At 33.5% G+C, this 72,089-nt stretch overlaps 6 protein-coding genes and 1 non-coding gene across 7 annotated transcripts; 5 read left to right on the forward strand and 2 right to left on the reverse strand.

The window, feature by feature from the left end:
* The first annotated feature begins 343 nt into the window (after nucleotides 1–343).
* On the forward strand, nucleotides 344–3,434 carry LOC112766242 (probable leucine-rich repeat receptor-like protein kinase IMK3). The gene is made up of 3 exons (XM_025812139.3): nucleotides 344–535; nucleotides 633–2,502; nucleotides 2,588–3,434. The coding sequence occupies exons 1-3, from the start codon at nucleotides 500–502 to the stop codon at nucleotides 3,199–3,201; spliced, it is 2,520 nt and encodes an 839-aa protein (XP_025667924.1). The 5' UTR covers nucleotides 344–499; the 3' UTR covers nucleotides 3,202–3,434.
* A 485-nt stretch (nucleotides 3,435–3,919) lies between these two features.
* On the reverse strand, nucleotides 3,920–7,817 carry LOC112764570 (sorting nexin 2A). The gene is made up of 6 exons (XM_025810242.3): nucleotides 6,878–7,817; nucleotides 6,185–6,604; nucleotides 5,620–5,829; nucleotides 5,191–5,451; nucleotides 4,296–4,382; nucleotides 3,920–4,215 (listed from the first exon to the last, which is right to left on the reverse strand). The coding sequence occupies exons 1-6, from the start codon at nucleotides 7,466–7,468 to the stop codon at nucleotides 4,129–4,131; spliced, it is 1,656 nt and encodes a 551-aa protein (XP_025666027.1). The 5' UTR covers nucleotides 7,469–7,817; the 3' UTR covers nucleotides 3,920–4,128.
* A 1,523-nt stretch (nucleotides 7,818–9,340) lies between these two features.
* On the forward strand, nucleotides 9,341–10,162 carry LOC112762741 (uncharacterized). Its single transcript, XM_025808591.1, has one exon. The coding sequence runs from the start codon at nucleotides 9,341–9,343 to the stop codon at nucleotides 10,160–10,162; it is 822 nt and encodes a 273-aa protein (XP_025664376.1).
* An 8,435-nt stretch (nucleotides 10,163–18,597) lies between these two features.
* On the reverse strand, nucleotides 18,598–19,129 carry LOC114925616 (pentatricopeptide repeat-containing protein At1g18485-like). The gene is made up of 2 exons (XM_029294227.1): nucleotides 19,067–19,129; nucleotides 18,598–19,020 (listed from the first exon to the last, which is right to left on the reverse strand). The coding sequence occupies exons 1-2, from the start codon at nucleotides 19,127–19,129 to the stop codon at nucleotides 18,598–18,600; spliced, it is 486 nt and encodes a 161-aa protein (XP_029150060.1).
* A 6,610-nt stretch (nucleotides 19,130–25,739) lies between these two features.
* Nucleotides 25,740–25,847, forward strand: LOC112768903 (small nucleolar RNA R71). The gene has a single exon (XR_003186280.1). It is a non-coding gene; the product is annotated as a small nucleolar RNA R71 (small nucleolar RNA).
* A 23,331-nt stretch (nucleotides 25,848–49,178) lies between these two features.
* Nucleotides 49,179–52,327, forward strand: LOC112766412 (laccase-12). The gene is made up of 6 exons (XM_025812304.3): nucleotides 49,179–49,362; nucleotides 49,456–49,607; nucleotides 49,726–49,970; nucleotides 50,168–50,296; nucleotides 50,815–51,774; nucleotides 51,863–52,327. The coding sequence occupies exons 1-6, from the start codon at nucleotides 49,246–49,248 to the stop codon at nucleotides 51,991–51,993; spliced, it is 1,734 nt and encodes a 577-aa protein (XP_025668089.1). The 5' UTR covers nucleotides 49,179–49,245; the 3' UTR covers nucleotides 51,994–52,327.
* Nucleotides 52,328–58,216: 5,889 nt separating this feature from the next.
* LOC112764746 (dehydration-responsive element-binding protein 2C) lies at nucleotides 58,217–60,701 on the forward strand. The gene is made up of 2 exons (XM_025810508.3): nucleotides 58,217–58,542; nucleotides 58,907–60,701. Exon 2 carries the CDS (start codon nucleotides 59,005–59,007, stop codon nucleotides 60,226–60,228), a length of 1,224 nt encoding a protein of 407 aa, XP_025666293.1. The 5' UTR covers nucleotides 58,217–58,542; nucleotides 58,907–59,004; the 3' UTR covers nucleotides 60,229–60,701.
* Nucleotides 60,702–72,089: the final 11,388 nt, after the last annotated feature.

Consider the following 72,089-nt stretch of genomic DNA (forward strand, 5'->3'; position numbering starts at 1 on the left):
ATAAACTAAAAAAATAATTAATTTTATGAAATCTTTTTATATAAAAATAATATTATAAATTATTAAATTATTTACTCAAACATATTTAATCAAACCTATTAAATTATCTAATAATTTATAATATTAATTTTATATAAAAATAATTATTTGTTAAAAAATGTATTTATAAATATATAATAATTAATTTAATAACTAATTTTTTTAGATGTACCTAGCATTTAAACACAAGATATTAGTAAAGATTTTAGTAGTTAAGTAATGTAGAGTAATAATAACTGTTTTTCAATCTAACCCAAGCTTCTAGTTATTAACTTATGACAATCACGTGCTACTTCTCAGTCTTGCAAGACTTTCTCTTTCCTGCTACTTACTCTCACTACAAAACCCTTCCTCATTCAACTGTTGTTCTCCTGTTTCATTTCCATGTTTCTTCTTAGGAATAGGATTAGCACCACACACTCCCCATTCTCCTCTCCTACATTCTCAACCACAGTGTCTTATGGACACTACTAGAGAGAACAACAACAACAATCAAGTAATCACTTCAACATCATCTGTTTTGGTTTAGTTTAGTATAGTTCACTTCTTCTTGCTACATTAGCTGTTCAAACTCTTACCATTTTCCTTTGCAGGTTATTTATCAACTTGGGATGAGAAATGTAGCACATTGGCACCATCTAAAGTGGTTGTTATTCCTGATTCTGCTGCTGCCATTGAAGCCAGTTTTGTGTGATGACCATTGGGATGGAGTGGTTGTCACACAATCAAACTTCTTAGCCCTTCAAGCATTCAAGCAAGAACTCATTGACCCAAAAGGCTTCTTGAAAAGCTGGAATGACAGTGGCTATGGAGCTTGTTCAGGTGGTTGGGCTGGAATCAAGTGTGCTCAAGGACAAGTCATTGTGATCCAGCTTCCATGGAAGGGTTTGAAGGGACACATCACTCAGAAAATTTCCCAACTTCAAGGCCTCAGAAAACTAAGTCTTCATGACAACCAAATTGGTGGTTCAATCCCTTCATCATTGGGGCTTCTTCCCAATCTAAGAGGTGTTCAACTCTTCAACAACAAGCTAACTGGTTCTGTTCCTCCTTCATTAGGTTCTTGTCCTTTGCTTCAATCTTTAGACCTCAGCAACAATTTACTCACTGGTCAAATCCCTTATACTCTTGGCAATTTAACCAAGCTTTATTGGCTCAACTTGAGCTTCAATTCCTTCAATGGTTCAATACCATCTAGCTTAACTAGTTTACCTTCTTTGACTTTCCTTTCTCTTCAACATAATAATCTCTCAGGTTCAATTCCTAACTCATGGGGTGGTAAAAATGGTTTCTTTAAGCTCCAGAATTTGATCTTAGATCACAACTTCTTGAGTGGAACCATTCCTTCTTTGGGAAGCCTAGTTGAACTCAGAGAGGTTTCTCTTGGTAATAACAATTTTAGTGGAGAAATACCATTTGAAATTGGAAAACTTTCTAGGCTCAAGACATTAGATTTTTCTAACAATGCATTCAATGGAAGCTTGCCTGCTACTATATCAAATTTATCCTCACTCACTCTGTTGAATGTAGAGAACAACCACTTTACTAGTCAAATCCCAGAAGCTTTAGGAAGATTACACAATCTTTCTGTTCTGGTGTTGAGTAGAAACCAATTTGTTGGCCACATTCCTCATAGTATTGGAAATATTTCAACACTTACGCGACTTGATTTGTCGCTGAATAACATCAGTGGCGAAATTCCAGATTCCTTTGCGAATCTAGCTAGTCTTAATTCCTTCAATGTTTCTTACAACAATCTATCTGGTCCTGTTCCCACATTACTTGCCAACAAATTTAACTCAAGCTCATTTGTGGGAAATATTCAATTATGTGGCTATAGCCCTTCAAATCCATGTCCTTCACAAGCTCCTTCACAAGGAGTCATAGTCCCAACTCCTGAATCATCTAAACAACATCATCATAAGAAACTAGGCATCAAAGACATAATTCTTATAGTGGCAGGGGTGCTCCTTGTAGTCCTGGTAACAATTTGCTGCATCCTGCTAGTCTGCCTTATCAGAAAAAGATCAACATCGGATGCGGAACAAGACCGGGCTGCAACGAGAGCTACCACAACAAGGACAGGGAAGGGAATCTCTCCTCCAGCTGGAGCCGGTGATGTCGAAACTGGTGGTGAGAATGGAGGGAAACTAGTCCATTTCGATGGACCATTGGCTTTTACGGCCGATGACCTCTTGTGTGCAACAGCAGAGATAATGGGAAAAAGCACCTATGGAACTGTCTACAAGGCTACATTGGAGGATGGAAGCCAAGCTGCAGTTAAGAGATTGAGGGAAAAGATCACAAAAAGTCAGAGAGAATTTGAGTCTGAAGTTGCTGTGTTAGGGAGAATTAGACATCCAAATCTTTTGGCCCTAAGAGCTTATTACATGGGACCCAAAGGAGAAAAGCTTCTTGTGTTTGATTACATGCCTAATGGAAGTCTTGCTTCCTTCTTACATGGTAAGTCTAAAGTTCTAGCATTTTCTTTTTGAGATAGAACCAAGTTTGCTACGATCATGAAAATTTATTGTTCATTTTGATGCAGCCAGAGGACCAGAAACAGTGATTGATTGGCCAACAAGGATGAGAATAGCGCAGGGCATGGCACGCGGCTTGTTCCACCTTCACTCTCGTGAGAACATCATACATGGGAACCTCACCTCCAGCAATGTGTTGCTTGATGAGAGCACAAATGCCAAGATAGCTGACTATGGTCTTTCCAGGTTGATGACAGCTGCGGCTAACTCCAATGTGATTGCAACGGCCGGAGCATTGGGGTACCGGGCGCCGGAGCTTTCAAAGCTGAAGAAAGCCAACACGAAAACCGATGTATACAGCCTTGGCGTTATCTTGTTAGAACTCCTAACGGGTAAGCCACCGGGTGAGGCTATGAATGGTGTGGATTTGCCACAATGGGTTGCCTCTATTGTGAAGGAGGAGTGGACTAATGAGGTGTTTGATGTTGAGTTGATGAGGGATGCATCAACAAATGGGGATGAGTTGCTCAACACTTTGAAGCTTGCTTTGCACTGTGTTGATCCTACTCCGTCGGCGCGGCCAGAAGCACAGCAAGTGCTCCAGCAGCTGGAAGAGATTAGGCAAGAGGTAGTATCAGCCAGTTCTGGTGATGATGGAGGCATCCCTTCAACTAGCGAATGATATTAAGTAGTGTGTTAGGGGTGCTATAAAAAGTTTTGTAGTTGCCTTCGTTCTTTGGTCTTTAGTTAGTAGAAGTGGGTAGGACTTAAGTGTGTCGTCAATTCTTTCATTCTTGTGTTAATTTTTGCCTGTTTGATTGTTTGTCTGTAAATACTGCTGTTGATTAAGTAAGTGTTTCTACCTTAACACTTCATTTGATAATGGAAATTAGTTCTTCCGAAAGCCAAAAGAAAGTTGTCTGATCATTTGTGTAACTAAGAAGTGTGCTAAGCGCAATTAGTCCTCTATGAATAAATTAGTTTTTGAATCCCTTAACAAGTTTTTAAGTTGCTCAGTTTATCCCCCCCCCCCCCCCCCCCCACCATTTGCAAAAAGTAGGAAATTGAGAAATGGGGTGATAAGGGATCACATCAAATTTTATTTGAACAAGAATTCTTTTAAGCCTAAGTTGAGGGAGATGTAAGTTTTGAATCAATTATGCATTTAAAATCATATGGGGGAAATCAAATCTAGGAACATAATAATATTTGGTACTTTTGTCATAACACATGCACAGAAATATAAACAAACAAAAACATGATATCTTTCACCCTCTCTACACAGCAGATGATCTCATCTTGCCTTTGCATTCATTTTTTATTCCCGTGCACCACTCAGGTAGCTTATGCCATCTCAAAGTAGTAACAAAAAAAGAAATGTAAATGCTGAACAGGACTCGAATGGAAATATTTGCATGTATTAAATAGAACTTATCCAAATACTTGACAGTAAAACATCCAATCCGAAAGCTAAAGTAAAAGAAGATGCATATACAACTCTGATTAGTTAGAAGTTAAATAGTTGAGACTTAAAAGTTAAAACTAAGTTTGCCGTGTAAAATGTTTGTTCTAAACTAGAAATCAAATAAACAAAAATGTACAGCAAAAACTACAATTCAGCTGCTTCTTTGGAGTATGCAGTAGTCTCTTCTGCAAGCTTCTCCCACACAGCCGCCATCTTCTCCGCATAGCCAGCCTGTAAAATGCATGGTGTCATTGATAATGGTCATTGAAATACAAAAGTCTACCAGACACAGAAGATAAATGATATGTTACTTGATTAACGACAAATCCTCGCAGCATGCTTAAAAAGTCATCATGCCTCTCTTTGTTGATTCTTTCAAGCTCGCTCCTATTATTTTCCTGCACATATTCCACATCGAGAGTTGATAAATGACCAATACCATGGTAGCAGATTAATCAGCTTAATTTTCAAATCGTTCATAGGATCTGTCCTGTGCAGTTGGTTATTGATAATATACGAATTTCTCCCAAACAATATATCGGATAAAGCAGAAATTTCAACCAGGTTTAACCATCAGTGCACTTATCTCATTCTACAGGAACCCAGTAACCCACATATATAAGAAACCTATCTTATCACTTTATTGAATTTATAGATTTTACATGTTAGGATGGCAATAGATCCAGAAATAGAGATTAAATCTGTTACTGAATTTAAAATGCATAAAATAATGTAGTTGGCCATACTCTATATTTTTCATCTGGTATTGTAAAATGTAAACTACTGGAAAGTTGTGGGGAAGAAATTTATAGATCCCAAATTATTATGAAGGCTTTTGACAAAGATGGTATTTACATTTTAGTATGCTTTGATTGCTTAAATGATAAATTTTGATAGTATCTTAAAGTCAATTTTCTAGAAGGGGTATATGAGTGTTTTAAATTCAATGAAAGTATCATACTTGGTTGTCGAGTTATAGTTTGCCAAATTTTCTTCTCCCTAGATTACATAATTGAAACATGAAATAAAAGCATAAAAGGACAGCAATTTATTAGTAGAGACATGAATTGTATAGTAGCCCGTTCTGGAAGTAAATATATATTAATATGGAGAGAAGGCTTTGAACTGAAAGAATAAGGAACAGTAACAGTTATGATGCCCTGGAAAGGGAAAACAGAACTACAAAAATGGTAAGCAAAAAGTTACCTTTATTCGTTCATACTCTCTATCTGCACATGTTTTGGCATTCTCAGTAACTCTAATGGCTTCTTTCAACTCTTCAATTTTTCGCATCCTAGATTTGTCACCTCCAAATATTTTTGATGAAGCAACTTCAAGCTTCTCAATCCTTGAATTTAAAGAAGCTAGTTCTGATGAGAGCGTTTGAACAGTCAACAATGCACTTGCCCGGTCAGCAAATGCATTGTTGACTGCCAGCATTGTCCCAAGGTATTCATGTAGTTTATCCTGTGACATATAGAATTAATACTCACCAACAACTCTACTTCAAAATGACAGCCTGAGAGGTATATATATTAGGAAGCTAACACTTCTGCCATCATGATGAAATTTCTCTTGTAGATTTACCAAGAAGTGGCATATGAAAAATTCTAATTCATTATAAATTGTACTTACCAAATGTTTAATTGTTTGTGTGTTAAGCTCTCTATATAACCTGCTTGCTTTAACAGCTGCAGTTGCCACGTTCCTCATGTCAGATGCCCGTGTTCTCTGTGAATCAAATCTAGCTTCTTCTGTCTCAAATTTGGTAAGTTTTACAAAAGCCAACCCTAGTTCACCCATTGTCTCGCCCATGTCCTGCTGATGCTTCACAAGAGACTCAGCCTGCAAATCAATGTTCATAAAATAAAAACCAAGATCAGAATCCAATTCAGCATTTATAGAAGGAATAACAATGCCATTCTTTGTATAATTCAGCCAAAACCGCAAGTGTAATCATTTCCCACAACAAATATGGCAATGAGACTTCAAAATAGATAAGTTTGTTGGTCCGATAATTCAGTTTAAAATAACTCATGCATTGCTGCATAAGTAATTAAATTTCTGTCTTTCAATTCAATCACCTAAATTAACAACCACCATTTCCCCACAATACCAAGGCATCCAACCAAAACACCTAAATGAAAATAACCCCCCAAAACAAGAGGGGGAAAAAAAACAAAACTAGGCGAACACAAACCTGCTGAGAAACACCGCTAAGTTGTTGCTCAAACTCTACCAATTTTTCCTTCCTTTCCAAGAACTCCTTATCCTCCTCCACAACCAAAGGCTTGCTCCCACCCCAATCATTCGTAACAGACTGTTTCAGCTCCTTAAAAATCCTAAGCAAGTCCCTCCCACCCTTTGCAGGCTGCACCACCTCGCTCAATTCTCCTGCAGTAGCAACTTCACTCCCAAACAGCTGCTTTGGCAATTTCACTGCCCCGTCAAGCATCCGTGACGCCACATCGGTGCTCTTCTGCAGCGGCAGCCTTCCCTTTGCCTCCAAGAACAGCCTCAGCTCCTCACTCCGCCGGATTACCGGGTGTGCAGCCAGTTTCCTTAGGTACTTCTCCAGGGCCGCCCTCCTCTGCTCCACAAACTCCTGCTTCTGCATCACCTGGTATCACAATCACAATAAATCAGAACACAAACAACTCAATTGGTGCACCATAGACACCATGCACTCGCTCATACAGTAACATACCTCTGTCAGTATGTAACCAACTGCTAACAACTCAGTACTTATAAATAACCGTTTTCTGTTATGTACAAGTAAATTAGTGCATTAAAGAAACTATGCAATTGCTCATTCATTAACACAATCGTGCAACTAACTCCTAACAAACTCTTAAAACTATAACCGTTTTTTTTCTGTGGAAATTGTTGATACCTGGCTCTCAACTGTGCTCTTGTCGGGCCGGACAGGTACAAAGTAACCGCGGTAAGACTCGGCGAGGCGATCGGAAAGAGTAACGACGTCACGGAAGCGGCGGCGGACGGCGAACTCGGATGTGGAGCTGCCGAATTCAGGGAGGTCAGTACGGGTGGTGATGAGGTAAGTGTAGAAGGTGGTGGCGGCGCCGGGGACGAGGGAGGCAGAGGTTTCCTGCTCCTTCTGAGGGTCAGAGACGAAGATGTAGAGATAATCGGAAACAGATCCGGATCCGGATCGGGAGGGGAGTTCATCGGTTAAAGTGTTACGGTTGTGGTGGTGACTGTGGTTGGTGCCGTTGGAGGAGGAGGAAGAAGAAGAATCGAATGAAGTGAAGATGGCTTCAGCATAGGAGGGAGGGTCGAGGAAGGAGTTGAAGGTGGTGGGGGATTTGGGGGATTGGGTGGAGGGGAGTAAGGGGTGGTGGTGATCGGGTTTAGGGTTTGGGGGCGGTTGAAGGGGGTTGGAGGGTTCATCGTGGAGGAGGAGGGATTCCATGACGCCGTCGTCGTCGTCGGGGTCTTGTTGGAAATCGTGGTGGTTCATCATTGTTGCGATGGAAGGTGAATAGGGTGATTGGAGGATTTGAATCTCAGTGGGATTTGGTGTGGTGGATCATTGCATGGACAAGCTTCAAGCTTCAAGGTTGAAAGATTGAATGTGAAGAAGACGAAGAAGAAGAAGAGTAGAAGACAGTGAGTGACGACTCGGCCTCCTTCGTGAGTCAACTCGGACCTCAAAACCGGCAGCACTTAATATCAACAAAATATTATTTATAATTCAAAATGGAAAAAGGAAAAAGGAAAAAGGAAAAAGGAAAAAGAAAAAAGATAAATACAAGAGAGATTAACTTACGGCTTATTAATTTGGATATGGAAAATATTGTGGTGTATTGGCTGAAAATGAAAATGAAGATACTGTGTGTATTACACACACATGGACGTGTCAGATGGACACACAATACGCAGGGGGCATGGAAGCTAGGTGGCACGATGTGGTTGAGCCAACTACACAGCATGCAGGAGGCGTGCTGACATGTCGAAAATTGATTGGTCCAAGTATGCATCACGTGGGGGCGTGCTGAGTCAGCACGCAGGGGCGTTCTGACACGTGTCAAAGTGTGATTGGCTGAGGCAGACAGCACGTGGGGGACGTGTTAGGTGCACCCCTTTATATAAGGCAGAGTTCGATGGTGTTTTGCATACTGAATAAGAGTTGAGTGTGTTTTCAGTGTTCTTTGAGGTTGTTGTTAGTGTAATGGAGGGTACCGCAAACTTGGTGGTGTATCGCAACGGTGAGATAATACATAATACTCATGAGGGAGTGAGGTTTGTGTCCCAGAATCCGTTTTTGTTTGTGGTTCCATGCACGATGACGTTAATGGAGCTGCAGAACGGCCTCTGTCAAACCATGGAGAACGGTACGTTAATGAGAGTGAGCAGAATCCTGTACCGGAATCCGGTTGTAGTGTTTGGTGGTCTAGTATAGTTTGATACCATGCCGATCACTGATGAAGCGAGTATGCAGAATATGTTTCAAATTCACCGGCAGACCCAAATGCGACACCCACAGATTGAGTTGTACGTTGAGTTTGAAGCTGTAGAGCCAGTAGCGGTTCAAAATGATATAGATATAGATGATGATAGAGCTGCAGTGTACGAATGAATGAATAGTGACAGCGAAGAGGACTTCGAAGCCACTCATGAAGCCGGCGACGAAGATGAGGATGGTGATGTGGAAATTGAGGCAGCAGCAGAGAATGTAGTGGTTCATCCCTCGAGCAGTCAACCGATGGGGATTCCACCTTTTATGCGTGAGTTGGATCTCGACGCGATGCATGTCCCCGAGTTTCCGGAATATGCAAACATTGGTACGTGTTGACTAAGTAATAAGTTTTTGTTAGTTTATACTTTGGATTGATCAATAAACGATGATTTCGGCTTTTTGTAGGCGTTGCTGATCCTGAGGACGGAGAGTTTCGGATTGGAATGGAATACAGTTCTAGAAAGTCGGTCGTCGCAGCAATTAGAAGTTTCACTATATCTAGAGGAGTTGACTATAATGTGTATGAGTCTGAGTCACAGACGTTCTATGCAAAATGCAAGATGTACGGGCGTGGATGTGACTGGCTTATCCGAGCCAACTTAATATGAAAAAAAGGTTGTTGGGAACACGTGCACGATCGGAACGATTTCACAAGATCATTCCAAGTTGGACTCGGATACAGTTGCTGAGGTTATAAGGCCATTGGTCGAGACGAACCCGTCCATCAAGGTGAAATCTATAATTGCGGAAGTCTAGTCAAGGTTCAACTATACCATCAGTTACCGAAAGGCTTGGTAGGCAAAGCAGAAGTCCATAGCCAAAGTTTTCGGTGGTTGGGAGGATTCTTACCAAGCCTTGTCATGGTGGCTCTCGGTCATGGTGCAGAAGATGCCTAGTTCAGTTGTCCAAATAGAAACACAACCACTGTACAACGGAAATGAGGAGGCACAAGGTGTAAAAATACTTCATCGTGTATTTTGGAGTTTCAATCCATGCATTAGGGCATTCAAGCATTGCAAGCCCCTGGTTCAGGTTGACGGCACACACCTATACGAAAAATACAAAGGTACACTTCTAGTCGTTGTTGCACAAGATGGGAACCAGAACATTGTGCCTATTGCCTTTGCCTTGATGGAAGGGGAGACAGTTGATGCGTGGCACTTCTTTCTCAGGAATCTGCGAACGTATGTTGTTAGAAAAGACGGTGTGGGTATGATCTCAGACCGGCATGAGTCAATACGGGTAGCAGTTAATCGTTCCGGTGGTGACTGGCAAACTCCAAGAGCATGGTGGATGTTTTGTATAAGACACATCGGCAGTAACTTCTTAAGGGCATTCAAAGTCCCTCACTTGCAGAAGCTTGTTGTCAACATAGGGTATTCAAGAACAGTGGAGGAGTACAATATCAACTCTAAGAGGTTGGAAGAGCGAGGCGATGCATATGCCAGGTGGTGCGATGCCATCGGACTCAGACATTGGGTATTGGCATTCGACGAGGGACATCGATGGGGCCATATGACAACGAACCTTGTCGAGTGCATTAACTCAGTGTTGAAGGGTGCCCGTAATCTACCTGTGTTGGCGCTGTTTCGAGCAACATATTATAGGTTAAATGAACTCTTTATGCGGAAGAGTGCCGAGACTCACGAACCAAGCGTGCTGGATTTACGTACTCCGTATTTGCGCAACAGCGGATAGAAGCAAATATGCAACAGGCTGGGAATATGGTTGTGCACCGCTTTGATAGACGAAATGAGGTGTTTGAGGTGCGCGAAATGACTACTGAAAAGGTGTTAGTTGTTGATCTTGCGCGACGGACGTGTGACTGTGGGCACTTTCAGGTTGAACGAATACCATGTCGCCATATTATTGCTTGCTGTGCTAACCAGCGTCTCGATTGGCAGTTGTATGTGCATGATGTGTACAAGATGACGGAGGTTCGTAAGGTATATAGATTTGAGTTCACACCATTATGAGATCCCAAGACATGGCCTGCTTATGAGGGACCCACATTGGTCGCTAATCCCGCCCTGAGGCGAACGTCTAAAGGCAGTCCCAAACTGACCCGATACTTGAATGAAATGGACTCACGTGACATGCGTGGTCTTCGGATATGCCGTCTCTGTGGTGCTCAGGGTCATAGTCGGAATAGGTGTCCGCAGCGTGCTGGACCGAGTGGTGCTGGTTCGTAGTTTAATGTGGTCATGTTTGTACTTTTTAATTTGCATTTTGTCGGTTGATGCTTTTGAAATTAGACGTGTTTGTATTTTTCAATTGAAGTCTATCCATTGATATTTTAATGTCTGCTTAATATTGTCATTAACTGATTTCCTTAAGTTAATATACAAAAAAAAGAACTACAGGTTACATATGTTAACAAACCAAACATTAAACACGAATTACATTAACTTAATTCTGAAAATAAAATCTAGATAACCTAAACCGAAGCTCACTTCTTTCCAGCTAAGTAGTTCAATCCCTTACCCATAATGTCCTGACCGAACCGCGATGGAGTATACCTATCAGGTGGATTTTGCTCCGTCCGTAGGTCATATGGGTGACCTCGAACTGAGTCATCCACCCCCGGAGCTCCCGAACGACTTGCCTCTGTAGGAGCGGCCGACCCACCTGCATCTGTCGAAACGGCCGACCCGCCTGCCTCTGCTGGAGCGGAATAGGGTCAACCCTAACAAACAGAAGATTTGACATCTGACGTATCTCCTGGTGGACTCCTCAGTGTCCAACGACTCTGCATCTCTGATATGTCGAACCCAACCCAACTTTATATAGGACTTCGAAGAATGAATGACTGATGGCTCATGACCGAATATCGCTATGTTATGACTTTGAAGGAAGTCGCCACTACTATCTGTCCATCCACTGACAGGCTCTCCATCAATGGGTAGGCCGAATATATGAGCGACATCATCTAATGTCACTGTAATCTCACCGACCGGCAATACAAAGTTGTGGGTTTCTGGCCTCCACCTCTCAACCAGAGCAGCTAACATGGGGTGAAATCCTCTTATGACTCCAATTCTAGAGACGTGATAGAATCCCGTAGCGCGTAAGTAGTTCTCCACCATCGGATTCCACGACTGTGGCGGATCCAGTTTACACACCAACAAATTCCTGTTAGGCTGCATCAACAAAAATATATGTTACATTAATTAAATAATAATCCTTATAAATATTTTAATAAACATTCACATATTTATTTTAATATCTTATTTATTAAAATATTTAACATAGCTTATCTATTTATTTATTTATTTATTTATTAAAAATTTAAATTCTTTATTTATTTATCAAATAAAATATTTAATCCTTACCAAAAAAAATTTGTGCGATAACAGTATTCAATAACATTTATCACATATTATTTACTAATCTTTAGTTATCAAATTATTTATTTTTTCAATTTTTTAATAACAATATATTTTATACATTTTACATATTTAATTTATTATTATAATATTTATTTATTAATATACGCAACATATTTATGTTTAAAAAGTCAAAATATTTTTTTTCTTGAATATATTCATAATAACAAAAATTAAAAAAATAATTAAAAAATTCCATATTCTTATTTCGTTTATTTTATTTTATACAAACTATTAATATATTGTTAAAATATTTATAAAATACAAAAAATAATATTCTCATTACAAAATATATATACATAAAAAAATATAAATACATAAAAAATAAACTTTAAATACAGAAGAAATTAAAATTTGCCAACTTACATAAATAGGATGATGCAAATAGTTGATAATATGTTCCTCAAATGCCATATAATTACATACTATTTTTTTTAATCCCTTAAACTAAAAAAATGTTTCACCGTAGAAATTTTTACCTCACTACTATTAACTACTACTCACTACACTCTTCTCATCCTAAACCTATACACTAGACAGCCCACACTTCTTTCCTTCCCTCTAATTTTTTTGCCTCACCACCTATTTGATTAACAATGACAAAGAAGAAGAATGCATATATATAGAAGAAGGAGAGAGTTCGCTAGATCCCGGAGGAGGGCTGTCCCTGCATGCCGGCAGTCTGCAACACGCCCCCCGCGTGGTGCAGCAACAGCATTGGAACTCCGCAAATCTCTGCTGTGCTTCACGGGTCTCCAAGCACCACGTCTCCCGTGGTGAGCCAGCACACCCCTGGCGTGTTGAAGGAGTGCCACCACGTCGCAGGAAGCATGCCCCCGGCGGTTGCCACATCGCCACTCGCTCAGGTACCACGCCTTCGACGTATTGACCGTGAGTTCCATACTACGGCAATACTCTTCCTTGACCAATATCCAGCCAATACACCACCCTTGCATCCATAAGAAAAATAATTTCTGTTAACTTACATTATTCTTTTTCTTATTATCTTTGATCAAATCAAAAAATAAAAAAACAATGACCTTTGAGATATCAAAAGGTAATTTTGTGATGAGTAATATAGGCTAAATGCTCCAATTATTCCTACATTAGCAATTTATTTTGTTATTTTTGTAAGTTTAAGCATTTGATTGAAATTCAAAGATAAAACAGGAGTAAGTTAACAAATTATTTAGAATGAAAACAAAAGAGAATTTTGCTAATCCATTATGTTATATGTATGTAATATTTATTGCATTACAAAATACATATTAAAAAAGTATTCAACACTTAACATCAAATTTATCTCGGTTTTAACTTTTAACTGGAACCCAAGCATAGGTGATAGGTGAGAGTGAAATAGTTGGAGTCCTGGAGATGCATGAGAAACCCGTTTATTTTGTGTGTCACGTTCGATGCTTTCTATCAATCAATCATTTTGTGGAAATTTCTAATCATAATCTCGATAAATCAATTTTATTTTTAATTTTTTTCCTGTCAATTTTTCAAACCCAACAACTCTTTACCATCTAATAAAGCAAAAGAGTGAAATTTAATTATCATTAAATTTATAATTTAGTATAAATAAATTTTATTATTTTATTAATTTTTTATTAAAAAACTTTTTTTTTATGGTATTCCTCAGTCCAATAACCCAAGAATTTATCGCTGACCAATGAATTGTCGCATGCACAAGATTCAGAATTTGAATCCAACTTGATTAATTAAAAAAAAAAAAAACTATTCCTATTATTATTGCCTATGAATCAAGTTAATAATTACCCTTTCTCTTCAGAAAGCCCAATAATAATTGTAAAGTTACTTTTTCATGTGGGTTTTCTTTTCGGTTCTTCTTCTTCTAGTCTTCTACAATGCTTTTTCTAACTTTTCGTCTTTTTTCGGACGCATACCTTTTGTCTTTTCTGGGTCCAACATATGGGACATTTTTTACTTTGGATTATGATAGTTGGACCATAACAGGCCCATAACTGAGGAAGAGGCCCAATAATAATAAAGCCTACATGAATGAAGAAGAGCACTGGACCCAGTTCCACCAAAAACAAAGATTTATTGGATTCTAATTTCTATGTCCCACACTCCCCACCCAACGAATTTGATGATCAGAAGGGGAAAAAGTAAATAAAAAATTAGTGATTATTTACAATGAATCACTTGATCTTGTATGAAATAAGAGCAACTTTATGGATTTATTAACTTTAGAAAGTCACAACAATGGATAATTTTTAAAATTAACATTCAATTTGGTTCCTATACTTACATATGAATCTTAGTTTAATCTCTGAAATTTTAATTATTTCTAATTAGTTCCTAAAATTTACAAACGTGACTCATATTAGTTCTTGAGACAAATTTTAGTACCAAGCATTAATGAAGCGCTAATATTGACAATCAGATATCACGCTAGAACTTGTAAAATGACGTAGTTTTGGTTTTGACATTTAAATAGTCTCAAAACGACAATGTATCATTTGTTTTGGAAAAAAAAGTTTCGATAAATATCACTTACGACATTACTTTTGGACTATTTGAATAAAAAAAATCAAAATAGCATCACTTTATAGAGTCTAACATGACACTCGACTATTCACGTCAGTATTCTGTTAATATCTGTGCGCCAAAAATGGATGTCGAAACTAATATGAACTATGTTCTCAAAGTTCGGAAATTAAACAAAAAATAGTTAAATTTTCATGAACTAAATTAAATTTTATGTATAAGTTCAAAGACCAAATTGAGTATTATCTTTAATTTTTACTTTATTGGGAAAGCAACTCTTTGTGAATCCTAAGACCATCTCCAGTAGAAAACTCATTTCAGTCTCTATTTATGGCCCACCTGTCATAAAAAGTGACTCCACATCAGATTTTGCGTCATAACCAATAAATAGGAACTCAATGAATCTCTCTCTTCTCCATTAGAAGGAACTAACTTTAATCCCAATTGTGGTCCTACCTAATTAATTAATTAAGTAATTAAAATTAATATAATTATTATTTTTTTATAACAATATTATTTAAATTTATAAATTTAAAATAATTTAATATTATAAAATATTAAAATAAATAACTTAAATTTGATTAGTATTTTAAATTTTATAAATAAAAATAAATAATCCAACTAAAAATTATTTTATAATATATAAAAATTAAATTTATTTTTTATGTAAAATAAATTTAATTAATTATGATTTAATATAACAATATAAATAATAATTGATGTTGATTTAACATAATTATTTATATTAATTATAATTTAATATAACTAATTATTAAATAATTAATATAAATAATTAATTAAATAGATATATAAGTATTTAATATATATATTTAATATATTTTTTATTTTTTTTATTAACTTATCACATTACATGATTTTATTGGTTATTGCAAGTCCCTACTTAGAGGGATTCTCAACTTTGATTTCCGTGAAAAGCCCTCTTTTCCTTTTCACTCCAATGGTAATTGAGTCCCCATATGTCAGAAGAGGAACTCTATTTCTTAGCATTGGAGTTGCTGTAAAGATAAAAGCAGCGACTAAAATGGCAATTAATTGATGAGCAAGTTAAGTAATTACTGAGTATTTAACATCTCAAATTAGAATATTTTGTCTCATTCTTTTGCTTTAATTATGCTAAAAGGTTCTTACTTAGGAAATGGGATATAGTTCTTATTTATTGTCAGGTGCCCTTTTTTAATAGTAAGAAACTTCCCCCCATTAATTAAAGGCTTCACATTAAATTTGTTATCAAACTCGGATTAAATTGGAGCATTAGTTATTCTTTATTACAAAAATATTTAGAAAATAGTAAAAAAATCTGTTTAAACACTATTAAAAAAAATCACTTTTAATGGTGATAAAAAAGTCGCTAATATATTTACGATATTAATCATCATTTGCTTTGTTGTCAAAAAGTTTTAATGACAATTATATAATTGACATTAAAGATATTTTTAATGGTCTCAAAAAAAAAATATATATATAATTACTATAAAAACATAAGTTAAATAAGATATATAGTAATCTATTATATTATTACCATTAAAAATTTTTTGTTGTAGTAAAAGCAATTAATTACTGCTTGTCCTATTTTATATTTTTTAATTACTACTAAAATAATTAAGTAATATTATATATAAAATTATAAATATTAAATTAAATAAGATACCTTAAGTTATTATCTCTCTAATATTACCGTTTTTATTAAACCTTATTTACTACAGAAATAATTTATTCAAACCTTTGAAAATTCATTGTCTAATTTAAAGGGGGGAAAAAAAGGGAAATTAAATATCTACCACTTTAATTGTTAATGTCTATTATTATCAAAAGGTTGTGTTATTTTGTTACACTAACCTGGCTAGTCTAATAAACATGGAGTAACATGATGATGACTAGCTTAAGCTAGGTTCATTGACTTATTAGCAATAATATGCATCATTCAGCAATAATAATAATTACTTCTATTATTACCGTATTTCTTTAGTTCAAATTAGGATTAGGATGTTGTTAGATTTCAATTAATGTGCTGGTAATCAATCGGCATAGTGGACCTAATTGATTTTTTATGAGAAAAATATTTTGATGCTTCACTGCCATATAAAGCACTTATTATTGATTAGTCACAAAAAAAAAAAAAAAAAAACACTTATTATTGATTGAATGCTATTGGTTAGGCGAGTGGTCACACTGATATTGACAAATAGTCAATTGCTGTTTTTTTTCCCTGAGATCCTAGATTTTTCATGACCTTATTATATTATTCTTGCTATCAAGATCATCTTGCAAGAAGTTAAAAATATGAATATATATATATGACGTTGTGTCCTTTAATAAATTTTGGGGTAAATATATAACTTCTCCTAAAATTAGGTGACACTCCTCTAGTCCTCTATTTGTATATATGTACATTTATTTTTTTTTTAAATTAAAGTGTTGTAATACTTAGTAGAATAAAGAGATAAGTACTTTTTTCGTCCCTAAAGTTTGAGGTCAAAATTAAAATCGTCTCCGATCTTTTTTTGTTATTAAAATCATCTTCAACGTTACAAAACGTTTATAAAATCGTCATTTTCTATTTCAATTTTATTTTTTTTTACCAAATTATTCTTATTAAATAATAAAAATAATTTAAAAATTATAAAATAAAATAAAAAAGAAAAACAAAGGAAGGGGAAGGGAGAATCACGCAAAGGGTGAGGGGCAGGGAAAAAGAAGGGGGAAGGGGAAGGGGGAGGTGCACCCGCCGCCGCCCCTGCGTCCAACCCGCAGCCACCGGCCGTCGCAAGCTTGCATGGAGGCACCACCGCTGCCGTCCAGGTCCCGACCCTCCGCTGTTCACTGTTCGAGTTCTCCCTGCCTCTTCCCGAAGCCGCCACTTGCCCCTGCAAGCCCTCGCCGCTTTGTCCTCCGTCTCGATTCCAAGGGAAGACCGCCACTAGGAGTGGTGGTGGATTAGTCACGCACTTCTCCCTTCCGCGCCGCGAAATCACCGACGGCGGCTCTACTCCTCACATCGTCATCAGTGGCGGTTGTTCGTGGGTTCGGCGCCTCCCAAGGAAGAAACCGAGCCCTGTCCCGTCGCCGCCGCTGGAGTGAGGTCCCGTCGCCATCGAGCCCTGTTGTTGCTTCTACTTTTCTGCTTTTGCTTTCTGCCTTCTGCTTCTATTTTTGCTTTTGTTGTTGCTTCACAATTGTTGATTCACCCTTCACAATTGTTGTTATTAATTTATTATTGGTGATACTGCTTCTGATTATAGTAAATTAGTAATTGCTTCTGATTATAGTAATTGCATGATGATGATTTGGCTATGGTGGCAGTGATGAAGAAAGGGAGAGTGAGGAGGTGCAAAGGGGAAGAGGTGATGGAAGTGTGAGAAGCTGGAAGGGGATTGGGGAAGAGTGAGAAGAGGAATAAGGGGAGGAGGGGTGGGGGTTACGGTGAGGGGGTGAGGGAGTGGGGTGAGGGGTGGGGGGTTACGGGAGTGGGAGGGGGTGGGGGTTTAGTTTTGTTTTAATTTTTAAATTATTTTTATTATTTAATAAGAGTAATTTGGTTAAAAAAAATAAAATTGAAGTAGAAAAGGACGATTTTATAACGTTTTGTAACGTTGAGGATGATTTTAATAACAAAAAAAGGTCGGGGACGATTTTGATTTTGACCTCAAACCTTAGGGACGAAAAAAGTACTTATCCCTAGAATAAATTATCATATGTACTCATAAAAGATACAAATACTACAACAAATTCGGATTGAGGCAACCCTTTAAAAATGTTGTCTATAATAAGGGAAAAAGGCAACACTTTCCGACAAAAAGCAACGCTTTATATTGTAACATTTTTTTAGTGTTGTTTTAGATATCAAAGACAACAATTTTTGTGGGTGGCCAAAAATTTGGTTATCTTAGCCTTATTCAAAGGTAACTCGTAAAAAATGTTGTCTTTGCCTATCTAAGGCAACTTTTGTTAAATGTTGCTTCGAATAAGGGTTACCTTAGGCAAAAAATGTTGTAGTGAAATGCTGACAAATGTACCTATCAAATAAAAAAAGACCATTGTATTCATAAAAGATGAATTTCGTGTGACGGAAATACTCAAACCCTAAAAAATTATTCAAAAATCTTAAATTACCCTTCTCTCCACCACTGCTACCACCATATTCACTCTCTCTCTCTCACACTCTACCTCTCTCTTTCTAAATCTTCTTCCAACTCTCTGATGAGTGTCCTAATTTCAAAAATCCAGTTTCAAAGCCAAATTTTGAAGCAGCATCCCCAAATTCACGTCACCCGTTGCAGCCACCACAAAAACCATTGTGATCGTAGTAGCAACATCAGGAACGGAACTTTCATTACCACCACCATTCAACAAAAGCCCCTTGAACAAACCACAAATCTCACCAAAAAGCCCATTTTTCGAGCACACAAGCATAATCGAGTTCCACGAAACCAAGTATCTTTGAGACATTTTCTCAAACACCTTGAATGCACTCTCCACAAACCCACATTTACTATACATAGCAATAAGCACATTCCCCACAAAAGAATCAGAGCACAGTCCCAGCTTCAAAGCAAGCGCGTGAAGCGCTTCCCCGAGTTTCACCTCTGTGAGCCCAGCGTAGGCCTTAACAGCACACGGTAGCGTGAAATTATCCGGCTGAAGTCTTGCCAACGAAGAGCAAAATAGCGTTGCGATAGAGCACGTAGCTGCTAAGAAGCGTATTGCTGAGGAATATGTCTTTCTTATTGTAGAGGGTGAGGCGCATTGGTGTGCGAAATCGTGATCATTACTTCCTTGGTAACAGCACTAAAAACTCAATACGCACGTTCATGATCTTAATTCTGTTTCACAACTTCGTACAGCTAACCAGCAAGTGCACTGGGTCGTCCAAGTAATAAACCTTACGTGAGTAAGGGTCGATCCCATGGAGATTGTTGGCTTGAAGCAAGCTATGGTCACCTTGTAAATCTCAGTCAGACGGATTCAAATGTATTAAGAGATTAGAGTGTACTAAAAGATAATTAAAATAGGATAGAGATACTTATGTAATTCATTGGTGAGAATTTCAGATAAGCGTATAGAGATGCTTTTCGTTCCTCTGAACCTCTGCTTTCCTGCTGTCTTCATCCAATCATTCCTACTCCTTTCCATGGCAAGCTGTATGTTGGGCATCACCGTTGTCAATGGCTACTTCCCGTCCTCTCAGTGAAAATGGTCCAAGATGCTCTGTCACGGCACGGCTATTCATCTGTCGGTTCTCGATCATACTGGAATAGGATCCATTGATCCTTTTGCGTCTGTCACTACGCCCAGCACTCGCGAGTTTTAAGCTCGTCACAGCCATCCCTTCCCAGATCCTACTCGGAATACCACAGACAAGGTTTAGACTTTTCGGATCTCAGGAATGGCCATCCATGGGTTTTAACTTATACCACAAAGACTCTAATATCTCGGACTCGGTCCCCTGTATTAGATATCCAAGAGATATCCATTCAATCTAAGGTAGAACGGAAGTGGTTGTCAGGCAGGCGTTCATAAGTTGAGAATGATGATGACTGTCACGATCATCACATCCATCATATTGAAGTGCGAATGAATATCTTAGAAGCGGAATAAGTTGAATTGAATAGAAAAACAGTAGTACTTTGCATTAATCTTTGAGGAACAGCAGAGCTCCACACTTTAATCTATGGTGTGTAGAAACTCTACCGTTGAAAATACATAAGTGATGAAGGTTCAGGCATGGCCGAATGACCAGCCCCCATAAAGGTCTAAGATAGCATAAAACTAATCAAAGAGAATGATCCGAAGATGATAAAAAGTCCTATTTATACTAGACTAGTTACTAGGGTTTACAGAAATGAGTAAATGATGCAGAAATCTACTTCTGGGACCCACTTGGTGTGTGCTTGGGTTGAGCATTGAGCTTTACACGTATAGAGGTCTTTCTTGGAGTTGAACGCCAGTTTGTAACCTGTTTCTGGCGTTTAACTCCACTTTGCAACTTGTTTCTGGCGTTTGACTCCAGAATGCAGCATGGAACTGGCGTTCAATGCCAGTTTACGTCGTCTATCCTTAATCAAAGTATGGACTATTATATATTTCTGGAAAGCCCTGGATGTCTACTTTCCAACGCAATTGAGAGCGTGCAATTTGGAGTTCTGTAGCTCCAGAAAATCCACTTTGAGTGCAGGAAGGTCAGAATCCAACAGCATCTGCAGTCCTTCTTCAACCTCTGAATCTGATTTTTGCTCAAGTCCCTCAATTTCAGCCAGAAATTACCTGAAATCACAGAAAACACACAAACTCATAGTAAAGTCTAGAAATGTGAATTTTAATTAAAAACTAATAAAAATATACTAAAAACTAACTAAATCATACTAAAAATTATGTAAAAACAATGCCAAAAAGCGTATAAATTATCCGCTCATCACAACACCAAACTTAAATGGTTGCTTGTCCCCAAGCAAATGAAAATCAAATAGGATAAAAAGAAGATAATATACTATAAATTCTAAAATATCAATGAAACTTAGCTCCAATCAGATGAGCGGGACTTGTAACTTTTTGCCTCTTGAATAGTTTTGGCATCTCGCTTTATCCATTGAGGTTCAGAATGATTGGCATCTATAGGAATTTAGAATTCAGATAGTGTTATTGATTCTCCTAGTTCAGTATGTTGATTCTTGACCACAGCTACTTTATGAGTCTTGGCCATGGCCCTAAGTACTTTGTTTTCCAGTATTACCATCGGATACATAAATGCCACAGACACATAACTGGGTGAACCTTTTCAGATTGTGACTCAGCTTTGGTAAAATTTCCAATTAGAGGTGTCCATGGTTCTTAAGCACACTCTTTCTTTTGCTTTGGACCTCGACTTTAACCGTTCAGTCTCAAGTTTTCACTTGACACCTTCACGCCACAAGCACATGGTTAGGGACAGCTTGGTTTAGCCGCTTAGGCCAGGATTTTATTCCTTTAGGCCCTCCTATCCACTGATACTCAAAGCCTTGGATCCTTTTTATTACCCTTGCCTTTTGGTTTTAAGGGCTATTGGCTTTTTGCTCTTGCCTTTTGGTTTAAAGAGCTTTTGGCTTTTTCTGCTTGCTTTTTCTTTTTCTTTCTTTTTTTTTGCAAGCTTTTGTATTCACTGCTTTTTCTTGCTTCAAGAATCATTTTTATGATTTTTCAGATTATCAAATAATATTTCTCCTTTTTCCTTATTCTTCAAGAGCCAACATATTTAACATTCAGTAAACATCAACTTCAAAAGACATATGTACTGTTCAAGCATTCATTCAGAAAACAAAAAGTATTGTCACCACATCAAAATAATTAAACTAGTTTCAAGGATGAATTCGAAACCATGTACTTCTTGTTCTTTTGTTTTTAGAACAGTTTTCATTTAAGAGAGGTGATGGATTCATATTCATAACTTTAAGGCATAGACACTTAGACACTAATGATCATGTAATAAGACACAAATATAAATAAACATAAAGCTCAAAAATTGAAAAAAAAAAACAGAAAAATAAATAAACAATGAGATTAAGGAATGAGTCCACCTAAGTGAGGGTGGCGTCTTCCTCTTCTTGAAGAACCAATGGTGCTTTTGAGCTCCTCTATGTCTCTTCCTTGTCTTTCTTGCTCCTCCCTCATAGCTCTTTGATCTTCTCTAATTTCATGGAGGATGATGGAGTGCTCTTGGTGCTCCACCCTTAGTTGTCCCATATTAGAACTTAATTCTCCTAGGGAAGTGTTGATTTGTTCCCAATAATTCTGTGGAGGAAAGTGCATCCCCTGAGGCATCTCAGGAATTTCATGGTGAGGAATTTCCTCATGTCCATGATCTCTTGTTAGCTCCATTCTTTTCTTAGTGATGGGCTTATCCTCTTCAATGAGGATATCTCCCTCTATGTCAATTCCAGCTGAATTGCAGAGGTGGCATATGAGGTGAGGAAAGGCTAACCTTGCCCAAGTGGAGGACTTGTCAGCCACCTTGTAGAGTTCTTGAGGTATAATCTCATGAACTTCCACCTCTTCTCCAGTCATGATACTATGGATCATGATGGCCCGGTCTATAGTAACTTCAGACCGGTTACTAGTAGGAATGATTGAGCGTTGAATGAACTCTAGCCATTCCCTAGCCACTGGTTTGAGGTCATGCCTTCTTAGTTGAACCGGCTTGCCTCTTGAGTCAATTTTTCATTGAGCTCCTTCCACACATATGTCCATAAGGACTTGGTCCAACCTTTGATCAAAGTTGACCCTTCTTGTGTAGGGGCGTGCGTTCTCTTCCATCATTGGCAAGTTGAACGCCAGCCTTACATTTTCCGGACTGAAATCTAAGTATTTCCCTCGAACCATAGTAAGCCAGTGCTTTGGATTTGGGTTCACACTTTGATCATGGTTCCTAGTGATCCATGCATTTGCATAGAACTCTTAAACCATTAAGATCCCGACTTGTTGAATGGGGTTGGTGAGAACTTCCCAACCTCTTCTTTGAATCTCAAGTCGGATCTCCGGATACTCATTCTTCTTGAGCTTGAAAGGAACCTCAGGGATCACTTTCTTCTTGGCCACAACTTCATAGAAGTAGTCTTGATGGACCTTAGAGATGAATCTCTCCATCTTCCATGACTCAGAGGTGGAAGCAATTGCCTTTCCTTTCCTCTTTCTAGAGGTTTCTCTGGCCTTAGGTGCAATGAATGGTTATGGAAAAACAAAAAGCTATGCTTTTACCACACCAAACTTAAAATATTTGCTCGTCCCCGAGCAAAAGAAGAAAGAAAGAAGTAGAAGAAGAAGAGAATGGAGGAGATGGAGGGAGAAGTGGTTTCGGCCAAGGGGTGAAGAGAGGGTTGTGTTGTGTGAAAATGAAGAGGGAATGAGGGGTTTATATAGGAGTGGGGAGGGGTTTAGGGTTTGGCTATTTAGGGTTGGGTTTGGGAGGGAAATTATTTTGAATTTAAAGGTAGGTGGGGTTTTTTTGGGAAGAGAGGATGGATGTGAGTGGTGAAGAGGTGACGGGGAAGAGTGATTGAGTTGATTGGTGAGGGGTATTTGGGGAAGAGTGTTATGAAAATGTGTGAAGAGGAGAGAAAAAGGGTAGGTGGGGATTCTGTGGGGTCCGCAGATCCTGAGGGAATCCTGTGGGGTCCACAAATCCAGTGGGGCCAAGGACTTAACATCCCTGCTCCAATTAGGCATGTAAAACGCCCTCTGTAGGCAATCCTGGCGTTTAACGCCAGATTGCAGCATGTTTCTGGCGTTAAACACCACTTCCATGCTTGTTTTGGGCGTTCAACGCCAGTTTGCAGCATGTTTCTGGCGTTGAACGCCAGTATGGTGCATGTTTCTGGCGTTAAACGCCAGTCTGATGCTTGTTTCTGGCGTTTAACGCCAGCTTTCCTCTGGGTGCAATCCTGGCATTTAAACGCCAGACTGCTGCTTGTTTCTGGCGTTTAACGCCAGTTTCATGCTCTGTTTTGGCGTTAAACGCCAGTCAGATGCTCCTTACTGGCGTTTAAACGCTAGTAAGCCCTTCCTCCAGGGTGTTCTGTTTTCAATGCTGTTTTCCATTCTGTTTTCGATTTTTCAGTAGTTTTTGTGACTCCACATGATCATCTACCTAATAAAACATGAAATAAAGAAATAAAATAAAATAAAAATGATTAAATAATATTGGGTTGCCTCTCAACAAGCGCTTCTTTAATGTCAATAGCTTGACAGTGAGCTCTCATGGAGCCTCATAGATAATCAGAGCAAGGTTGGGACCTCCCAACACCAAACTTAGAGTTTGACTGTGGGGGCTTTGGTTGACTCTGCAGTGAGAGAAGCTTTTCATGCTTCCTCTCCATGGTTACAGAAGGAGATCCTTGAGTTTGAAACACAAGGTCATCCGCATTCAGTTGAAGGACCAACTCTCCTCTGTCTACATCAATTACAGCTCTTGCTGTGGCTAGGAAGGGTCTTCCAAGGATGATGGATTCATCCTCATCCTTCCCAGTGTCTAGGATTATGAAATCAGCAGGGATGTAAATGCCTTCAACCTTTACTAGCACGTCCTCTACTTGTCCATAAGCCTATTTTCTTGAGTTGTCTGCCATCTCTAATGAGATTCTGGCAGCTTACACCTCAAAGATTTCCAGTTTTTCCATTACAGAGAGGGGCATGAGGTTTATCCCTGACCCAAGGTCACATAGAGCCTTCTCAAAGGTCATGGTGCCTATAGTACAAGGTATTAAGAACTTTCCAAGATCTTGTTTCTTCTGAGCCAATCTCAGTTGATCCAGATCACTCGGTTCATTGGTGAGCAAGGAAGGTTCATCTTCCCAAGTCTCATTACCAAATAATTTGGCATTCAGTTTCATGATTACACCAAGGTACTTGGCAACTTGCTCTTCAGTAACATCCTCATTCTCTTCAGAAGAAGAATATTCATCAGAGCTCATGAATGGCATAAGGAGGTTTAATGGAATCTCTATGATCTCCAGATGAGCCTCAGAGTCCTTTGGTTCCTCAGAGGAAAACTCCTTATTGGTCACTGGACGTCCCAGGAGGTCTTCCTTACTGGGATTCACGTCCTCTCCCTCCCTTGTAGGTTCGGCCATGATGATCAATTCAATGGCCTTGCACTCTCCTTTTGGATTTTCTTCTGTATTGCTTGGGAGAGTACTAGAAGGGGTTTCAGTGATTCCTTTACTCAGCTGGCCCACTTGTGCTTCCAAATTTCTAATGGAGGACCTTGTTTCATTCATGAAACTTAGAGTGGCCTTAGATAGATCAGAGACTATACTTGCTAAGCTAGATGGATTCTGCTCAGAACTCTCTGTCTTTTGCTGAGTGGATGATGGAAAAGGCTTGCTATTGCTAAACCTGTTTCTTCCATCATTATTAAAGCCTTGTTGAGGCTTTTGATCCTTCCATGAGAGATTTGGGTGATTTCTCCATGAGGGGTTATAGGTATTTCCATAGGGTTCATCCATGTAATTCACCTCTGCTATTACAGGGTTCTCAAGATCATAAGCTTCTTCTTCAGAAGATGCCTCTTGAGTACTGTTGGATGCAGCTTGCATTCCATTCAGACTCTGAGAAATCATATTGACTTGCTGAGTCAATATTTTGTTCTGAGCCAATATGGCATTCAGAGTATCAATTTCAAGAACTCCCTTCTTCTGAGGCGTCCCATTACTTACAGGATTCCTCTCAGAAGTGTACATGAACTGGTTATTAGCAACCATGTCAATGAGTTCTTGAGCTTCTGCAGGCGTTTTCTTTAGGTGAATGGATCCACCTGCAGAATGGTCCAGTGACATCTTTGATAGCTCAGACAGACCATCATAGAATATATCCAGAATGGTCCATTCTGAAAGCATGTCAGAAGGACACTTTTTGGTCAGTTGCTTATATCTCTCCCAAGCTTCATAGAGGGATTCACCTTCTTTCTGTCTGAAAGTTTGAACATCCACTCTAAGCTTACTAAGCTTTTGAGGAGGAAAGAACTTGGCTAAGAAAGCCGTGACCAGCTTATCCCAAGAGTTCAGGCTATCTTTAGGTTGAGAGTTCAACCATACTCTAGCTCTGTCTCTTATAGCAAACAGGAAAAGCATAAGCCTGTAGACCTCGGGATCAACCCCATTGGTCTTAACAGTATCACAGATCTGCAAGAATTCAGTTAAGAATTGAAAAGGATCTTCAGATGGAAGTCCATGAAACTTGCAGTTTTGTTGCATCAGAGAAACTAATTGAGGTTTAAGCTCAAAGTTGTTTGCTCCAATGGCAGGGATTGAGATGCTTCTTCCATGTAAATTGGAATTAGGTGCAGTGAAGTCACCAAGCATCCTCCTTGCATTGTTATTATTTTCGGCCATATCTTCTTCTTTTTCAAAAATTTCTGTCAGATTTTCTCCAGAGAGTTGTGCTTTAGCTTCCCTTAGCTTCCTCTTCAGAGTCCTTTCAGGTTCAGGATCAGCTTCAACAAGAATGTCCTTATCCTTGTTCCTGCTCATATGAAAAAGAAGAGAACAGAAAATAATAGGGATCCTCTTTGTCACAGTAGAGAGGTTCCTTTATGTGAGTAGAAAAAGAGAAGAATATAAGAAAGAGAAGAGGAAAAATTCGAACTTAGAGAGGGAGATGGGGTTCGAATTTTGGGTGAAAGAGAAGTGTTAGTAGATGAATAAATAAATAGAAGGAGATGAGAGAGAGGGAAATTCGAAAATTAAACAAAATAAAATAAAAATATTTTAAGATTAAAGTTAAAATTCGAAAATTAAAATTGAAATTGAATTAAAATTAAAATTAAAAATAATTAGTTAATTAAAAAGAAATTTTGAAAAAGAGAGAAGGGATTTTCGAAAATTAAAGGTAGAGAGTTAGTTGAGCAGTTTTGAAAAAGATATGATTGAAACAAAAAGATATGATTGATTAAAAGAGAATTGAAATTTGTTTTTGAAAAAGATATGATTGAAATTGAAAAAGATATGATTGAAACAAAAAGATAAGATTGATTGAAAAAGATTTGAAAATCAAATTTGAAAAGATAAGAAGTTAGAAAATATTTTGAAATTGATTTTGAAAAAGATGTGATTGAAATTTATTTTGAAAAAGATTTGAAAAAAAATTTAAAAAGATTTGATTTTGAAAATTAAAGTTGATTACTTGGCTAACAAGAAACTAAAAAGATATGATTCTAGAGTTTAAAGATTGAACCTTTCTTATTAGGCAAGTAACAACTTTGAAAAATTTTTGAAAATTAAGAAATAAAATAAGAAAAAGATTTTGAAAATTAATTTGAATATTTTCGAAAAAAATGAAAAAGATTTTGAAAAATTTTAAAAATGAATTCGAAAATATGAAAAGAAAATTGAAAAAGATTTGATTTTGAAAAAGATAAGATTTTTAAATTGAAAATTTGATTTGACTCATTAAAACAACTAGATTTTAAAAAATTTTTGAAAAAAGTCAACTCAAATTTTCGAATTTGATGAGTGAAAAAGGGAAAGATATTTTTTTTTATTTTTGAATTTTTAATGATGAGAGAGAGAAAAACATAAAAATTATGAATCAAAACAACTAATGCATGCAAGAACACTATGAATGTTAAGATGAACACCAAGAACACTTTGAATGTCAAGATGAACACCAAGAACTTATTTTTGAAAAATTTTCAAGAGAAAAAATCATGCAAGACACCAAACTTAAAGATTTTTAATTTTTAGACACTAAGAATTCAAGAATGCATATGAAAAACAAGAAAAGACAAAATAAGAAAATATGAAGATCAAACAAGAAGACTGGCCAAGAACAACTTGAAGATCATGAAGAATGCAATGCATGAAATTTTCGAAAATAATTTTTTTAGAAAATTAAAAAGATGCAATTGACACCAAACTTAAAAATTGACACTAGACTCAAACAAGAAACACAAAAATATTTTTGATTTTATGATTTTATAAATTTTTTTTATTTTTTTCGAAAATTAATTGGGAAAAACGAAAAAGAAGAAATTTTTTTGTATTTTTTCGAAAATAAGAAATAAAAATCTTAAAATTAAAATAAAATTACCTAATCAGAGCAACAAGATGAACCATCAGTCGTCCAAACTCGAACAATCCCCGGCAACGGCGCCAAAAACTTGGTGTGCGAAATCGTGATCATTACTTCCTTGGTAACGGCGCTAAAAACTCAATACGCACGTTCATGATCTTAATTCTGTTTCACAACTTCGTACAGCTAACCAGCAAGTGCACTGGGTCGTCCAAGTAATAAACCTTACGTGAGTAAGGGTCGATCCCACGGAGATTGTCGACTTGAAGCAAGCTATGGTCACCTTGTAAATCTCAGTCAGGCGGATTCAAATGTATTAAGAGATTATAGTGTACTAAAAGATAATTAAAATAGGATAGAGATACTTATGTAATTCATTGGTGAGAATTTCAGATAAGCGTATAGAGATGCTTTTCGTTCCTCTGAACCTCTGCTTTCCTGCTGTCTTCATCCAATCATTCCTACTCCTTTCCATGGCAAGCTGTATGTTGGGCATCACCGTTGTCAATGGCTACTTCCCGTCCTCTCAGTGAAAATAGTCCAAGATGCTCTGTCATGGCACGGCTATTCATCTGTCGGTTCTCGATCATACTGGAATAGGATCCATTGATCCTTTTGCGTCTGTCACTACGCCCAGCACTCGCGAGTTTTAAGCTCGTCACAGCCATCCCTTCCCAGATCCTACTCAGAATACCACAGACAAGGTTTAGACTTTTCGGATCTCAGGAATGGCCATCCATGGGTTCTAACTTATACCACAAAGACTCTAATATCTTGGACTCGGTCCCCTGTATTAGATATCCAAGAGATATCCATTCAATCTAAGGTAGAACGGAAGTGGTTGTCAGACACGCGTTCATAAGTTGAGAATGATGATGACTGTCACGATCATCACATCCATCATATTGAAGTGCGAATGAATATCTTAGAAGCGGAATAAGTTGAATTGAATAGAAAAACAGTAGTACTTTGCATTAATCTTTGAGGAACAGCAGAGCTCTACACCTTAATCTATGGTGTGTAGAAACTCTACTGTTGAAAATACATAAGTGATGAAGGTTCAGGCATGGCCGAATGGCCAGCCCCCATAAAGGTCTAAGATAGCATAAAACTAATCAAAGAGAATGATCCGAAGATGATAAAAAGTCCTATTTATACTAGACTAGTTACTAGGGTTTACAGAAATGAGTAAATGATGCAGAAATCCACTTCCGGGGCCCACTTGGTGTGTGCTTGGGCTGAGCATTGAGCTTTACACGTGTAGAGGTCTTTCTTGGAGTTGAACGCCAGTTTGTAACCTATTTCTGGCGTTTAACTCCACTTTGCAACCTGTTTCTGGCGTTTGACTCCAGAATGCAGCATGGAACTGGCGTTCAACGCCAATTTACGTCATCTATCCTTAATCAAAGTATGGACTATTATATATTGCTGGAAATTCCTAGATGTCTACTTTCCAACGCAATTGAGAGCGCGCCATTTGGAGTTCTGTAGCTCCAGAAAATCCACTTTGAGTGCAGGGAGGTCAGAATCCAACAGCATCTGCAGTCCTTCTTCAACCTCTGAATCTGATTTTTGCTCAAGTCCTTCAATTTCAGCAAAAAATTACCTGAAATCACAGAAAAACACACAAACTCATAGTAAAGTCCAGAAATATGAATTTTAATTAAAAACTAATAAAAATATACTAAAAACTAACTAAGTCATACTAAAAACTATGTAAAAACAATGCCAAAAAGCGTATAAATTATCCGCTCATCACGCATGCGCGGCGTGCATGGTGATTAAGTGGGTGGTGAGAAGCTTGACAAGATCTGAAGAAAGAAGGAACCGAATGAAAGAGTAGGGAAAAAGAAGTAAGGAGAAAGGGAGGGGATCTTCGATGAGGCACTCACTGGAGAGTTGGAAGAAGATTTAGAGAGAGAGAGAGAGAGAGAGAGAGAGAGAGAGAGAGAGAGAGAGAGAGAGAGGATGTTGGTAGTAGTTGTGGAAAGAAGGGTAATTTAGGGTTTTTGAATAGTTTTTTAGGGTTTAGATATTTCTATCACACGAATCTCATTTTTATAGGTACAATGGTCGTTTTCTTATTTGATGAGTACATTTGTCAGTGTTTGTATCTTTTATGGGTACATATAATAATTTATTCATACTTAATTTTTCAATATAGATAACTGTGTTAAGCTACTACTGTAAGAAGTTCTTGACAACAAAAAAAAACCTAAAAAAAACACACAAAATAATTAAAAAGACACTAATCCAAAATTTTAAAGTATTAAATAAGTTTATAAATTTCTCATTCTATAAACTTTTCATTCTCAGATGAGATTGTTGATGCATGAACATTTTTTATTTTTTTTAATAAAGTTTGAAATTTTGAAGGTTGTAGAAGGCTTAGAGAAGGGGGGTTGAATCTATGACTTTCTTTTGTTTTAATGAAATAACCCTTTTAAAACAAACTTTCAATCTGAATCTGTTTTAACTCAGCAACGAAAAATTTATGAGACAATTTATTTTTGTCTCATGAATATCAGAAAACAGAACAGAGCAGGGAAGAGAGAAGCTGACACCATCATGTATCCTAGTTCAGTTGCCTTGTGCAATGCAACCTTTGTGGTGGAATTTCCACTATAATTAAAGTATTACATACACCAATTCCACAGGATTGACACAATCCTTTCTCACTCAAGTTCTAATCTAACTTGACTTGGTTATGCTAATACCTAACTATTCACTCTTAGTGCTCACCCAACTAAGAAAGGAATACCTCACAAGTACAAGATACAAGACACAGAATCAGCCTAAAGAAATCTGAAATCACTCTAGACTTTTCACTCATGTGTATCTCTCTGCCTCTTTCCACTCTTAGACTTTTTCAATGACTCTCTCATTCAGCCTTTTACCTCAAGAAATTACAGAAAGATAAACATTAAAAAGAAATTACAATCTGTAAAACATGAAGGAGATTAATGCTTCAACAGCCTCTTTGCTATGTGATAAACCAAATTTGCTTGCCTCTGATTTAGTTCCTCATTCTGGCGGAATGCTCCTTTGACTAGGAAGCACGCACTGTCTAAGTTGATGAACTTCTTCAGAGAGTTCTTCTCAGAACATGAACCACAAAACACTAGTTATCTCTCTTTGGCTTCTGAATGATGAAAAATCTTCTTTTGTATCTCCTTGCATGTTGTTGAGTTGGTCTCTCCTAGGTCAACCCTCGAACTGTGTACTTCATAAACTCACCACATCACCTTTTCCAGTTAATCCTCAAATTAGGAATTTTGGTTCTGACCTTCTCTTGTTGACCGAAAGCTACAAGACAACAGAAATAAATATTTTCAATGGTAAACCCAGGTCTTGGCTATTGAAACACTACTTGGTCCCTAAGACACAATTTTGACCATAGATTCATAGCAGTGTTAAACTGAGATCATCTTTCCCATGTATCCCAATATGGAGTGACAGAGAGTTGAAGATGAAGAGAAGAAAGTGAGATGCATGTAAAAGGAAATAAATCACCTTTAGCTTCCGACTTCTCTTGATGCAGTTTGATGTGGGTGATTAGACTTCAACCTTTTTGCTAAACCTTCTCTTTCTTGCTTCTTTGGTGAATAGCTTAGGAACTAAGCTCTCTCTCACTTCTCTGATTTCTGACCAAGAGGAAAAAATGTGAACGTTGCTTTTGGTGAAAGCAAATTGGAGGGATTTGCTTGCTATCGAGCTTGGATCGGTTCTTTTCATTCAGCCCATTGATTTCTTTGGTTTGATTTATTTGGGCTTCCTTTGTTTGTACAGCCCATCAGCATTGATTTTATTTTCATCCTATTGGGCTGCTGCAACAATGAGTTTTGGCCTGCAACATTTAATCAGAAATATTCAACACTAATTAGTTAATTTGCCCAATAAAATAATATTTGTCATCATTAATTAATTTAGTTAATTTCTTAACTCAACAATTTTTTTATTATAATTGAAATTTTTGTGCTTTAATCAATGTTTCTTGGAATTACTTTGAATTTTGATATGTTTAGGAAGTTATTGAAAGATTTTAGAAAAGAACAAAGGAGGAGAAGGACAACCAAATAAACTCCTCAGAGAACCAAAGAAGATGGCATACAAAAGAAAGCAACCTCCCAAGTCCCAAGGAATCAAGAATTAAAGACAAGCCCCGAAAAAGTGCAAAGAGAATTTGTAGATGCGATCAATCCTAACCTTTTCATACTCAAACAAACAATCATAACTTGAGTTATAAAGATTCAAATGAGGCAGTTCTAGCGATGTTAGAAAGCCAACATCCAGAGGTTCAAAATAATATGCATATATCTATAATAGATGTTTAATTTAGGTCACGAACAACCCTCACCTTTGAGCTCGTAAAAACAGCGCGTAAAACTGGTGTGCCACGCCATTTTACACGTCTATAACCAATCCTACACCCCTGCGAATTTCTCTCTTTGGACATGTCATGCCACTCCTTGGCATGACACGCTGGACCAACATCCAGGAGCCTCACGCCACCTCCAAACAAGGGCGTGCAAACATCCTACACGCCATTCCACGCGCCAGCCTACTCCAACAAGGACGTGCACATGCCAACTTCCCTCCCAACACGCCAAGACCACGCCAACTTCTCCAAAGCAAGGGGCGTGCACACGCCAATCCCTCCTCTACACTCATGCGATCCTCCAAGGCAAGGTCGTGCAACAAGCCAACAGCCCCACCACACGCCTTTGACCACGCCCTCTACCTCCATGCAATGGCGTGACACGATGGGCCAAAATCTAGCAAGTGCCCATGCCTCCAAACGAGCTCAAGTGGCACGCCATTCTTAGGCCAACTTTCGGGGACAGCTCAATGGTCAATGCATTGGCGTGTCACGCCAAGACCTCAAGTGTCACGTCAATTGTTCAAGTTTCATATCAAACCCAATATTAAGTTGCAAGCTCATGATTCCAATGAAGTAACACACCAAGTTTTGAGTTTCAATTACAAAAAAATCACTAATTAGTTAAGATTTATTAGAAAAGATATGATTATGTTTGATTTGATTTTGTTTTAAATTTTAAATTTTAGCTTTAGCTTAGGATTTAAATAAGTCTAAGGATTTGATCCGAGGAGCATCACCGGATATCTCATCACTCTACAATCCTAGTTTTTAGTTTCTCTGCATCATGAGTAACTAATCTCTTTTGTTAAGGTTAGAAACTCTATTTATCTCTTTTTATAGATTATTAATCTAAGTGTTTTATTTTATTTGAGGTTTATATTTATTTCATGATTGAATTTTCATTTTTCATCCCTAAAGATTAGAATTGTTGAAAAACATTTTAATTCCATTTTGAATTCTAGTATTACTTTAAAAAATTTAATATTGGAATTAACTTAAAAACTCTTTCTCGTGACTTTTTAATATTGACTAGGAATAGTGATTTAAAAAGTGTGTGGCTTTATAACTCTCATAATTTTCAATTGGATTTGAACTATTTTAAATAAGTGACATATAATTCAACCTAGGATCATTCTTGAACTTTATGTAAATATAAATTGGAATTATATTTAATCTCTTTTCTTAATTAATTGACTAAAAAATTAGCAATTAAGAGATTAAAAGGAAATTGAGTTGCCAAGCAATTAGAATTTAATATTTATGGTTTGTCGTAAATTGATCTCTACATGCCTATAAATAAATAAACACAAGAATTATTTTTCTAAAGAGTGGACATCTCCAAAATCTTAACATTCTCGTCATCATTGTTTTCATTCACTGCTTTACTATTTATTTATCTCTGTTCAATGTTTAATTCTCATTTTTCTGTTTTTGATTTGTCTAATTAAAAGTTTTCAATTAATCATTGCGTACTCAGTCCATTATTTTTTGTAGAAACAATATTCATTCACCATGGTATATTGGTATTACTTGATAGATTCAGTACAGTTGTCAAGTTTTAGAAAATAATCCATCAATTGTCCCTCGTATTTACTATTCAACAGATATAATAATAATTTATTCTAAACTTATTTTGTAACATGATAATTTTATGGAAAAGTATAGGTAGATAATGAAAATACTAAACAATGGATATAGCGAATGTTCAATTCATTAGGTGTGCATATGGTTATCCTAATATTAAGATTTAGGTGAGTAATTTAGAGGTGTAGTGTGTTTTTACTTTATTTGGCTAATTTAAAGTCTATTATTTATATTATTCAAAAAAATTATTGTTTATCTAGCAAAGTCCTAATTTTATATTTTAAAATCTTTATTACAATGATTTTAGATGGGTAGATGATTGAACTGCGATTCCTGAAGTTTATTTTGAAACTGCAGATATTCCATGTCCAAAGCAAAAGGTAGCAAGCTAAGCCAAAATCAATGAAAGTTGAAGATGCTTAACCGTTAATTAATCATGCTAATTAGGAAGAGATTTACAAATAAAGATTGTAACACAAGAAAATAACTAAAGACAAAACTTCAGCTTCAAGTAAGTGATGAAAGAGAAAAACCCACAAAACATTATAAATATTGACTGATTTGTCTATATCATTACCAAAAATACACATTTTAGCCTCAGTTATTGTCGCTAAAGTAGTTTTTTTTTTTTTTTTTTAATGACCAATGAACATTAGTCAACTGAAAAATAGTAGATAGAAAGAACATCAATTTTTTTTTCTAAGCCAAGGATTTAACAAATCTGGAGACTTTCAAGGAACATTATATTGTTGTGTGCTAATTAACAATGACTATAATATTTATTAGGTGTGGTTGAATTATATTATTAGTGTAGAACAGTGCTTTATTATGACTCTTGATGCATTTCATTCAAAAAGGACTATAGTTAAATTTTTATCTTTTATCCTTCGTTTATTATTATAACCATGCATTAAAGTTTTTTGCAATCTGCTTTCTAATTCTATAAGATAAATCACCGAAAATGCATTTGATTATTCTATCGTTGATTAAAATGTTTTCAAATTTTGTTGTTGATAAAAATAATTATAAATTATTTAAAAATGTGACATAAATGTACATCTGTAAACTAAAATATTTTATATTAATAAAAAATGATATGACAAATGTGTCTTCTTATGAAAAAGTAAGATTTTAAAATTGACAAGTAAGTTATATTACGTTTTTTCATTAACAAAGCATGTCTTTAATTATAGCTTGTTGTGAAATAAAAGATATATATAATAGAGATGTATAAATAGAAGACTCTAATATTAAAATAATTAGCTCAATAATAATTTATATATATATAATAATATTATATGTTGTAATGTGTATATATATACAAAGATAGAAAGGAGTATTAAAAATAAAGAGAGGGAGAATCGCATTTGCTTATTGTTACAATCTCAATATAATAAAGATGGTTAATAATGCTATTAATATTATATGTAAAGAGTAATAGAAAATAGAATTTAAAATACTTATAAAATAAAAGAAGAGAAAGAATTGTAGTAGAAATATAAAGAGAAGGGTATTTGATTGCAGCATAAAAGAGAAGTATTCGTAAGAAGTGAGAGAGAGATGAATTTGTTTATTGCTTTTCACTGTGTATATTCTCTTGCCTCAGATCATGCTTTTATAGGCAAAGAGAAGTTTACTTTTCAAACTACATTTATTTCTTTCATCCTAAGAACTTGTTCTCTTCAACGTAGAAAATGGGTTGCCCATTAAATGGACATCCATTCTTATCCTTTCCTAGTCACAACACTCCCCCTTGGATGTCCATTTAGGATTATGCCTCGTTAAAACCTTACTAAAGAAAAACCCAATGGGAAAAAAAAACTTTAGTGAAGGAAAAAGAGTACAAAATCCTTTGTGATGAGAACTGCCTCATTAAAAACCTTGTCAAGAAAAACCCAATGGGAAAAAAACTTGACCAAGGGAAAAAGAGTACAGTCTCCCCCTCTTGCTGACATCATTTAATGTCTCGAAATCGGCGCATCCCAATCTTATGTACCAATCTTTCAAAGGAGGGTTTTGGGAGTGACTTTGTGAATAAATCTGCCAGATTGTCACTTGAACGGATCTGTTGGACATCAATTGTCCCTTGATTTTGAAGGTCATGAGTGAAGAAGAATTTGGGAGAAATATGCTTTGTTCTATCACCTTTGATGTATCCACCCTTAAGTTGAGCAATGCATGCTGTATTATCTTCAAACAGGACAGTTGGAGCTATCTTATGATCAATCAGTCCACATGATGACAGAATATATTGAATCAGACTCCTCAGCCAAAAACACTCACGACTAGCTTCATGAATCGCCAGTATTTCAGCATGATTAGAGGAGGTTGCTGCAATCGTCTATTTCGTGGACCTCCATGATATAGCTGTACCACCATATGTGAACAGGTATCCTGTTTGAGATCTCCCTTTATGTGGATCAGACAAGTATCCAGCATCTGCATAGCCAACTAATTGTGACTTGGATCCATAGGGATAAAACAAACCCATATCAACCGTCCCATGAAGATATCGAAAGATTTGTTTGATTCCACTCCAATGTCTTCTGGTTGGAGAGGAACTATATCTTGCTAGTAAATTCACAGCAAATGATATGTCAGGTCGCGTATTATTAGCAAGATACATTAGCGCTCCAATGGCACTAAGATATGGTACTTCAGGACCAAGGATATCTTCATTTTCTTCTTTAGGACGGAATTGATCCTTTTTCACATCTAAAGATCTTACAATCATTGGGGTACTTAATGGATGTGACTTATCCATGTAAAATCTTTTCAAGATCTTTTCTGTGTATGTTGTTTGATGAATAAAGATCCCACTTTTTATATGCTCGATCTGCAGGCCGAGACAAAATTTAGTTCTTCCAAGATCTTTCATCTCAAACTCTTCCTTTAGAGTTTTTATAATTGTTGGAATCTCTTCAGGAGTCCCAATGATATTTAAATCATCAACGTACACAGCAATTATAATGAATCCAGAAGCAGTTTTCTTTATGAAAACACACGGGCATATATCATCATTCTTGAAACCGTTTTTGGCCAGATACTCAGTAAGACGATTATACCACATTCGTCCAGATTGCTTTAGACCATATAAAGATCTTTGCAATTTGACTGAGTATAACCCTTGCGAATATTCATTGGATGGTTTAGATATCTTTAGTCCTTCGGGGACTTTCATATAGATATCTCGATCTAATGAGCCGTATAAATAGGCTGTTACCACATCCATTAAATGCATATGCAGTTTATGATATGCAGATAAACTGACCAAATAACGCAATGTTATCGCATCCACTACTGGGAAATATGTTTCTTCATAATCTATACCGGGCCTTTGTGAAAAACCTTGTGCCACAAGTCGGGCTTTATAGCGCACAACTTCATTTTTCTCATTTCGTTTTCTCACAAATACCCATTTGTATCCAACAGGTTTTACATCTGCAGGTGTACGGACTACAGGTCCAAAGACTTCACGTTTTGCAAGTGAGTCTAATTCAGCCTTCATGGCTGCTTCCCATTTTGGCCAATCATTTCTTTGTCGACATTCTTCGACTGATCTTGGCTCAAGATCCTTACTTTCATGCATGATATCTAATGCCACATTATATGCAAATATTTCATTGACAATTGTCTTATTTCGGTCCCATTTCTCTCCTGTAAAGACATAATTTATCGAGATCTCGTCATTTTCACAATTTTCAGGTACCTGAACGTCTTCTGGCGTTATATCAGAATTTTGGACAACTGCAGGTGTCTTTACTATGTCTTTTTCAACAGGAATCATATTTACCTCTTTTCTCTTTCGAGGATTTTTGTCTTTGGAACCGACAGGCCTGCCACGCTTCTGGCGTGTATTTGCTTCAGTGGCTATTTGTCCTACTGGGACATCAATTCGAATTGGGACATTTTCCGTCCTGCCACGCTTCTGGCGTGAATTCGCTTCAGTAGCTACTTGTCCTACTGGGACATCAATTCGAATTGGGACATTTTTCGCTGGTATATAAGATTTGGTTATCCTCTTTGTATCGAAAAATGCATCAGGCAATTCATTTGCTATTCTTTGCAAATGTATAATCTTTTGAACTTCTAGTTCACATTGCGCTTATCGAGGATCTAAATGCATCAACGATGATGCATTCCAATTAAGTTCCTTTTCAGGAAGCTTATTCTCTCCCCCTAATGTTGGAAATTTTGATTCATCAAAATGACAATCCGCAAACCGGGCTTTAAACACATCACCAGTTTGTATCTCAAGATACCTCACTATAGAGGGAGAATCATATCCAACATATATCCCCAATTTTCTTTGGGGTCCCATTTTGGTGCGATTAGGTGGTGCAATGGAAACATATATCGCACACCCAAATATTCTTAAATGGGAAACATTTGGCTGCTGGCCAAAAGCTAATTGTATAGGAGAGAATTGATGATAACTCGTTGGCCTCAAACGAATAAGTGCTGCGGCATGTAAAATAGCATGCCCCCAAACCGAGGTTGGGAGATTTGTTCTCATAAGCAAGGGTCTAGCAATTAATTGGAGGCGCTTAATAAGTGATTCTGCTAACCCATTTTGTGTGTGAACATAAGCTACTGGATGTTCAACACTTATTCCATTAGCCATACAATAAGCATCAAAAGCTTGGGAAGTAAATTCACCAGCATTATCAAGACGAATTACTTTGATTGGATTTTCTGGAAATTGTGCTTTTAATCGAATAATTTGAGCCAGTAATCTCGCAAACGCCAGGTTGCGAGAAGATAATAAGCACACATGTGACCATCTCGAAGATGCGTCTATCAGGACCATAAAATATCTAAAAGATCCACATGGTGGATGAATAGGTCCACATATATCACCTTGAATCCTTTCTAGGAATTCAGGAGACTCAAATCCAATCTTTACTGGTGATGGCTTTAAAATTAACTTTCCTTGAGAACATGCAGCACAACAAAATTCACTAGTTTTAAGAATCTTCTGGTTCTTTAGTGAATGTCCATGAGAGTTTTCAATAATTCTTCTCATCATGGTTGTTCCCAGATGACCCAATCGGTCGTGCCAAGTTATGAATTCATTTGGGCTAATAAACTTCTGGTTTACAGTGGCATGTGATTCAATTGCACTAATCTTGGTATAATACAACCCAGATGAAAGTGAGGGTAATTTTTCTAATATAACTTTCTTATTTGAATCATGAGTTGTTATACATAAATACTCATGATTTCCCTCATTCATCGTCTCAACATGATATCCATTTCGGCGAATATCTTTGAAACTCAACAAGTTTCTCAGAGACTTGGTAGATAATAGTGCATTATTTATTATAAATTTTGTTCCTCCAGGAAACAAAATTATAGCTCTTCCGGAGCCTTCTATCACATTGCCTGAGCCAATAATAGTGTTAACATATTCCTCTTTTGGCACAAGATGGGTAAAATATATATCACTTTTGAGAATAGTGTGCGAACTTGCACTATCCGCAAGGCATACATCTTCATTACATATCCTTGCCATTCTCTTCAAAAACAAATAATAATAAAATGAGTAGTATGCACAGTTAAATTGAATACTTGATCAGAATTATTTTCTAAGAAACACTGTACATAAAATAATGTCATATACCAAAATTTTATTTTAAAATTTGACACAATTAATAATTTCAAAATCCATAAATATTAATATTTCATTATTTATGTACATCACATTTGAAACTTAAATACATAGAAAATAAAACTTAACAATAAGTTCTTTACATTATTTATTTACATATATAATTCACAATCCCACATATTAAACTATTCCATCATTGATCAAATGACCAATATTTCCTTCAGGGTCCTCAAAGAAATCAGATACATCATAATGAGTGGTGGAGTTCTCAGCATCATTTGAAACAAAATTTGTTTCCTTTCCTTTGTCGTTCTTTTTCAAAGATGCCTGATAAAGATCAACTAGGTGACTTGGGGTACGACAGGTACGTGACCAATGGCCCTTTCCACCACAGCGGAAACACTTCTCCTCAGTTGATTTATTCTGCCCGATATTCCTTTCTTTGTCCCACTTCTGGTGAGATCCTCTCTTTTGAACATAATTATTTTTCCTTCCATAATTTTTCTTATTATTAAAACCTTGCCATTTACCTCTTTTGGGGTAATGATTTGCCGCATTTACTTCAGGAAATGGGGCGGCGCCAGCTGGGCGCGCTTCATGATTTTTCAATAACAACTCATTGTTGCGTTCGGCAACAAAAAGGCAAGAAATTAACTCAAAATATTTCTTAAACCCTTTCTCTCGATACTGCTGCTGCAGGAGCACATTCGAGGCATGGAAGGTTGAGAAAGTTTTCTCCAACATATCATGATCAGTTATTTTTTCCCCACACAATTTCATTCGTGAGGTGATTCGAAACATTGCAGAATTATATTCATTTATAGATTTAAAATCTTGTAAACGCAAATGCGTCCATTCATACCGGGCTTGAGGAAGTATTACCGTTTTCTGATGATTGTACCTTTCTTCAAGGTCTTTCCAAAGATCTGCAGGATCTTTTAATGTAAGATATTCATTTTTCAATCCTTCGTCAAGATGACGACGAAGAAAAATCATGGCTTTAGCTTTATCCTTCTGGGATGCATTATTTTCAGCCTTAATGGTATCTCCAAGATCCATTGAATCAAGATGGATTTCAGCATCTAGTATCCATGATAAATAATTGTTTCCAGATATATCAAGAGCATTGAATTCAAGATGAGAGAGTTTTGACATAATGAAAAATTGTTACCTGAGTCTTCTAAAAATTTGATCAGAGTCTCGTGCTGATAACGTGTTGTGAAATAAAAGATATATATAATAGAGATGTATAAATAGAAGACTCTAATATTAAAATAATTAGCTCAATAATAATTTATATATATATATAATAATATTATATGTTGTAATGTGTATATATATACAAAGATAGAAAGGAGTATTAAAAATAAAGAGAGGGAGAATCGCATTTGCTTATTGTTACAATCTCAATATAATAAAGATGGTTAATAATGCTATTAATATTATATGTAAAGAGTAATAGAAAATAGAATTTAAAATACTTATAAAATAAAAGAAGAGAAAGAATTGTAGTAGAAATATAAAGAGAAGGGTATTTGATTGCAGCATAAAAGAGAAGTATTCGTAAGAAGTGAGAGAGAGATGAATTTGTTTATTGCTTTTCACTGTGTATATTTTCTTGCCTCAGATCATGCTTTTATAGGCAAAGAGAAGTTTACTTTTCAAACTACATTTATTTCTTTCATCCTAAGAACTTGTTCTCTTCAACGTAGAAAATGGGTTGCCCATTAAATGGACATCCATTCTTATCCTTTCCTAGTCACAACATAGCTGACTATTTTTAACACGTTTTTAAATTATTTGAAAGTATTTTTGTTAATAATAAAATTATTTAAAAATATTTTTGTTAGTACTAAAATAATTTGAGTACATTTTTGTTGATTTATCCAACTCTATATAAGCATCTAATAAGAAATATCATAACAAATCAAAAAATACTAACATTTAATTTGATGATATAACACATGGATAAAAAACTTTAATTTACATCAAATTAAAATCCTTTTAAGCGAGGAAGATTTAGAAGGACAATTTCCAGTAAAAATAAAGATGATGAGTCAAAAATTGAAGCTACCAAAATTTAGAGATTAGATCCGTAACTTAATCTAACGTAGCAATGAGGAGGCTATTAGAACCCGAAGAAGGAAAAAAGTGATGCAAAGTTGAAATCATAACCTTATATAAGGTGTAAACGAGAGGAGTTCAACATATAAGAAGGTGTCTCTAATCTTTTTTAATTTTTAGTCTTTGTTATAAAGTCATTTGATGATTTATATTACTACAAGAGAAGCGGGTTTTAGCAGCAGTTTATATAGGGATTAATGGCGGTTTTTAACTGCCGCAAAACGAGTTATTAACGGTTCGAAAACTGTTGTAGTATAGAGCGTGGAGATTTGATTTTGTGGTAATTTTTCTAAACCGCTGGCACAACCGCAGCAAAACCTCTTGAATGGCGTCAATTGATTTAGCGGCAATTTCGCTATTTGGCCAACATTAAATTCGGCCGTACTTTCTCGCGGTTTTGAATTGATGCTGTTTTGTTGACCGTTGTTTTTTTTTTAAATGTATTTTGTGGCAGTTTCAAACCGCCGCTATTTTTCTGTCTAAATGGCCGCAAAAATACTGTATTTTGCACCGACAATCAAAGCTCTTTTAATTTGAATATACTAGGTATTATTATTTGTTTTTTTTGTTATTTTTTAATTTTTTCTGATATTAGAAAACTAAATTATTTTGTAACTGAAAGAATAAATTGATGGGTGAACGAAAATTGGCAAAACTGATAAAAATACTCATATTAATCCAAATATTAATAAAATGTATTTCTTATTAAGAGTTGCATAGTCAACATTAAAAAAGTGTATATTTAACTTAAAGAATAAATTTCAAATTCTTAATTATACTTTCTACTCTGTCCCTTCAATGAATTCATCCATGCAGTCACGTCTGGTGACAACTCCCCACCTTGTAGTCAGGGATGGATCCACTCATGTGGGTGTGGGGGCAAGCGCCCCACTACAATTTAGAATTTTATTGAGTAGTATATGATAATAATATTTATTTGCCCTCACTAAATTATTAAATTTGACCCCACAATAATTTTTTATTTAATTTTCGACACTTGATATCCAATTTGAAAACTTCATATTAGATGTCCATTATAATGATCAATTTTCAAATTTAAATAAGATTGGTGTTCTTTCTTAGAAATCGACTCGAAAGAATATTATCTATCCATTTGTGTTTCTTCTTTTAAAATTAGCTTTAGTTTTTTCATAATAACTACACTAATTGAATGAACTTTTTCAACTATGAATATCATCAAGAGCTAATTTATATGAAAGTTGAGTTTTAAATGATTGTTTAACGACATATACAAAAAAATGACATTTTAATTATATTGTCAAGGAGGTTTCAAAATATGAAATATAAAAAATTAAATTTTAAATTATATGTTATTATTTAAATTACTATTTTAGTATTTTAATTTGTAATTAGATATTTTGAAACCTAATCATATTTTACAATAACAAAATATAATTATAACAACAATTATGCTACGTATACATGAAACAATCACTTGTACAGAATAAATATTAAAATATAAATTTTGAAATACAAAATACATATTAAAAATAAGTTAAATGATATATGTATTTATACACAAATAGATAATTTGATAGCTAATTTTTATATAAACGTAATATTTTTATTATAAAAATTATTATAATGTTATATATATTTTGCTCCCACTATCAAAATTTTTTGGATCCGTCACTGCTTGTAGTGTATTTTTTTTTTATAAACTGTCTGGTGTTCCTAACCAAGTCCATATGGACGTTTGAGTTTGTCTTAATTGTTCGATTTGGAGGTGTTTTGCTTTTATTTTTGTTTGTATAATTGAGTTCTTGAATTCTTCTCTCATTTAAAATTGAGAGCTTTAACCAACGATATAAAAAATAAAATCCTTTTTAGATCATAAATATAAAAATTATCCGCTTTTGTTACATAAAAGTATCTAATTAGATGTGTTAATATAAAAAAAAAAAAAAAAACCTAAACAAAAGCTTTGAAAAAATATCACATAAAATATATAAAATTACATTACATCTTGACAACATTTTTAAAGAAAATTAAGATCAAACTAGGATAACAAATATAAATTGAAACAAAAATTAAAGAAGACCTCTTTATCCTTGTTCCACCCCAGTAAAGTTTGTCTTGTATTTTATGTTTTTATTTGAATTCAAATTCCTATCTAACTTAGCGAACGAATAGCTATCAATGAAATCCCTTTTTTAATTAATCAAGTTTACATGAGACTAACTTATAAAAAAATAGTTTATTAAAAATTGTAACATTTATATTTAGTAAATTAAATTAAAAATAACTTTTAAAAAGTATAAGTAATAATAAATATGTTTGATAAAATAATTCTTAAAATTTAAAAATATTATAATAAATATTAATATACAAATTAAATTTAAATATTAATTAATATATAAAATTATATTAAATTTTTTAATTTTAAAAAATACAAACCATATTTAAAAAGTTTTATTTTAAATATTTTTAAAAATACTTGTCTTTTAAAAATTACAAATACAAATATATAATATCTTTTTTATTTATTAAACATAAAAATTTTACTAAACTAAACCTAATATCTCCAACATGATTCATGTGGCACAAAAATGTCCTCCCCTTATGCCACCATTCCACCAACTAGGCTATAAGCCTATAAAGATTTTTACCCATCGTGCCATATTAATAGGGACACAATTGAGTATATAACAATATATGTCTCACACATGGAACATGCAACAAATTAGGGTATTTTCTACTTTTAAAATTTTATAAAAAAATAAAAATTTGATTATTTTATATTTTTTTATAAAATTCTAAAAAAAAAACTTGAATTAAATGCACTTTTTTTTTTACTAAAGATAGGAGACTCGAATCCACAACCTCTTAATTGAGTATAAAGAGACTATGTCATTTGAACTATAACTCATTGGCAAATTAAATGACCGTTAACGTCTTTGTTGATATATATATATATATATATATATAGCATGTTCATCTTGTGAGAAAGTAAACGCAATGTATCATTTGGATTTTGGAGCGTAATAATCTTTAATTTAAGAACAAAGTCCCCATTAATATTCCGGATATTACTTAATTACCAGCATGTGCATGATACATACATTGATTAATTTTTTTTAATTATATATATTGTTTCATCGTTCTAATTACTTTGGGTTAGCGAACACATTGAATTGACGGTGGAATTAAAATTGCTCAAGTTCGCAACCACTTATAACTAACCATGAAAAATGAAAATCAAAGAAATCCTAAAAATAAAAAGCAAACAAGCTAAGTAAACAAGAAACTAATTAATGAACCAACAAATAAAGTTATTGAGAAATAATTGTTTTTACCAATAAAAAGAGACGAAAACCAATGCAAGCACCAAAATTTGACAAGGAATTGCATTCCGTTCTTGTGTCAATTTCAAACTTTCTTAACTTTATAACATATTTCTACTTCATTTAACGACTTTGATTTTGACGTACTTCTCCTATTTTTATTTCTTAAGAATTCTGAGAAAGTCAGTAACAAACTCTACCAACTTTTATGAAGTACCTTTTATTTATTTATTTATTTATTTTTTTGGTTCACCTATATACAATCCTATACACTATTGGTGTTAATCTTTGTGACACTATCACCTCGATTTGATGTAGCCTTAGATCTTATTAGTATCTAACGGTTTTGTGGCCAATTAAATTGCAGCCATCAAATCCCTCCATATACTAATGGCACTGAATGTGACAACAAGGCATTATCATTTATGAAAAGACTTTCACATAAAGATTTATTTATTTTTTAGGATAAAATACTATTTTAATTCTTAACTTTTGGGTTAAATCTTAATTTAGTTTTTAATATTTTAAACATCATATTTTTATCAAAAAAATATTCAAACAAGTTTAATATGATCCTATAGTTAAATTTGACATTAATAGTTAACGAAAAAAGTGATGTAGACATGAATATCGTTATTAGTTAAGTCATATTTTCTTTTATGCATTAGAAAAACAAAATCAAAACTTTTTTGTAACACTTTTTTTTTAATTTTTTTTGTACAAAACTCTAAATCTTAACAATCAATTATCCATACTTTAAATTAAAGAAAAAACTTTTATATTAGTGATTGTCATTGAATTAATTTTACTTATATACTGAAATTAAATGCTATTAACTCTTTAATATGAGAATCAGTTGTGTCAAATTTAATAGTGGAATAATATTAGACTTATTTAAATTTTTTTTTTAAATTGAAATAAAATATTTAAAAAAATTTTAAATTGAAATAAAATATTTAAAAAATTTTAAAATTAAAATAAAACATTTAAAACACTAAAGACCAAATTAAAATTCGACCTAGGCTCCAAAAAAATACTTTATTCTATATATTTTTTAGTTGGATCTTTCATTGTAAAGATAGTGTGAGATATCTCGGTTGTGATTTAAGATTGTAGATCTTAATTGTTTGAAATTCATATATTAAGGAGGATAATAATGAGAGAAATAAACTTAATTAATTATGTTGTCCAATAATCTTTTATCTATATGTCATGAATGATGTCAAATTGTCAACTGTCAAGGAGCATTGTCTATATAAGATTCTCATATATATTCTTTAAATTGTGAGGGTCCAAAGTAGCTAAATTACAGATACAACTATGTAAGGCATCATTTGTAGTGAAGTCAAAATTTATATATCTCACGTGGGGTGTGAGACCAAAAGAATCGTTTATATGTACTTGCTTTGAGGCGTTATATATGTGTTAAGAGAAATATGTTATTTTTTCCATTAATTTAAATTTAAAAAAAATAATTTTATAATATGATATTAAAATTTTATATTTAAAAATGTTTAAATTTGATTATTAATAAATTTTAAAAATAAAAAAATTAATATAAAACAAATAAAAAAACCAATATAAAAATTAAACAAATTTAAAAAAAAATAATTTAAAAGAGAATATATTAAATATCAGAGATAAAATTATTAATATTATCTTTTTTTTATAAATATTTAAAAGAAGTGATTTCATAATAATATAATTCATGTGTTTGCATGTTAATTAAAATTGAAAATTTTAGATCATAATTAAAATTCCGAGAGCCCCATCAAATGCATTTACTTGATTTCTTTAACTAAGTTTTCTTAAATCATGGATATGAGGGGAGTTATTATGTGGAATAAACTAGTACGTACTTAATCAAATTTGCGTTTTTGAATGATGATTGGATTGGGGTATCAAATGGATAATTTTCCTTGAAAAATCGTCATGTGTTACATTTTCATTTGACATGTGGCGTTACCCTACACTTCAACAAAGTGATCATACATATTATTTGGTATTGATTATACATAAATGTACGTATCTTTGAGCATGACATATATATTAAATCTGTGTGCTATATAGTTCACTATTGATCATCCATGTTTGAAAATATTAGGGCGACAGGCCACCTAATTTAATACTAGATAACTTAGTAAGTTTCAATTTTCATAATAAGTACCTTTAACTAATTAAATTCTTGTTAGACCCAATCAAATCACTTTAACTTCACAATAGCTTCTAATTATATTATTGTACTATGCACCTAATATATAATATAAGGTCGTCAAATTTTCACATTCAATGTTAAGTTTCTTCTAGTCACCAGAATTGAACAAAACTATTGGCCTAATACATATAATAATAATATACTATAGACTATATAGTATTCAAGAACTAGCTTAGTTTATAATTCCATAAAGTTAGAGAAGAAAACATTGTCAGGATATGTTTTAATTATAATTGTAAAGCAACAAAAAAAAATAAATAAATAAAGGCATAGTAGTTGTTAATAACGCGGATTAATTACTTCTTAATCAAACGATTGGCGATAAAATTTAAATTACTATGGGATTATTTTTCCACAACCACCGGAAACATACACAAGGGAAAAAGTCAAATTTGACTAACTCAAAATTAATTTGCACTCTTTTACGCACATTTCCAAACTCTAATTAACTTCATGTCTTTAATTAAACTATACTCTAGCTTAATTAGCCTAATATTACAAGACTAAAAAGAAGAAAATGCATTTGTATGACGGTTGCAATTCAAGGTTTCTTGCACTGAATTACATTTACATACATTTCAACGGATAAGTTAGAAATTAAATACTTTTTTTTTTTACCAAAAATAGAGAAATTTGAATTCGCAACTTTTAAGAAAAAGACTATACTATTTAAATTATAACTCTTTGTTATAAATATAATCTCCTCGTATTCATTTAAGAGGCCCTGCGGGTTTAAGTCTCCTATTTTCAATAAAAAATAAGGCTAAAAATTAAATAACCACATCGTGTCAGTTAATAATTTACACTTTTTTAAGGTTTAAGTAAATTGGACATAATTATCCAATTGGGGTTAAGATAACGACCTTTAAATTCTTTCAAGGTTGATTTAGTAATTTTGTTTGGACAGAAATATAGAACCACTAAAATATAAATTTATTTTAAAAAAAAAAAGACACATGCATATAATTAAAATCAAAATAAATATTTCTATATATCTTTTAAAAAAATTGTTTAATTTTTTTGTCAGTTCAAAATAGAACAATACAGACAGACAGAGATATATGATGATATGCTATATATCCTCTTTTTTTTTGTATTTTATATTTTGAGACAATTAATAATTATAAAAGAACCTTTTGGAAACCAACAATGTTTAATATTTTTTGCCATCATTTGATTAGTACAAATATTAAATTGTCTTTAACAAATCAATTTTACTCATTTATGTATATAAATTTTAATAAATGTGAGTATAAATTATATTGATTCATGTGTACAAAATTTTCTAATAAATATAGGTACAAATTATATATTTTTTGTGTACAAAATATTTATAAATAAAAATATAAATTTATTATTAACAAAAAATAATAATATTTACTATTCATATAGCATTGTTTTAATAATAATTCTAAAAATTTATTTCAGATATACTAATTAAGTGACCTACATTCTCATTGATAATGAGAATCAGACTCAAATCCTTATAAAATATGCATGAAACCATTCTTTAGTCTTTACTGATTGTTCTAACTTTTTGGCAGTAATTTACAATACACTAACTAGCTAATAATTGACAACATGACTCGTACAAAAAGGGAAATAAAAAAAAAGATAACAACATTACAACAATAAAGATTAAGAAAAACACTTTGTGCTTCAGTGCTTGGCTTTTCGTGATGGTCCCCTTAATTAGAATAATATACTTTTACGCGAACAAAAAAGTATTGATGGTACCGCGTGATGAATACCAATTAAAAAGAAAATTAAAAAACAAAAAATAAAAATAAAAAACCTACATGTTTGATAATTATATATGATAAGGATTATGCAAATAAATGAAATTATAATCCAAAAGCTATAAATTGATGAAGACTTGAGAAGCAAGCATGGAGTCATATGAACTTAATCATCTACTAGTGGGTGCAACAACTTTTATAGGGTTGAACTAAGTTTCTCTGACCATTTTAGCCATGACAAAATAAACCTAATCTGCCAACCTAAATGACTCTAATCTCCCCTATAAAAACACCCCTCTCACATTCTTACTTGCATTGCAAATTAAATTCTCTCTTCAATTCATTCTTATTCCACTAATAAGAAAGAAATGGAAGCTCTCAAGAACTTTGGAAAATGCCCCATTATTTTCCTAGCTGTTTTTGCTCTCTTAGCTTCAACATTATTGTCCTTGGCAAATGCCAAAGTTCATGAGCATGAGTTTGTCGTACGTTGTCTCACATTAACCTTTTATTTTTACTTTATTCAAAAATAATTATAAAATGTGACGTTTTTTATTTTTTATTTTGAAATGAGATAGATTCAAGCAACTCCAGTGAAGAGGCTGTGCAAAACTCACAGCGCTATTACAGTGAATGGCCAATTACCTGGACCAACCTTGGAAGTCAACAATGGAGACACTCTCATTGTTAAAGTCATTAACAAAGCTCGTTACAATGTCACCATTCACTGGTACAATATAAGTGTTATTTAATTTTATATATTCTATATAAGGCATGTGCATATATTAAGATACCATGCATGGTGCATGCAAGAAACTAAAGGCTTTATGTTGGTTGAAATTATATAGGCATGGTGTTAGACAAATCAGAACAGGGTGGTCAGATGGACCAGAATTTGTGACACAATGTCCAATTCGTCCCGGAGACAGTTACACTTACAGGTTCACCATCCAAGGACAAGAGGGTACACTTTGGTGGCATGCTCATAGTTCATGGCTAAGGGCCACCGTCTATGGCGCTTTAATCATTCGTCCTAGGGAAGGACAGGGCTACCCTTTCCCAAAACCCAAGCGCGAGACACCTATTATTCTAGGTATTTTACACAACAATAATATTACGTGTACATTAAAATTAATAACCTAAATCATTACTACTATAAAATATATATTAAAAATGAGTTAAAAATAATATTTTTGTTTACACAAATATCTAATGGTGTATTGGCACACTATTAGTAGAAGGACTAAATTGTAAAGATGTGATTATGATTTTGATGATGATGATTAATAGGGGAATGGTGGGATGCAAACCCAATCGATGTTTTGAGACAGGCCCAACAAACAGGGGCAGCACCCAACATATCTGATGCATACACCATCAATGGTCAACCTGGTGATCTTTACAAATGCTCTACCAAAGGTTTGCTTCTTTTCTTATTAGTCACATCTCTTCATAATTAATTAATTAACTTTATGAAAGGAGGAGTATAGTAATAATTAAAGAGCAATGCTAGGGGCCAGCAACTTTTGTGATTGATAGCCATCAAATAGCCATCAATGATGATCTAATGGTGTGAGATTGATGTGAGTTTTCATCCAATGACTCACCTTTCTCTGCTGGCTACATGCTGGCCAAAATTCAACAAAACTGCTGGCCCCTAGACTTTTCCATAATTAAAAGTGAAAATTTCAAAGCAAAGAACCGTTGAACTCTAAAAAAATTATTAATTATGGACTATAATTAATGAGTCGACAGGATATATTGCAAAAGTCCACATGATTTGACGGGGCTAAAGTAAATTAAGTAATATTTTTTGCTCTTTTGTGATCACAATCGTTGCACCATACAAATCTCTTGTTTTCTTTTTAGCATGCTCTAATCTTGTAAGTTGGTGCCTTTAATAATTAATTTTTTAAATTTGTTTGATGTAACAACAGAAACCACAATTGTTCCAATAGATTCCGGCGAGACAAACCTCCTCCGCGTGATTAACGGCGGACTGAACCAACCGCTGTTCTTCTCGGTGGCGAACCACAAGCTTATAGTGGTGGGTGCAGACGCATCGTACCTGAAACCCTTCACGACTTCAGTTATAATGCTGGGTCCAGGTCAAACCACGGACGTTCTAATAACCGGAGACCAACCTCCTTCTCGCTACTACATGGCCGCACGCGCTTATCAATCTGCACAAAATGCACCGTTCGACAACACCACCACAACCGCAATCCTCGCCTACAAATCTGCACCGTGCCCCGCCAAAGGAACACTTGCACCGAAACCCCTCATGCCTCTTCTCCCTGCATACAACGACACCAACACCGTAACCGCTTTCAGCAGAAGCTTCAGAAGCCCAAGAAGAGTGGATGTTCCCGCCGAGATCGATGAGAATCTCTTCTTCACCATCGGTCTTGGCCTCAACAATTGCCCTCCCAACTTCAGCAAGAATCAGTGTCAGGGACCGAACGGAACAAGATTCACTGCCAGCATGAACAACGTATCCTTCGTTCTTCCCAACAGCATCTCGATCCTTCAAGCTCACCATCTCGGTGTTCCTGGCGTGTTCACCACTGATTTTCCGGTGCAGCCTCCGGCGAAGTTTGATTACACCGGGAATGTGAGTCGTTCGTTGTGGCAGCCTGTTGCGGGGACTAAGGTGGCCAAGTTAAGGTACGGTTCGAGGGTGCAGATTGTGTTGCAGGATACTAGCATTGTTACCCCTGAGAATCATCCAATTCATCTTCATGGATATGATTTCTACATTGTTGCTGAAGGGTTTGGGAACTTTGATCCTAAGAAAGATTCTTCTAAGTTTAATCTTGTTGATCCTCCTATGAGGAACACTGTCGCCGTGCCTGTTAATGGTTGGGCAGTTATCAGATTTGTTGCTGATAATCCAGGTAAACTCAGAAAAAAAATTATCTAACGATTTTCAACTATTATTTTTACAGTAAAGATAATTTTACTTAATAATTGTGATGAATGTAGGTGCTTGGATTATGCACTGTCATTTGGATGTTCACATCGGATGGGGTTTGGCGACGGTGCTCTTGGTGGATAACGGCGAAGGCTTATTGGAATCCATAGAGCCACCACCGGAGGACTTGCCTCTATGCTAGGAGATTTAATTTCATTATCAAATTCATCTGTCCAATTATCAGGGTTTTGTTATTTTCTCTTTTATATATATAGTTTTGGAAGTTCATTATTATTGTTGTTTCCCCTGCATTAGGGGACCTTTTTCTTTTTTTTTTTTTTAATTTTTGTTAATTGTTCTTTTAATATAGAGATAAATCGGGTCAATTAGCTAGGAGATGGTGATATGTAGTTTCATCACAATGTCATCTGATCCAGTCACAAACCCGACTGGTTATTAAATTGATTTTAGAAAATGTATTTTTCCTTGGTATCCCTGTTGCGATAAACAATGCTAAGTTTTGATTTTGATTTTTATTTTTTTGTTCCATTTTTTTCACAATCTATCCAACTGTGAAGCCTATGTGATATGAATTTTCCATTTCATCCTATATAATAACTACTCAAAATCTCAAATTATATATATAGGGCTGCCCTACCTGTGAGTAGGGTACGGGTTTAAGGTGTACCCTACCCTACTCTCCGTACCTCATATATAACACATTTTATAAAAATTAAGTATATAGTGAAGGAAGTGAGAGTTAATCCCACAACCTCCTTTATATAATGATTTATAATAAGTGAATAACCACTAAACTAGTTAGTTAATTTAATAATTTAGCGCATTAGTTTTTTTTATTTTTTATGTTATTAATATGTATAAAATTTGAAATGATTGAATTTTATATTTACTTTGAAAAAAATTTGATATTTCTGCGGATAGGGTAGGATTTAGAACTTTAGAGTGCGGGTAGGGTTAGGGTTGAGAGATTCACAACCCGCGAGTAGGATAGGATAAAATTTTAATAAAATTTTCAACACGCAGGTAGGGTTAAGATAAAATCCAAACCCTATCCTACCCTACCTATTGCCAGCCCTATATATATAAGTTACATTGATCACTTTAATTACTATTATAAACAGGAAAGCACATGGTAGAAGTTAAATGACACTATTAGTGCTTAGTGATTTAAATTGGCAAAAAAAAAAAAAAGTGGTTTTTGAAGAACTAATAATTTAATTTTTCAATGTTAGATGACCAAATATAATAAGTAATAACACTTATTTGACTTTTTGAAGAGTTAAAAAGGACAAAGATTAAGCAATTACCACCCTAAGAGTACATCATAAAAGGAAGGGTCAACGTGGGTACAACCACAAAAAAGTGGTTAATGTGAGTACATAGTAAAATGTTCCTTCTATGCAAGAAATCTGATGTCTTAAAAGAAAAGAAAAAAAAATTTGGGCCTCCAACTGTTTACTTTTACAAAAAGAAATAGGTAATACTAAGAAGAAATACACCTTAACAAGGTACCATTTTCTCTTCTAATGACACCACCAATTACATTTGTCCTGTGATATCTGGATTTGACTATGTATACAATATTGACTTATTTTTTAAATAATAAATAATAATAAATTCTTGATTAATTATTAATTAATTTGGGTTTTATTGGCCTGGCTTAGTCTTAGTTCAAATTTAAAACAAAAAGGTAAGTTTAAGTCTTTAATTCATATCATATATTTAGAAACTTTGAACTTTTATTTCTTCTATAATTTTTTAGGATTTAATTAATATATATTTTAATGACATATGATAAAGTTATTATTAAAAAATATTTTAAATTTTTTATTTTAATAAATATATAACAAAAATTTTGTAAACTTAAATTTTACATATTTTTTAAATTTTTTAACAAAAGTCTTAGAAAGTAGAATCAGAAAGTGTTTTTTTTTTTTTTTTCAAAAAGTTTGATTAAAGTACTAATAAAACAGACCCAAAAAATGATGTTAAAAATTACTAGTGTTTGGGATAGGTTTATATTTATGTTTCATGGGCCCAAAAGTTAGGTTATAAATACAAATGAAACACTGCAGGATCAAAATAAGAAAAATATTTCTTCCTACAAAGAAAAAATTAATTGAAGGAAACATTCCTCTTCAAAAAAATAAATTATAAGAAGCAAATACCTTTCTTCCCATAATAAATCAGCTAAATAAAAGTAACTCTACCACATTTATTTTTGGAATGCACTATAGTTCCAACAAAATTTTGCAGTCTTTTAGATAAAGTCACACAAAGGGCAAACTCAGACTTTTGACCACAAAATTATAACAGAATACTACTACATAAACAACTAACTGCAAAAATATAAAAGTTTTATCCAAATAAAGTGATGTCATTCTAACGTGTGATATAATATTCATCCAAATATACAAAATTTTTTGGGTCATATTTATGTTCTTATCAAAGATATCACTCTTACGAATAAAAATTGACTCTTAAATTATTACCTGAAAGAACTGCCATTACTTACATCACCAACTAAATATATTTTATACAAAAATCTGCATAAGAACATTTTTAGGATTTCATCAATCTGGTCGCTTTCCCGAAATCATTCCCACTGTTCCTTCTCATGAAAACACTTCTCGTATTTTGCTTTGGCTTTCTATGTTCTGGTTATTGCTACAATTTTCTTATCATCCTAACATATATCAAATTGAGACTCATTTTAACTTTTAAGTTGGTCCAACTTAACATTTTTTGGTTTTATTTTGTAATTAATTTTCGTATAATTTCAATGTAAAACAATTTCATACATACGTCTAAATACATATGTTAACTAAAGTAAAAATAATTTCTGCTTATATTGGTTATTAAAAAGTTATCTAAAAAAATAAAAATAATTAAATAATTATATACAAATATTTTATATTATCAATATATTAAATTTATTGCATAAATAATTATTTAAACAATAGATTATGATTGAAAAGAATATCAAAGAACTAATATTTTTTATAAAATCATAGAATACGTTTATTAATACTAGTTTAAATATAAGATAAAAATAAAAATATTAATGATCTAAATTTTTTATGATAAAATAATTACATAAAATAATTTATATTGTTAATACATTAAAAATAAATTAAAATAAATATAAAAATAAATAATAAGAATAGAATAACACTTTAAATTTAGATAAGGGATACGAAAAAAAGAAGTATTATACTATTATATGGTACACATTTAATTTAACTTATAATTTGAACATTTGTATATAATATTAAATTTAATTTTGATATATTATTAATATAAAATAATTTTATATTTAATTATATACTATTATATTACTAAAAATAATTATTTTTATATTTAATATATAAATAATTATTTAAATAAATAAATATAATTAAATAATTATATAAATTATTTTATAATATTAATGTATCAACGTTAAACTCTTATGTTATATAATAGTACTCAATATTTTTGGATTTGACAGTTTAATTTATGTTATGATTCATTATTTTTAGATGTTGATAAGATCTTTTCATCTAACAGCATCTTAAAATAGCATAACCTTTAAGGGCGAGGTTAATATTGATCGTAGTAGGGAAATGGTGCCACTAACCATGAGTAATACGTACGATAACGCAACACATGATACTTAGTTGTGTTGGTGACATATCTATTATAGAGAGGAAATATATGTTGATGTTATCCGGTATGCTGCTTAGACTGGCCATTGCTAAGGCTAAAAGTGGCATGTAGGATAACGGGACACATGGATAAGCTGCATGTATTCAGTTGTGTTGCTGATGTGTCTATTGTATAGACGGAAAATATGCTGGTTTTTTTTTGTACATGGAAGTACAAATGGTGATATACTTTAACATTGTAATTTTTGGAATTTTTCAAAAGCGTGGAAGATACACAAATCTCTATACTTTAAATTTTTTAATTTTTTTAATAGAAATCTCTCGATCCGATTTTTGTTTTCTCACAAATTTCTCAGTGCGATTTCACAAATCTCTCAGTTCAATTTCTGTATCCTCATAAATTGGATAGTACGACCGTATTTCTCACAAATCGAACGGTCTAATTTTTGTTTATCTAATTAAACGATTTCACGTTTCAGAATAACATCTTATCAACCCACATTTTAAAAAAATATCGTTGCTACTTCAATATCAAAAACAAAATCTGAAAACATGCTATCCGGTTCTCTGCTCACAACAGCCATTGTTATGATTAAAAGTGGCATGCAGGATAATACAACACATGGTTCAGCTGCATGTACTGAGTTTGTTGCTGACGTGTCTACTATAGAGTGGAAAAATATGCTGCCTTTTTGTCTGCTTACACGTACGTTACATATGTGCCACTCACTCCTTTCAACCAGTTTACTGTTTTTTTTTTCCTTGATGACAACGTATTTATTAGTTTGGATTTTAGACTATATTTTATTCATTAAACATTCCTTGTTTAATATTATAAAATTTCAAAATCTAATTTAAATTAATTTAAACTGGCAGTTTAAATTTTGAGTTTTTAATAATAATGAATTATACAATAATTTAAATTCAGATATTTTTTTAAAAAATAATTAGAATACAAAAATAAAAAGATAGAATAAATAAATAAATAAATAAATATAATTAGAATAATAAAATAGTATAAAATATGATAAGTATTATATATATAAATATTAATTAATCAATTATTACAAAATATCAAATTTTCATTATTATATTATAATAAAAACTAAAAGAAATATTTAATACGTATATTATATTATATACGTATATTATTTAGACATTTATTATATTATATATGTTAAATAAATGTATTTATGGAATAAAACTAATTATTTGTTAAATGTCTAAATAATAAAAAAAAATTAAACTTTTATCGGTGCCAATCTTTTAGTGCGGCCATCTCCTATCAATACTTTGAAACTTTGAGAGTACTAAATATGATGTTAAATATATATTTTTTAATTTAGTTATTATGTAATAAAAAATATAATATTTTTTACTTAATAAAAAAATTTAAAAATAAATTTTAAAAAATCTATCTCATTTATATTATTACGGTTATAATTAATTCACTTTATCATTAAAATTATATTTCTAAATTTAAAACCTATATTTTAAATATACATCTTAAGAATATGATAAAAATATTTGACTAAAAATTATTCAAATTATATTTTTTACTTTTTTAATATATTTAATATATTAAAAATTTAAGATTTTTTTATTAATGTACTCTTAATATATATTTATAGAGTTTAAATTAACAAATCTTTTTAAAAATATATTATTAAACCTTGCAAACAAGTTCCTATTTTTTTATGGTTTATTAAAATTATATTTTTATTTTTTTTAAATATATTTAATATATTAAAAATTTAAATTTTTTTTATTAATGTACTCTTAATATATATTTATAGAATATAAATCAACAAATTTTTTAAAAATATATTATTAAGCCATGCAAACAAGTTCTTACATTTTATGGTTATCTGCCTCAAAATTATAAAATACTTTGTTCGGCACTATCTATCCCTTTAAGAATAGATTAGTTCAAACTTTTAAATTGAGTTGACTTTTGAAGAAGTTCAGGTCGCCGTTATCAATTTTTGTGAAATGATCAGTGTAATCGTGTTTATTTAAAAAGAAAAAAGATCAACATAATATATGGTCTCTAATTTATATTTTTCCGTTAAAATCAAAAGAAAAGTCATTATTTAAATATAAAAGAAAAAGAACAAGTCATTACTTCACATCTTCAAGAAATTAATATTTAATATTTGAGTTTAATTTTTCTACAATTTTACATTATAATTTAATTATTTCTATATTAAAATTTATAAAATAATAAATAGTTCATAATTTTTTTGTTTACATATATATAATATCTCATATAATTTGAATTTTTATAGGTATTATATTAAAAATTCTACCCGAGCAAACTTACTGCCGTGGTAATCATTATTTTCTTAAAATTGGGCTAATAGGCCCAGTGATGAAAACAAGGCCCACATTCAGATATTAATAACTCAAAAGTTTTGTTGCATGGCCAATTATCTAAATTTAATAAAAGAAAAAAAATAGATTAGATTAGATTACATTAGATATTTACGCAATTTAAAATTAAAAAAAAAAAGAAAAAAACCCTAGATATTTATCAAAGAGCACGCAATGGCAAAAGCGAAATATCATTAAAAAAGAAGGGGCACTGGGAAAAAAAAGGGAAGAAAAAAGAGGAAAGTGTGAAATAAACCACTACTTATAACAGAAAACTTGAGAGAGAGGTCAGAGGAAAGTGACGCAGTGCGTTTTAGTGGCTCCGGAAGGTTCGAGCGACACGTGCCACAAGGTTCGGGAGTCCGAAGCAAATTGCGCGACTGAGAAGGTGCCACGTCACTGATACGCGTGTGCAATTAAAAAAGAGAGAAAAGATCAGAAATATCTAGAGAAGGCTATAAATAAAGGTCACAGCTTTCAAGCCCAGAGATTTTTTTTGGATCCTGTATTAGCTAAACTCAAACACACTCTCTCTCTCGCTACACACTCATAATTATTGACAAGAAGATAAACACAAAAACGACGAGGCGTTTTGATAACAAAGAACAGAAGCGAAGTAAAGAAGGAAAAAAATTATAAAGTAAAAGAAGAAAAAGAAGTGAAATCCCTAGTTTCTATTCCCAGGATTCAGCTTCGTCAGATCTAAGCAGGTTAGTTGCATTGGTTTCATCTCTTTCTTTCGCGGTTTTGTAATCCATGTGATTTTTATCCTTTCGTGTGTTCTGGATGATTCTTGAGTTTTTAACACTGTCTTATTTATTTATTGTTATTATTTTTTCTTTTTTGTGTGATTATTTGCTTGATCATCAAGTATTGTCGTTATTGTTTATTACTTGGGGACGAAGGAAATTTGATTCCCGGGGTTTAGGGTTTATCTATTTATGGTTAAATTAAGAGTGCGTTGCAAAATCTAATTTTGCTTTTGTTGCTTTGCGGTTTGTGCTCTTTATTTTCTTTCGTATTGTGTGCTTTTTTAAGTGTTCTTAACTGGGTTCTTGCTTTTTCTAACGGCAGATTGTAGATAATCGGTTACTTAGCGTTGGAACATTGTTGAATCGTTTGAGCTTTGTATAACGATTGGAACTAAGAACTCTGAAGGTGATTGGTTTGAAATGGGGACTTATGATCAAGGTTCTAATAATATCAGTCTAGTACCCTTGGACTCTTCTAGAAAGAGGAAGAGTAGGAGTAGAAGAGACGGGTCTAGATCTGTGGCTGAGACACTGCAAAAGTGGAAGAAATACAATGAGAATCTTCAGTCTGGTAAAGAGGAAGGTAAGCCTACTCGAAAGGCTCCGGCGAAGGGTTCGAAGAAAGGGTGCATGAAAGGGAAAGGAGGGCCCCAAAATTCACAGTGTAACTATAGGGGTGTTAGGCAGAGGACATGGGGAAAATGGGTTGGCGAGATTCGGGAGCCAAACAGAGGGAGTAGGCTTTGGTTGGGTACTTTCTCCACTGCCGAAGAAGCTGCCTTAGCTTATGATGAAGCTGCTAGGGCCATGTATGGTTCGAGTGCAAGGCTAAACTTTCCACACATAACGGATTATAGTTCTATCAAGGGATCGATGAAGGATTCTTCAACGGCTACAACTACTTCCTGTTCTAGTTCTTCGGCTGCAACTCCTGCTGCTTCCGACACGACTACTGTATCAAATCATTCGGAGGTTTGTGCCTTTGAGGATGTAAAGGAGCAAGTGCAAGTTGGCAAGGTGAATGGTACTGTTGTTGCCTGTCATAAGGCTTATGATTCTGTTGCTTCCCCTACTAGCAAGGTGAAGCAAGAGCTACTGGAGGAGCCTGAAGTTCTCACGGATCCTGGGGGAGTTGAAATCCAGAATGTACCTCGTGATGAGGGACAAGTTGCCATGGGTGATGTAAATAAAGATCAGATGGACTTGTCCTGGATTGATAATTTTGACTTTGAAGGTGGTGATTACTTGAAGAACTTCTCCGTGGATGAGCTATTTCAGGTGGACGAGCTTTTGGGGGATATAGACAAAAATCCAATTGAGGACTCTTCATTGATGCAAGCCTTGGATTTTGGTCAAATGGATAAAGGTCTGGATTTTAGTCAAATGAATTTCCCTGATGACAGCAGTCATCAGGCTGACATCCCTTCCAGCTATTTGTATCAATTGGAGAATCCGGATGCCAAGTTGTTAGGAAGTTTGCCCCATATGGAACAAATTCCATCAGATGCTGATTATGGATTGGATTTCCTAAAAGCCGAAGAACCGGAGAACTGCAACAATGGCGGGGAGCAAGAACATCGTTTTATCGATTTGAAATGCCTGAACAATGATCCAAAAGGGAATAATGCAAACGTTGAAGGATGATTAGAGAAAAAGGATGCGTTCAGAGTTTTGTTAAGGATGTTGGATTTCCTCACGGTCTGCGCAACGCGCCTTCCTCGACTAGCTTCATCAGCATCGCTGGGTTTGCTAGTTACGTAGCTTTACATAAAAGAGAACTAGGATATATGTCTTCTCTCTATGGTCACTTGTTTGCTTTTGTTTTTGTAGGCTAATTCTCTGGTATTTTAAGAATGGAGAATTTAGCTGATGGCATTTGTTAATTTTTTTTTTTAGTCCTTTTTGTTTGGGTTTTTGGAATCGATCTTCATGGATGAAGCTGAGGAATAGGGATGCATCTAGTTGGTCATCTGCTGACCAAGAATGCTCCATTTTGTGCTTTGATCTTTTACAGAAAAGTGTAGGGAACTAGTAAATATCCTAGTGTATAACTTACTGGTTACTTCGTGTATATAAGATATCGAACAAGTAATAGGATCTATAAAGTTTTTGCCTTATGCAGCTGTTATTATGTTTTCAATGTATATATTTTTCTGTGTTCTGATAGAAATTGGTGATTTTAATACTCTTCAAATAAATGAGATCGTTGATAGTCCAGGTTAAATGGTATATGATACATGCTCAATGTATATATATATGATACATGCTCAAAGTATATAATTTTTTTCTCTACAAACGCAGAAGTGATTTTGTTCATAAAACTACGTTTACAAGAAGCAATAATTTCTAACTTCTCCGTTGCACTAATGTACTTTTAGTCACTACTTTCAACATTTTTTTTTACCAATTTTATTCTTTATACGTGTTATTGTATTATTTATAAAATTCTTATTATTTTTTTCTATATGAACTTTTTTTATTATTTATTATTTATATTTTTTATTTGACATTATATATTTTTATAGTTATAATTTTTGTGTATTATATTTATTATTATCTTTTTATAATAGAATTTATTGATCCCATTAAGTAAAATAAATTAAATAAAAAAATTAACTATAAATAATAATAATAGTTAAAAATTATAATGTACTAAGAGTATTAAAAATATACTATATAAAAAATATATAAAAAAATTAAATATAGATAAAAAAATAATATTATAATTTGATGTCATGTTTTTTAAGTAATTATTTATCTAAAAGTAATTTTAACTAATAAATCTAAATAATATTTATTTTATCAAAATTAATTTTGGTAAAGAGATGCCAAATATAAATCATATTGACACAAATTTACTTCTATCCAAAATCAATTTTATAAAATCACTTTTATTCAAACTTTAGTTTGACAAATCATAATCTAAACACACTACATTGGTACTCCAAAACTTGGTTTCCAAAAAGTTAAAAAAAAAAAGAAAAAGAAAAAAAAAAAAGAATCCAAGGCATTGTACCTCTGATGGTTTAACCATTAATAATTATACACAATTCGTAGCATACAATGTAGTCAATAACAGTGTTTATGACATAGAATATGCAAATTAGATATTATAATCTAGTTTTCAAATTAACTCATGAAAATAGAATTGGAAAGGGGTTAAAGTGTGAAGTAGCAAGGCTTGTATATTTTGTTTTGGGGTGTTACTTGCACATAATTTATTTAGCTAATGCTCATGATTTATACATTTACTGTTTTTTTGTTCTAGTTGAGAGTTTGAAACTAACATCAAGAAAAAGAAATTGTGTTTTTCCTTGAGATGAATTAATAGTTATACCCAACGTAAAGAAAATCGAGATTTTACGTAAAATTGAAAAAGCAAATTAAGTACGCAAAACGTAAAATCTTATCAAGATTTAAATCGTAAAATCGTTACCCCTAATAAAAATTTTATAAAATCGATTGACTCATTTAAAATCGTAATACCGGAAGATTTTAAGAATTAAATCGAAATTCTAGCTACTATGGTTATACCAACCTTTAGTCCTCTCAAGTATACTAATGCCACATTCTATCTCACAATATCTTTTTATTTAACATTTGTGGATCCTAATTATTAGGATACCTTATGCCTAAGCTCTGATATTTAACGGATTTAAAATTAAAATTATGTAAAATACCTATTTCGCCCTAATTTAATTGATGTTCGATTTACATGTAATATTTTTCACTATGGTCCCAAAAAGGTTATACAAATGGAAAGTGATTGATATTTTTTGTTGTAAGTATTTTGCCTTTGAACCACGTCAATTAATTCTTTTTTTTTTTCAATAAAAATATTATTCTCTAGCATTTTCCAAAGTCATGATTGTTATTTTAAAACCAATGTGAAACCAATAATAAAATCAGAACTAATAAAATTAGAAACAAAGAACATTCTCAACAACTTCAGGTTGGAAGGTTTAAAACTTACACAAAAAATGGTTTCATTATTTGTTTCCGAAATCTTAATATAAGTTAGGTTATTATCTATTTTCGAATTAGATTATCTTCTTTTATCTTTTTTTTTTTTGTTGGGACTGGCATTTTTTTCAGGTTTTTTGTTTGGATCAACTTATGCGTTCAGTCGCACTAAACACATGCGGCATCATCCATATATTTCATATAATCCCTTTCTACTCATATTTAGGATTTAAATCTAACACACTTTTCAACAAAATATATAGATGTTACTAAATTAGATTTTGAAAAAGTTAAATTCTAAAGTAGTCTTTCACGTGATGGTTTATAATAAAAAAGTCTTTGAAATTTTAATATCATAAACATTCTCAAGATTAAAATCATTATACTAGGTTAATTTTTTATTTTTTTTCTCGAGTTGATATTTAAAGTATCACAATATTGTATAAATTATTCAACACGCTCTTCACGTGTTGGCCAAGCTGTTGCCAGTGTGTTTCTCACGTGTTGGTCAAGATGTTGCCACGTGTTCAACACGTCTCTGTCCGCGTGTTAACTTTTTACCTATAAAATTCACCCTTCTGTAATCATATTAAATAATCTCATTTCCAACAAAAATACTAATATTTTTTCTATATAAAAAAAATCAACCTTATTCTTCACGCTGTGAATAATGTGACACATCTTGGCTCAAATAAATGTCAGACAGACCAAGGATTAATTAGTTACAGATCTGAATTTCATTTAAAAGTTTTCTGTTGGCCAATAAATTGCTGTAGGTACAAAATAAAATTCAAACCTCACACTTGAACAGACGAGTGACGACCAACTCAAATTGATTGCCATATCATTAATAATTTAACCCATATCTCATAGAACTCAACTCTTTTTTCCTCTCCTTTGTCCTTGACCTTTTTTTTTTTTTTACGATATTTCTTAGCCTAATTGCTCAAAAATTAATCCGCCGCATATCAAAACTCTATTTAAAAATTTGTCATGAATCAAGAACACTTGTTTTTTACTAGCCTTTTTGAGCTTCTAATTGGGCCTCTAACCACGTTATGACTGAAAATATACAAAACCGTTACACTATTTTGTGTGTGTTGTGTTCCATTGCTGTATCAACTATTCAACTATCAACATATATCCTAAGTTTTGTTGTTACTGTGGATATGTTTTGCACAAGTACCTAGTTATATATTTTTATTAGTGAAACTATGTGATTCAATTACCTATTATTTATAAGGTTTTGTAAATATAAATATTTTACTGAATATATATTGATAAGCTTGAGTTTATTTAGCTAATATAAATAAATAAATTTTGACAATGAGATGCTTTGTTCTAGTGTAATATTTGAGGTAATATAATGCATTTTGTGTTAAATTAAGAATGATGGCAAGATTACACTGGACTTGTTAAAATTTCAGTGAGTACACTAGACATTAAAATTTTAGGAGCAAAAATGATCTATCCGTATAAATTTAGGAGTACAAATGACTCGCACGTATATTTTTACAAATTAATTTAATTTTACATAAATTTATTATATATCAGATGATACATAATATTTGTCTAAAAATTAATTTGATTTATTTTTTTTAATTTTATGATAAAAATAATTTATATGTATATTTTCAAAAACTAATTTAATTTTACATATATTTATAATAATATGTTATATGACACAACATTTCAATTGATTGTTATTTTTTGACATGCGGTATTAAACTGACATATTAACATATACATAGTTATATCTAATTGACAATTTTATAAAGGTTTAATTATTCTATTAGTCTTTATAGTTTTACAAAATTTTTAATTAGGTTTCTATACTTTTTTTCTTTTAATTGGGTCATTGCACCAAATTTTTTTTAATTAGATCTTTACACTTTTTTTTCTTTTATTTGGATTTTTGCACCAATTTTTTTTAGTTTGATCCCTATAAAATTAAGCCAATTACTGCTAGGAGAGACCAAATTGAAAAAAAAAATTGGTGCAAGGACCCAATTAAAAGAAAAAAAAAATATAGGGACCTAATTGAAAATTTCGCAAAACTATAGGAATCAACAGAATAATTAAACCTTTTATAAATCATTATAATGGTGAAATAACATATGATGAAGAAATATCTATCGTATTTAATTCTGCTGAATCGGTATTTACATATATGTTACCTAAAGTCGAAAGTTTAATAGCATTGAAGAATTTGATATTGCATACTATTAGACAACACACAAAAAGAATTAAAAAAAAATATTACAGATACCCGTCCGAAGTAAATAACACTTTATTTTACAAAAGGTATATCATAAATTACAATTGTTATTATTATTTTGGTATTTATTTATTTGATAATGGTTTTGATAAGATTTTATGTTTTCGTAAATTAGGTATCGGTTACGTGATGACAAAGATATACGTCTTATTAGGGTCTGACAACACATTGGACAAATGTCCATTTGTTGGAATTATTTATTTTTCTAGTCGACTTGGGTGAAGGAACTTCTGCGGATACTGTTGATGAAACCCCTTTAAGTGGAGCGGTTAGGAAAAATATTAGAAGGACGATGGTTGACTTAAATATGCTACTTGAAAGTAGTCAAGAGGGGTCAAATGTCAAAGATTCTAATGATGGTATGATGCAAGTTGATGTTGAAAGTCATGAGGGTCTTGCTATTAGAGACCCGATGATGGATCCCTATCAAGTTAACCCCGATGACAGTGAAGATGCTGAGGCTAAACCAACTGAAATTCCGAATGAGGGGCTGAGATGAACTACTACGGTGACACACAAATTGTACTAACAAAGCCTACCATTTTTTGATCATATGTCGGTCAGATCACTTTTTCTCATTAAATCTTAAGGCAATGACTTTAGATTGTTTATTTAGTCAAGGAGGCCTTGAGGATGATCCTATCAATGAGTTTGAAATTGGATAACAGTATGAAAACAATGAGAGAAAGTAATTATGGCAGTTAAGACATATAACATTAGGAGGGGTGTGAAGTATAAGATACTAGAGAGTGACCAGTTAAAGTATGTTATACAATATATCCAATTTAGTTATGGTTGTCAATGGAACATATACATATCTTATCTCTGAAAGCAAGAAAAAGTGGGAGGTGAGGAGATACATTGGTCCTCATACTTGCATTCGAATACCAATGGGCCAAGACCATGGAATGTTAGACTCGAAGGTGATTGCTTAGCACATATTCACAATGGTCAAAATAGATCCAACCATCAGCATAAGACTTCTGCAATGAGGTATAGAGAATTACTTTAGTTACAAGTGTCGTACAGAAAGGTTTAGCTTGCAAAGCAGAGAGTCATTGCTAGAATATATGGAGATTGGGAAGAATCATACAACGATCTTTTTCATTGGTTATTTGCAATGCAGATGTACTTACCTAGTAAGATTCATTACATCGTTGTTACTTATAAGTGCTTAATTAAGTCACCACTTATATGTTATAACAATTAAGGGTTTTTTAAGTATTTAGGTGCAATTTGTAACACAGCCTTGGCCTACTTCAATCGATAGTGTCATGCTTCATCGGGTGTTCTGGACGTTTTCTTCGTGTGTTGAGACTTTTAAGCACTGCAAACTACTTATTTTCATTGATGGAACCCACTTGTATGGTAAATACGGAAGTACTTTGCTCATGGCTATTACTCAAGATGGCACATCAAACATATTGCCTATTGCATTTGCCGTAGTCAAGAGTGAGGCTTGGTCATTTTTCCTTTCTTATTTGAGGCAATATGTGACACCCCAGCTAGGCCTCTTGGTGGTTTCAGACAAGCGCAAAACAATTGATGCCGTGTTGAACGTCGATAAAAGTGTATGAAAACTGCCGTATGTCTTCCAGGCATTTTGTGCAAGACACATTGCTGCCAACTTCATGACACGCTTCAAGAACAAGGACTTGAAGAAAGTGCTTGTTAATGTAACATATTCGAAGTTGCATAAGGAGTTCACTCATTATTTTTGTTGTTTGAGGGGGTGAGAACTGTGGATCAAAAGAATATGATATTGATCCTTAGTCCCCGTCCATGCAATAAAACCCTGATGACTGGGCTTGGCCTTTGATAGCTATGAAGTACTTGGAGGCCCAAGTGTCAAATAGTCTCTATGGATGCGTCCTGAAAACTCTCTAACCACCTACTCACCATGCTCATCCTGATGTGCCTCGGCTATATCTGCCGGTGGGCTCACAGAAACTCTGTCATGGCCAGCTGCTGTAGCCCCACACCTAGGACGAGCTTTACCTCGTCTCCCTCTCCCTCTTCGAGGCCGCACCTGGGGAATCTCCCCATTCTCTGGCTAATGGAAATCTGTAGCATCCGAATGACGGATCTGGAGATCATCTGGCACAACTTCTCCAACCACCAACTGCTGGTCGCTCTGACCAACCAACTCTATGTGCGCCCACTGAAAGTATCATCGCAAATATTGTTGTGATGGACACAAATCAAATGCATGAACTATATGGAGTTCGTGTCCTCTTCGAGCTACCTATATCTCATGCCACCCCCCCAAGAAATCAGGGTATCACTTGCCTTAGCCGAATCTTCCATCGTGCCCATGCATCTCGTCGATGTTCAGTGGCCTGGTCAGAATGTGCTAGAGGCCACCAAACTGACGCACAACGCAGTCTACCTGATGCCACTTGACGATGGCAAAGCACATCAGCGGGCATACTATTGCAGCAGAGACTTCAGACTGAGCGATCCCTTGTGGAACTATATTCTGGATGAATGGGTCAGCATATGGCGTCTAGTCAATCTGTTCACCGATACTAAGAAACAAGATATACACAAAGAAAAGTTATTTAATTTTCAATTACAAGTCTTAAATGTTTATGACTTGCGTTATAGATACCAATCCCATTGAGGACATTCCTCCACTGTCAAAGCTTGATGTCAACCCTATCATTAGGTGGCTCTAACCCCACCCACCTATAACATCAACGAATATTTAGAAATCACAAAACTATTTCGTTAGCTTAAGAAATAATATAAAAAAAAAATAATAAACATACCTGTCAATCAGGAAAAATCGACGCTGGTCAAATGCATCCGGTCGACACAAAGGTATATGATGATATGCCCAAGAGAGATGCAAATCATTGCATCCACCTAGGTTCTGCTTATGATAATCTATGGAACGACACATCTGGCGGTAAAGTCATGCCAATACAGCTACCCCCCATGATAGCGTCCCATATCGATCAAGGTCATCTAATAGAGGCAACCACCTCATATGCACCCGAGAGTCAGAGGCATCCAAAAACGAAATGCCGCCGATGATCTGTATGATGTATCCTCTGGTGTAATGCAGCAAGCGCTCCTCTGTCGGATGCTCTTCCAACTGCTCGCAAACAATATTCTAAAACCAAGTAAGATTGACAGTCCACTTATTTTGTGACTGTCTATCATGGGGGCCGAACAACACCTAGCAGCTCCTGACAAAGGTCCTCAATAAATCGTCCGTTATAGAACTGTTCCCACTCACCGATGCGGTCACTGACTGGATTTCTATTAATGTTGAGTCCCAACTGATACGCCACGTCATGCAGGGTGATGGTCATCTTTCCACATGGCAAGTGAAAAGTATGGGACTCAGGTCGCCATCTTTCAATGAAAACAGAGACCAATGCTCAGTCATGGTCTCACCAATATGCAATAGTCGAGGGTGCCTACAAAAAAAAAATCAATCAGTCAAATAAAATGGAGTCCACAAGTAATAAGATAAATTTCAAACATATGAAAAAGATAAATTTTAAAGTATACCGCTCGTCCTAGTCTGCCAGCAATATGGTCATTCTGATCTCGTCTATAAAAAGTATCCTTGTACCTAGTGATGGATCTAGAAAATTTTGATAGTGGGGGCAAAATTTATATAATATGACAATAATTTTTATAATAAAAATAATATGTGTACATAAAAAATTAAATATTAAATTATTTATTAATCACTATATATTTGTATATAAATACATATATCGTTTAACTCATTTTCAATGTGTATTTTATATTTTAATATGTATTTTATACGGATAGTTATTTTTTATGTACATGTAGCATGAATATTGTTATGATTATATTTTATTATTGTAAAATACGATTAGCAATACTAAAATAGTAATTTAAATAATAATATATCATTTAGAATTCTATTGTTTTAGGTTTTATATTTTTAAAAAAAATTAAGTAATTTTTTTAACACTACCATCAAAATTTCTCTCTTTCTATATATATTACTAAACAATTATTCAAAAATTCACTTCCCAACACAATTAGAAATAGACTCTTATTGATATTTATAGTTAAAAAAGTTCTTTCAATTAATGGAGTTGCTACGCAAAAATTAAAGCTAATTTTAAAAGAAGATAAATAATACTCTAAGAAAGAATACTAATTTCATTTAAATATGAGAATTGATCATTTCAACGAATATCTAATATGAAATTCTTAAATTGACGATTAAGTACTAAAAGTTGAGTAAAAAATTGTTGTGGGGTCAAATTTAAAAATCTAATGGGGGCAAATAAATATTATTATCATATACTACTAAAAAAAACTCCAAATTATAGAGGGGGCACTTGCCCCACACTACTAGAAATAGGATTTTTTCGGACGAAAATTTCAAACGAAATTTATTCCATCTGAATGACTTTTTCATTTCGGACAAATTTGAGACAAATGTTGAACAATTTTTAGTGGAGATATTGGAATAATATATTCTGTCTTAAATTTGTCTAAATTTTGTCCCAAATTTTTTTAGATGGCGCCAAAATTTTCATACAGATTAGCAACACATTTTGGACAAAAACTATAATTCGTCCGTATTCCATCTGAATATGCGCAATAACTTCAAACGGATTTGGGACGCATTTTGAAAAATGTTAATTCTATCCCAAATTTGTCTATAATTAGTCTTAAATGCTTTTATTATAACTAACCCTTCGAAGTGCACAAAATTTTTTCTCACAAATTTGGGACGAAAATAGCATCATTTGTAAAATCAGTTTGAAAGTTCATTAATTTTCAAACAAATTTCAAATAGTTATTTAAAACTTTTAAAATTTAGTATAAAAATATTATTTATATTTTAAATTAGTCTATAATTTATCCCAAATATTTTTACTATTCCAAAATAAAGTTTTTTTTTTCCTAAAATAACCTTAATTATATATAACTTATAAAAAAGTACCGTTTTTGTTTACACCTTTCAATTCCAAAACCTCTTAATCAAAATATGAAATAATCATCATATCAATTAACATCTTATTTATTATTATACATATTTTTAAAAATTAGATTAATAGGTACGTTAGAGCTTATTTATGCAGGCTTTTTTTATATAAATAAATAAATAAAATATATTAATTCCCATAATACGCATGCAGAGAAAGTTTTACGAAAATGCGCAAGGCCATTGTTCGCAAAGCACCCGCAAAATGGATTTAGTCGTCACAAAGCACCAGCAAAATGGATTTAGTTGTCATCTGAGGAGGCGCGCACATTAATTGAAAGTTCTGGTGGGGAAAGCTATTGTGTGCTTGGCACCAACGAAATGGGTACTTTTGGTGGGGCAACCATCAAATTAAAAAAATAAAAAATTATTTAATTTTTTATTAAGTTAATAATTATTTTTATATAATATCAAATATGAAATAAATTACAATCTTAAAATAATTAATTTTTCATTATAGATCAGCCATTAAAATATAAGACTAGTAAATTAATCTATTATTCACCATAACTCTTTTAATTCAGGTAATACGTACTCAGTACTAAATAAAAAAATTTAACAAATATACTTATCCAATCCTAAATTTTAGAACTAAATTGACTATATTTTTATTAGTTTTTTTTATATCATTGTATATTATATTTTATTTTTTTTAGTTAAACTTGGAAGACTCTATCTTTTTATTTTTTATATATTCTATCTTCTTATTTTTTTCTTTTATTTTTATTATATTTAATATTAAATTTCTTATACAAATTTTTATATACCATCTTATATTTAATTTTGATTTTTTTAGTTACCTCATATTATTTTTTAATTTATTCTTTTAATTATTTACGTTATAATAATTCAAAATTTAAATATTTTAAAATTATTATTAGATATAATTTTTTTAAAATATCTATCTTTTAAATATCAATATTCTATTCTATAACTTATTGAATATATTTTTGTTGTAATTTTATCCCTTTTAATTTGATATTAAAATTAGATATAATTTTAATTTTAAAAGATTTGCTATACACAGTTATTTCAATGCCACTTATTATTTACTTTGCGCCAAAAATCAAAACTTTATCAAAACCGCCTTTTAGATTTAGGAAATTTTAGTTTTTGAGTGCTTCTCCCTCGTATCACAGCAACATACCTAGGTTAACTTGCCAAAAACTAAACCTTTTATTAGAACGGTCTTTTGGTTTTACCGTTTCGTGGTCAGTTCTTCATCTCCTTCTCCCTCCTTATGCGAGTTCTGCCTCCGGTCTGTGGTTGCCGCTTGTGCTTCGCGCTCCTTCTGCGTGCTCTGCCTCTATCTGTGCGTTGTCGCTCGTGCTTGGCCGCTCTTGCTCTGCCTCCTGTCTCTGGTCTCAGACATCCACCACTCCAGCTTTCAATCTCGCACCTCAGACCACCTCCACCATCGTCAATCGCAATCCCAGGTACCAGCCTTCACTTCTGAACAACCGCTCCGCCTCCTGCATGTGTTCGCCTCGCCGGTCTCAGAACCCGCGCCCCTGTCAGCCTCAGACACTGCCCCTTTGCTAGATTGTTCGTGCCTCCTCTTCTCTTTGTGCGTCCTCTGCAAGGTTCTAATTTTTGTGAACAGTATTTGTTACTCAACTTTGTTCTTTTTCCCTGTCTTTGCTTCAAGAACCCTAGTCATCACCTCAGGTTCTCTCTTTGCTATGCTTTCCAGTCTATTTTCTTTAATTAGTTAGTTAGTTAGAATTTTCATGTTGTTAGTGGATTTAAGTGGTTAAGATAGGTTAGGATTAGTTTATTAGATCTTTGTTAACTTGTAAATGTTGGATTATGGCTTTTATGAGTTGAATGCTGCTGAAAATTGTTTGATTATGCTAAATTTCTGAATTGCACATCACATGTTTGATTGAATGCCTATGTGATGCTTTGTATTCGATTTATATGTTGTAGCTACTTAAAGATTAAATGGCTTGAACACTAATAAATTTCCTAAAATTTGCTGTAGTAGAAATCTAAGAATAATGGCTTAAAACCCCTCGTATTTTTCAGTGTCATCACTCATCACCGAATCTCAATAACATAAGACCCATGAGGTTTCACTAGTAAAGAGCAAATCTCAATTTAGATGAGTGAATTATAAGTAACAAATTTATTCCCAGCAAAATATTATTATTCTCCCTTTTGACTAATAGTGAGTCTTAAACTTATTAATATGATGGAATTTGTTTTTCTATTAATAGTAGATTACTAGATTTAGTTTGAGGTTTAAGAAATGTTATGTATTTATTATTAAGGCTT

This window comes from Arachis hypogaea, chromosome 17 (genome assembly GCF_003086295.3).
Source record: "Arachis hypogaea cultivar Tifrunner chromosome 17, arahy.Tifrunner.gnm2.J5K5, whole genome shotgun sequence".
NCBI classification, from domain to species: domain Eukaryota; kingdom Viridiplantae; phylum Streptophyta; class Magnoliopsida; order Fabales; family Fabaceae; genus Arachis; species Arachis hypogaea.

Excerpts from the sequence above, each read along its gene's own strand:
- LOC112766242 (XM_025812139.3), top strand. The coding sequence starts at position 500 with ATGGACACTACTAGAGAGAACAACAACAACAATCAA. Across the intron at positions 536-632 it reads AGAACAACAACAACAATCAA|GTTATTTATCAACTTGGGAT; the intron begins GTAATCACTTCA and ends TTTCCTTTGCAG. Across the intron at positions 2,503-2,587 it reads TCTTGCTTCCTTCTTACATG|CCAGAGGACCAGAAACAGTG; the intron begins GTAAGTCTAAAG and ends ATTTTGATGCAG.
- LOC112764570 (XM_025810242.3), bottom strand. The coding sequence starts at position 7,468 with ATGATGAACCACCACGATTTCCAACAAGACCCCGACGACGACGACGGC. Across the intron at positions 5,452-5,619 it reads CACAAACAATTAAACATTTG|GATAAACTACATGAATACCT; the intron begins GTAAGTACAATT and ends TATATGTCACAG. Across the intron at positions 4,216-4,295 it reads GAGGATTTGTCGTTAATCAA|GCTGGCTATGCGGAGAAGAT; the intron begins GTAACATATCAT and ends TGCATTTTACAG.
- LOC112762741 (XM_025808591.1), top strand. The coding sequence starts at position 9,341 with ATGGTGCAGAAGATGCCTAGTTCAGTTGTCCAAATAGAAACACAACCA.
- LOC114925616 (XM_029294227.1), bottom strand. The coding sequence starts at position 19,129 with ATGCGCCTCACCCTCTACAATAAGAAAGACATATTCCTCAGCAATACG. Across the intron at positions 19,021-19,066 it reads ATACGCTTCTTAGCAGCTAC|CCGGATAATTTCACGCTACC; the intron begins GTGCTCTATCGC and ends GCAAGACTTCAG.
- LOC112766412 (XM_025812304.3), top strand. The coding sequence starts at position 49,246 with ATGGAAGCTCTCAAGAACTTTGGAAAATGCCCCATTATTTTCCTAGCT. Across the intron at positions 49,608-49,725 it reads TACAATGTCACCATTCACTG|GCATGGTGTTAGACAAATCA; the intron begins GTACAATATAAG and ends GAAATTATATAG. Across the intron at positions 50,297-50,814 it reads TTACAAATGCTCTACCAAAG|AAACCACAATTGTTCCAATA; the intron begins GTTTGCTTCTTT and ends ATGTAACAACAG.
- LOC112764746 (XM_025810508.3), top strand. The coding sequence starts at position 59,005 with ATGGGGACTTATGATCAAGGTTCTAATAATATCAGTCTAGTACCCTTG.